Source organism: Cinclus cinclus, chromosome 3 (assembly GCF_963662255.1).
Source record: "Cinclus cinclus chromosome 3, bCinCin1.1, whole genome shotgun sequence".
Taxonomy (NCBI): Eukaryota; Metazoa; Chordata; class Aves; order Passeriformes; family Cinclidae; genus Cinclus; species Cinclus cinclus.
In genome coordinates this window covers 54,607,462-54,666,043 of record NC_085048.1, presented here as the reverse complement: position 1 = coordinate 54,666,043, position 58,582 = coordinate 54,607,462, and the positions used below count along the sequence as shown (strand labels likewise).

The following is a 58,582-nucleotide window of genomic DNA, read 5'->3' as shown; positions in this document are numbered from 1 at the left end:
CAGGGAGGATTAGCCTATAAAACTGGCTGCCCATATCCGTTTTTAATCTTTAGATACAACATTTCTGTATTTTCTTCATTCCTGGGTGATACCTATTGGAAAAAAATATCAGAGGTCCTAGCTGCTTCCCATGTTCATTTTAGGTGGGTTAAACTGCTGTGGAGTAGAGTATCTCTTTCTGCTTCTGTTTCTAAATTCACTCTTTGTCCAAAACAAATTATCATGAAAAGAAATAGAAGAAGTGGGTCTGGTTTTCCCCAGAAATTTTAAAGGAATTTTTTGTCCCTTGACACTATTCACTAGTGTATTCATTTATAACTACTGCACCTGGACCACAGTCTATTACAGGAGATAAACCTCAACCTGTCTCCACACGCTTTTAGTCCATGGGATTATAGTGATAGAGAATAGGTGTATATGAAGGGAAAGGAAAGAATATTGCTTATCATACCAATTTTATGACCAGTTTCCATCAGCTGTGTTCATTGCTGGTACTTGATGATGCACAGCAGGTGAGTTTAGCAGCATAAATAATTTGGTAAGTGGCTCTTTTATAAATATAATTGTTCATTCTGTAGCTGAAATATATTTTAAATGTGGGTTGGTTTATGGTATAACAGTCTACTTTTGGAAAAACTGCCTGCCTTTCCATGTGCTATACTGCATTCCTTATAAAATAAGTTACCATTTAGGAAGGTGGGTACATTCCCTCAGAGAAATTAAAGGTTAGATTTTCAAAAAGAGAATAAATTAAATATATATAAAAAACCTATCATATTTGTCAAAGGTTGCATGGGCAAAGCTTCAGCTCTGTCTCCCCAGTGGTTACTGCACTGCACCCCTTTCCCCACAGACAGGACACCAAAGTGATGGCTGGGTGCTGCTATGCAGCTATTTTAGTATGTGAGTACAGAAGGAAAATGCTCATTAACTGAAAACTTCAAGAAAGCTGAGGTATACCAGCACCCATAACATTTCTCCCACAGAAAAAATATTGATATTCTAGGAGACATAAGTCCTACAAAATATTTATGGATTAAAGTGACTTGAGGAGTTTCTTAATCTATGCATGTTTTACTTATACACTTTAAATTTACTATTATTATGATGTATATAAAATACAAGAACCATATTTTACAAAATGCTCCAGATAAAAAAGTCTATTATCATATAATTTAGTTAATTAACTCTTTCAACTGTTTTGTTTTAAATAATATTTGCAATTAATTTTCGAATAGCTTCCAAATAGCTTCTAAAATAGTTTACTAAATTTCATGTACCATTTCAGAAGAATAATTGGTTGTAGTTTGTCCCTATTTAAACCAAGAGAAAATTTGCCTCCAAATTGCTGCATTTCATTTAGTTATGGAGTTCGAGCTCTTGATTTACTTTACCTTGTATTTTCCTGTTAGGATTTGGAATATTTTGGAAACTTGTGAAAATTTAATCTGTTGATGGAACTGCACTTCCAGAAGAAAAGTCTAATAAAGGACTGATTATGCTTTCTCCAAATATCTCAAAAGATTTGACTGATTGCTCTGAGTTTGGAAACAGATCCTGTCCTGAGAACTTTAGGCCAGCAGGAATATGAGGGGTAATGTATTTATTCATAACAGCAGTCTTCATTCTCACCATCTTTGGGAACTTGGCCACAATAATAATTTCCATCTCGTATTTCAAGCAGCTCCATTCTCCAACCAATTTCCTCATCTTATCCATGGCTGTAACAGATTTTCTGCTGGGTTTTGCCGTTATGCCCTACAGCATGGTGAGGTCTGTAGAGAACTGCTGGATTTTTGGGATTATATTCTGCAAGGTTCATTACAGTTTTGACTTGATGCTCAGTTTAGCCTCCATTTTCCATCTTTGTTCCATTGCCATGGATCAGTTTTATGTGATCTGCCACCCTCTGCATTACTCCAACACCATGACCCAGCGGCTGTAAAACAAATCGTGGCTGTGTGCTGGTCAGTGCTGCTTTTGCAGCATTTGCTTTTGGTGTGGTTTTCTTTTTTTTTTTTTTTTTTTGTGGAATTGAGGGCTATGAAATGCTGATTAAATGCTCAGACTTGTGCCTGATTGTGTTCAACAAACTGTGGGGGAGCTTTTTTATTTTCACTCGGTTTATTTGATCCTGCTTGCATTATGATAGGGATTTATGTTAAAATTTTTACTGTCTCTCAAAGGCACACATTGGAGTTGAGCCAGGCACACAGGCTCTCAAAAATTAAGAAGGAGCATGAGCTTTCTAAGAATAAAGACAGGAAAGCTGCTAAGACTTTGAGTATTGTTATGCTGGGTTTCTTAATGTTGGTTTCCTTGTTTTTTTGCAATCTTAATTGATCCATTTTTAAATTTTTCCACTCCTTTGCCTCTGTTTGATTCTCTAAACTGGCTTGGATATCTAAATTCTTTCTGCAATCCATTAATATATGGATTCTTCTACCCATGGTTTCGGAAAACATTTAAATATATCTTAGAAGGCAAAATATTAAATCCATATTTTCGTACAATAAACATTTTATCTGAAGATCAGTCACAGTAATAGATTCTACTAGTGAGAGTAGCTCTATAAATGAAGAAGAAATGGTGGATTGCTGAATATTCATGTTTCAATAGGAGTGCAATATGAATTGTATGAGTCAGTCCTGTAGAATTCTTTTTAACTTCAGAAATTATTTACATACAGCCCATAAACTCAGTAGTTCACCTAATCTTGTATTTATGCAGCTAGTCTTTCTTAGGGTTCACTCTTAATAACCCTAAACTGAATGTATCCCAGGCTCATATAGTGAGAAATTTCTCACCCTTTTGTGAAGGGGGCAGATGTATAGTCTCCTGCTATTCCCAGACAAATAGAATAGGAGTGTAATTTTGGCTTGAAGTCTATCTTTTCCCCTAAAAACAATAGAATCAGGATTTCACCCCTTATCATCAAGTACAAGTGCTTTGTACTTGGGAAGGAGTACTCAGGAACCAGAGCATGGCTCACACTCAGCTCTGTGCTTGTCTGGTCTTTGTTTAGATGTCAGGCTCCAGATGTTATAAAATACGCTTGGTGACAGCTGACTGCACCTTCACATTGAACTGGAACCTCTAGTTTAAGTCCTTGCCATGCTGACCTCCCTCTGAAACCAGAAAGAGGAACCGTCAGCATTCACATCAGTTACGTGTTTAAAATAAGCTTAACCAAGTTGTCTTTACTGAATGCCGGCACTGCAGCGTTTTTATTGTGAATTGTACCTTTAAGTTACCTTCTCCACTACACCTACTCTGCCCTTATTAAAGAGTGACTACAAAAAAGCCATCCACATTTTTCTACTTCTTGACTTATCACATCTGCACTAGCATGCCATGCCAGTGATGGCCGCTTTTTTTGTTTGTGGAAAACTTTTTAATGGATCTGTGGTAACATGAACACGTGCTATTTTGGATCTGGAGAATTCCAGTTTCACATCAATCCTGAAACACTTAAGACAGCAAGGATCTGGAAGGTCACAGACTTGTCTGAAATATTATGTAAGACTCTTACCTTTCCCAGTAGAAACATACACCTCCAATGTCTTTAATGTGACACATGTTTTTTCTTTGTGCACAATTGTCACTAGCTGAACAGCCAGACCAGGGAACAGAGCAAAGCTGGATGAAATAAAGTCCTTAGGTACCTGCAAGGTGGATATGTTGCGCTATACCATTTCTCCATGCGTGCCTAGGGAGACGCTTGGATTAAACACATGGGCAGCCAGAGCGGTGCTTAGGGAGAGCAAGGAAACTAAGCAGCAGGTTGATTGCAGTGACTCAGTTCTGGAAAGCTGGATCTCCAACACAGCCTAGCCCTGACTTCCAGAACCTGTGCTGTTGCCTCAGGTTTTTGTAAACTCATCTTAATCTGGTTTTGCTCCTGCAGTGTGTTCCTGGAGGCCAGCTCTCTATGGAAGTTAGAGGGCAACCTTCACATACAACACTTTTCACACAACACCTTAGTGATGGCCAGAGTGCCATCTGAGACGTCACCAGGAACTTCCTGGTTCTCCTTTTGGAGCTGAGCCATGTGAAATACACAGTTATTGCAGGTGATACATAGGGCCTGTAGTGTGTCAGCAAAGGCAGGGAAAGGCAAACTTTGCAGCAAAATTGTATCACAGCCAGCTGTGCCAGATATTGTCTGCACACATCACGACCTGGCTTCTTCAGAGAAATTTGGATGTCAGATCTGTCTCCACATTGCAACTACTCTGTGATGGGTTTTTATTGAAAGTTAACAAATATACATGGTCCCTGATAGCCTCCCAGCAGTGAGGCCATGAGTCAAATGGCGTATCACAAAAAACTATTTATAACACTAGTCACAGAGACAACTACAGAGCCTTTTAAAGTGTCATCACAATCTTCACTGCCAGCAGTATTTTCCACAGTACTCAACTATTTTGCAGAGTTTAAATCCCTTCTGTTAGTTTCACAAGAAACTAATGTGTTACATTAATGTTTGGTGTCTAAGCATAGTAATTATGTCAAGACAGACTAGACTGGCACCAACACCATTTTTTTATTAAAAACTTTTCACACCTTCTCTAAGTAGGCTTCTTTCAGGCAACTCTGACTCCTTTCCTCATAGGCAGCTTCACACAGCACTGACTCCTTTCCTTGTTAGCTGCTCCACACAGCACTGACTCCTTTCCTTACAGGCAGCCCCACACAGCACTGACTTCTGTCCTCTCTGCAAGTTTCCTTCTTTCCTCTATGTGACTAGCTAATCCCCAGTCCATCCCTTACCCAGCCACCTAACTCTGCCTGTCCCTCACACAGCATCTTACCCTGCCTGTTCCTTACATGGCTGCACATCCCTTATCCTCTCACAGCAAAGGCAGCAGACTCCATCCCAAACTGCAGCAGACCCTGAGTCTCAAGTTCCAACTGCAACTTGTGGCTAGCTAGCCCACACTTTTATAACACCCATTCTCACTGGGCAGGCAAAGCTGTTTCATCTCCTCAGTAATCAGTACAGCTGTAATTCATTGGGGAAGATTGCTTTCTGCACTATCCTTAGAACCTATCTTCCCACATCTAAGTCTCTAAATAGACATTTAGGTATTTATGAAAGCTCTTCTAAGTATTAAATGTCTAGCTGGTGACACACAATGATGTTGATGGTTGGTTAGCAGAACTTGGACATGGCTCGACCGAGGCCCTGTGGTCAGAGGAGAAGTGCTGAGAGGCACGTAGACACAGCAAGTCAGCATGTCCTTAAGGCAGGAGTTATACAGTAATAAGATAGAGGTCTAGAGAGTAGCGGATAGAAGTCTGTGAACAAAGACACTGTTAGGAAAGCAGAGGGTATAACTATCTCACGCTTGCTGAAGCCAATCATGTAAGTGAAACACACAAGAAGAACCAATAAGCATATGTCAAGTGTAATTAAGCAAGTATGCAAAAGGTATAAATGTTAATGTTAGCTTTAATAAAGTGAACAATGCTCTACCAATCATATTGATTGCATTCTTCCTTCGCCTAACTCCTCCGCACAATGAAATTTGAGGAAATTTAAGTAATGATAAAATTACTTCACTAACATACAGCATAAATAATTTAGAGTCAACCCTGTACATTACATCTCCTACAGTGGCAGCTTTTGTCTCAGTGTGTCATGTCCTTCTGTGTGTTCAGTGCATGCCCTTGGATGTTAAATGAGTATTTACTTAGCTAGTTTTGCTAAACCTGTCAGTAAGTATTCAGTAGTTCTTCTGGCCAAGGGCTCTTGCAGATCTGTCAGCTGGTGTAATTTGGTTCCTGAGTGAACCAAATTTGTACCATTTGTAGCATGCCATGCTGTTTTCCTTGCTGTTAAGCTTGATGCTGGTGATAAACTTGCTGCTAAAAATACCCCACTGCTTGGCACAAAACCTAGTGAATCAGAATAAAGGGATTATTTTTACTGTGGATCACACCTGCTGGTACACAGGAGAACATAAGTGTATGTGTTGTTTTTTTTTTTGTTTTGTTTTGTTTTGTTATGGTGGGGTTTTTTGGGGGGTTGGGATTTTTTTTCCTGAAAAACATCATAAATTAATCTGTTTTTCCACACTACACAGTGGACTGCTTTAGCATGAATTCTGGTCTATATCAAATCCAGACAGTATTCTTATTCCTCATGGAATCAGCCAGAAGGGTTAGGATGTCTTGATTCCAGCAAGAGTTGATGTTGCCCTCAGAGGAAGAACAATTCTGGTTTCAGGAAGAAGTTCAAGTTTCCACATCCAGGCAAGGGCCTCAGTCTGAGAGCACTTCCATTGTCCTTTTCCTTTTTGGTACATCCCATGAACAAGCAGGACAACTAGATGTGGTTAAGAATATCCCACCCAGGAAATCTGCACTCAGCCTCCCTCCTGCAATGCCTCAAAGAGCAACATTCAGAATTATCTTCAAAGACCGCAATTTTTATTCAAAAAAGTGCTATATTTTTACCCTCAAATGATTTGCAGCTCAGGAACTTGCAAGTATTTCTGCAGTGCCTGCCTGTGGTCAGAATAGTTAAACTCTGTTTTATTCTTTCAGTCTTTTCTGTCAGAGCCTAAACACTGAGGAAGGATTTCCTACCCTCTTGTGGAGTCCACAGGCAAAAGCAGCTTTAACAAAAGGGTTCAGCAATACCTTATATTAAGACAGGGGTAAAAAAACCCCAAAAAACCTAAATCCTTGAGTTGCAAAAACAACATCTGAAAATCTCAAGAAATAGAATGGTTTACTTCTGCAAGCTCTGTGTTGATTTTATTTTAGACGTTAATACTGCAGAGGACTTAACAAATACTTTGGATAAAGTTTCAAAATTAATTCTTCAAGATTTAAATTAAAAATTTTGGTTTACCGGCATAAATTTTTCTGCTCAAAACTAAAATATGCCAAAGAAGTCATATAAGTTCAGGTAAATTAGTGGTTAATAGCATCCATTTTTCAGCTACACTGTTATTCAACAAAAAAAACCTCTACAACATTTTAATCAGCTGCAGTGAAAATTAGGTAAAAGAAAGTAACTGTTCCAAGAAATTCCTGACAGAAGGGCATACACAGCTGTAACAGTAACATATTACAGCATTTTATTTATTCTTCTGTTTACTGAACCTAATCAAATTATCTTTCTTCCAGATCAGTTCAGTGTGTCAGTCTTCATGTCTGCAGCAGAAACAGAGCATTGATGAAGCATTACAGAAAACACTGACATTAAAAAGGATGTGCAGTTTCTTAAAAGACCACCATTAATCTTTTTAGCTGCATATAAACCAAGAACATTCCAGTTTTTCCTATAAGAAAGGAGGAATGTTTTCACTCTCATTTTTAACTACCCACTTCCACCAAAATGCAGGATGGAGAAAAAAAGACTCAAAGAAGGGACTGTGTATTAAAGGACATCTTTTTCCCTAGAAAGCTTTCCCCAACAGATCTTTTTCTTCATTGTGCAAGTAATTTTTTAATCTGGTTTTCTTAGAACTGAGTTGCAATACTTCATTGAATACCTCAAGCTACCAAATCATTACTTCATCCAGGCTTTGGAGCTCACAGCTGGTGCAGTATTGGTCTGACTTTGTTAAGATTTCAGTGCCTAGAAATGCAAAGGGTGGGCTTTGCCCCTGTGCTACGTGCACACACACGTGTGGAACCACCCTGTCTGAAATGGTGGGAAATATGTCTGTGAGTTTTTCCATCCATCATCTCCAGCAATCCACTGTCCCAACAACTTTCTGGTGTGTTCCATGGTCAAAACTGACTATTCCCCAGTGTCATGCTGTGGCCCACAGCACAGCCAACTCCATGAAATCATGCCAGTACCTTGAGGCTCCTCCTAGAAACCCTGCACATCCTGTGATGCAGTTCTGTGTAGCACCTCATCTTTCTTTTGGATTTCTCTCTCTTGACTCTAATTATACGATCTTTCATCTGTTTCCTTAAATCACCAAAACCACCATCGCTGTGAAAGAAGTAATTTTCTGAAATAGCTTTTCAACTTTATTTTTGTTCACCTTTAGCTTGGTTTTCTCAAGGTTAAATACTAGCTGGTTTGTACAGTTTTGGTGTGGCATTTTTGCTGTTGTTTTTGTTTTGTTGGTAGGTTTTTGTATTGCTCTTGACTGCCTTTCTCCAACACTTGATATTTTTCGAACTTCTCAACACCTAAGGACTTGTGCAATGACACCTTCTGGATGGATTATTTCAGCTCTGCCTACAGGTCTATAATTTATGCTTTATTATTTGATTAAAAAACACTTTGAAAATAGTCATTGCAGTTGCAATACTCAGACTGCTATTTTCAGTGTACTCTACTGCCTTCATCTTCTGTTCTTTATAAATTAATTAGCAACTCCTGGAATTCCTGAATTATATAAATATTTACATAGGTTCCTTTATCTTTTCAGTATTTGCATTTACTGTCATATATATATATATACATACAGGTAATGTCTGAGTGGACTAAGATATAGCAAGATAATACATTAACCTAAGAAATGTTGTGCTGGATTCTAGGAAATGACCCAGCACACTGAAATATGTAAAGGATACGTTATCCAGATTCTCTGCTGTATGTACACAGTCACAAGTTCCATGGCCAAGACACTGAACAACCATTGTACCCATCAGTCAGTGGAAGCACTCATGCTTAAATTGCTGGAAGTAGTTATTTAGATATCATTGTCTGAAAATTAGCACCTTAGTTACACCAATCTTTCCAAATGAGCTAGGGGATGAGAATGGAGCCAAAACTTTTTCCAACTGAAAGCCCTCCCATCATCTTTACTTACTCACAGGACTGCAGGTATGGTAAACCAAACTCAGCCTGCTTTTATAAATATAATTGTTCATTCTGTAGCTGAAATATATTTTAAATGTGGGTTGGTTTATGGTATAACAGTCTACTTTTGGAAAAACTGCCTGCCTTTCCATGTGCTATACTGCATTCCTTATAAAATAAGTTACCATTTAGGAAGGTGGGTACATTCCCTCAGAGAAATTAAAGGTTAGATTTTCAAAAAGAGAATAAATTAAATATATATAAAAAACCTATCATATTTGTCAAAGGTTGCATGGGCAAAGCTTCAACTCTGTCTCCCCAGTGGTTACTGCACTGCACCCCTTTCCCCACAGACAGGACACCAAAGTGATGGCTGGGTGCTGCTATGCAGCTATTTTAGTATGTGAGTACAGAAGGAAAATGACCCTATTTGGTGATGCAAGACATTCTGTATCTGGCTTTTCTACTATTATGGGTTGATAACTTTTTTATCAGCCCATAATAATAATAGTGATAGTGATTTTTATTCCTTGCTCAACAATTTAACAGAAATCAGTATCTAATTCAAGTACTGCAGCCAGCAGTGCAATATGTTTCACTGCTGGGAGGGAGAAAATGTGCTTCTACAGAGTTTTAAAATTACATTTAAAGTCTGTGGAGCAGCCCTGGACCAGAACATCACCTCTAATCCTGCAAATTCACCACTGGACAAGCAAGGAAGGAATTGTAGGCAATTACATTAGCTATTTCTGCTTCCTTTGGTGGAAATTGCAGGGAACGAGTGGTATCTGCACAGCCTAGGACCAGTGGTCTGGCTGCAGATCAGGGCTGCATAGGTGCCTGGAACCAGCAGAATTCAGGGGATGGGGAGGTCAGCTTCAACCTGCCTTGCTCTCTTCTACTGCTCGTCCATGTCACTTCAGCCATGTCTGCCCTTTCTGTAACAATAAAATGTTGCTCAGTGTAAAAAGGCAGCTTTGCATGGGCCATATCCAGGCAGCTGAAGGCCATTTTCCACAGGCTGGACCACTTAGTGGCTTGTATTTCAGTATATTAATTCTTCATTTATTTTGTTCTGCTAGTGCTGTGAACCACTCCACCCTACCTTCCCCTCTCCCTTCATTCTCTATCACCTTAAAATAGCCTAATTTCCTAATGTTTCTTCTGAAATGTGAATTAACACCTCCTCTTAACACCTTGCTTGTTTTGGTTAGATTATTCCCAGCTGGCTTGTGTTTTGCTCACTGCAAACAACAGCAAAGGGAATTGGGAGCTCTGGAGAAGGGCAGTATTGGTTGCACCTGCAGAACTCCTGTGCAGTTTAGGGATTATTTTTTAACACATGTTATTGATTAATTCTTCTGCAGGGAACTATTGGCCCAAAACTGTCCTATTCAATGCTTTTCTATGTGTATTTCAGTGTTTTCTCTCAATATTTTGCAATTCCTCTACTTCATCAATAATCACTAAAAACCTGTACTTTGGGATAACAATCAGAAAGAAGTTTGGATAGAAAAAAGTATGAAATAGAATTTTTTGAATATGAAGAGCTATTGGCATTTTTCACTTTATTATGAGATTAATATCTTCTATTTTTTCATAAATTAAGAAAAGAGACAAAGAATAGCAAGATAAATAAGTTGAAAGAAAGAATATTTTCTTTTGTACTAAGATAATCCTAGAATGAAGTAAATAAACAAGGATTAATTTCAAGGGTAAGAGACAAAAGAAAATCTGAATTTCTTTTTATTGACTTTCTGAACTAAATTTTTCTTTTTTTAATCCTTCTCTAATTCTTCATCTGACTAATTTGGACAAAGATGTTACAGCTGGAGAAGGCAGTGATTTATTTTCTCTCCATATTCACTTTTAACATGGTTTAAGTTGCAGTGGTTAACCTACAGAGGTACCACTTCTAAAGCTCATCATATAGGTGTGTCTTACATGAGCAGTTGAATAGATGGAAAACAGATCAATATAACTAAAAGCAGGAAAACATAAAAGCAAAAAGTTACACAGAAATAGGATGCAGCAGATGGAGGAATTTATTGCAAGTGCTTTAGACTAGAATTTTCTAACTACAAAGCTTAAGGTCAAATCTTTACATTTGTGCAAGAAATATGAAGAAAAATTACACACCATATCCTATGGAGACCCCCTGTCTGGGAGGTGGGGTGTGCTACACCTAGCAGGATCTTAAAAGGAACTGAGAGAGTATTTACTCTACAAACACTCACACAGCTCTGCATTAATGATAAAACACTCAACCAACTTCTTCAGAGGTGGGCATGGCTCACCATTAAGGGAGAGCAAAAGCCAGCACTATGGGCTGTAATACACGCGATGGAAGATTTGAGATGAGTGTTCTAGCTCTGTGTAGGTCATTTTAGCAAGCCCACAGCCTTCTCAAGCTCTCATATTCTATTTAAAGATCCCAGACTGGATCTTTTAGTAGCTGTGAGGAAAAAAAATCACAGCAAAGGGGCACAGATGATGGCCCTTTTAGAAAATCAATAAACCTCTGAAATTGTCTTGTTCTATTTTAAGGAACTCAAATTCAGAGGTTACTTAGAGGTATTTAGATCTTAGAGGTTATGTGCAGCAGTTTCAATAAAAAAAGACTTTGTCTATGCATAACTTCACTGCAGATTGAACCATATCAGATAACACACATCCTATTTTTGGGGGTTTTCCTGTGGATTGCTGGGCTGCATAACACATTCAACAAAAGTTCAGTTTGAGACAGTACACAGCAATTTTGTCTGAAGAAGGGAGGGTAAAGAGAAGGAACAGTATGGAGGGCATTTTTAAATTTTGTGATAGCACTCTTAACATTGTAAGTTAATATGTGGTAAAAATCTCTTCTTGTTCCAAAGTAGAAAGATGTAAATTGTCATTATTTGAACCTTCTCTTAATTGTGAACTAGTCTCTTTTTCCATGATCAAATGAGAAGAGAGGGGATAATTACAAACAATAGAAGACAAAAGAGATGTAGGAAGCATACCTTCAGCAGATGACTGGCAGCCTATTGAAAAGTGGTAATTTTTGAATCAGGCCCTACATGCCCTACAGAACTAGAGAAAGGAATGGCACTGTAGCTATTCTGTAGGACATCAGCACAATACTGTAATTGTTGCAGCTGCTACATATTTTAATATGTGCAATAAGATAAATGGTAAAACTCTTTCCCTTCTGTTTTATCATTGTTATTTTGAATATCAAGAACAGTTTCCTTTCCTAGTACAAATTAGTCACAACTTTGAGATGATGTTATCTGTTCTGACATCTGTTTATTTCAAATCCTCTTTGGTTTTGTCCATAAGGTTAAGACTCTGACCAGAAAAAAAATACTGGTATTCAAAACATTTGAAATTAGAGCAAATATCTGGAGGAAGGAGACAAGAAAGAGGGCTTATGTGATATTTTTGGGATTTCTTGAATAGAGAGCGATCATAAAATTTTGGTGGTTTTAAACTGCAACTTATAAGAAGCCTTTTGTTTGGAGTTTGAGTGTAATTCAATCTTTCTTCATTCTCTCAGTGTCTGATGTCCCCCCATTTTGCTAGATTAATAGTCATTGTTTCTTGGAACAGAAGCCAAAGCTGCTTCTACTGTTCCTCTGTATATTCATGCTGTAGCAGAGGGTAAAAACCTGTCCCATACTGCATGTAGTTGCATATTTTCTACAATAAGGTTACCAAACCCACAGGATTAGGCTGAAGAGTAAAGGACAGAATAGAATTCTTATAAAAATTCTGCTGCCAAATTACCACAGAAATACACAGGGAAGCTGTGGTACACACTGGAAGACTGTGAGATGAGTTTTGAACTTGACTCTTAAATTTCTAAGTAGGCATTTATAATTCTGGTATCTAAGTCCTGAATATAGCTACAGTTGGAACGGCTGTTTAAGTTCCAGCTGTAGTGTTCAGCAGCCATTCAGAAAATATAAATCATTTGCCAAATGCCACCTAAGGTGTAATAGGGAACCTGAGATACCTATATGGTAGCTGACAGTCAGATGAGACACAGATGGGCATCTAAAATGGCACTAGAAGCTTCTCTAGTCTGGCATCAGGCTTAAGAAAGGCACATAACAGAAGTTTTGACAGAAATCTGCAAGCTTCAAACTGAGTCATGTCCTAGGGGCAGCTTAACAACACGGACACTTTTTTAACTTACATGGACAACTTTTGCTCTGAACACACTGCAGCCAAGGCTATAGAGAAAGGGAACGTCCACAAAGTTGCTAATTGGTTTTTGAGATATTTTCTGCCAGTCCTCAACAGATTACAGAGGGTATATGCCACGAATGCAGTCAACTAGTCACTTCAAATTTTTTTTTTTAGTCCCTTTGCATAATCTGCTTTTATAGGTTTCTTCTGTGAAAGTGGATGAGCTTTAGACCCTTAGTGAGTGACCACCATCTATGCTGCTATGTGAGAATTGTGCCGTAATATCTTGTGATTGTTGCTAGATCTCCTTTTTGGCTAAACTGCAGGCTGGAATGGTGGAGAAAGGGAAAAGCAGAACCCAGAGTACTGATGCATACAGTAGCAATGGCAGGGCAGGTAAACGAAGAGGAAATACTGCTAAAATCCTGGGAGTAGCCAAGATATCCTGATTTTCTGACACTGCATTTTGGAAATACCATTAAAAACCATTTTCCTCACTTTTATAGCTCTACTCTGTGTCTCCTTACCTCTGATGTCTGTTTGGTTTACCTAGACAAATTCTGTCAGGACCCCTTTGTGTGAGTTTCTTCTTTTATTTTGCATGGTTCCAGAAAGAAATTAAGGTAATTATGAACTGAAAATGAAGAAGAAGGCAAAGATGATGACGAGCTGTAAAATAATGAACACTGATTGCTTAACAATGACATTTTACAAAGGAAGACTTATCAGATTCTATCAGAGCTAGTTGCTAAACTTGAATTCCATAGATTATCTTATTTTTAATATTTTATCTTCTGTAGGCTTGTATTTCTATATCTGATAAAAGTAATGCTGTTTCGCTTTATACCTTTTATAGATGTTCATTATTTCAAAAAGATCTGTCTGAAGTTAGAGATATTATGTATTTTCAGGTACTACTTAATTAAACACTGGGCTCTGAAATAATGTCAGCTCATTTCACTACTGCAGATGAAAGTATAACGTGCCTGAAAATTGTTAAGCAAAGAAAGATTGGAAAATAAGTTGCTAATGAAATTTTTCTCTTTTTGTAGGAAATTTTATCAATATCAGGAATAGACTTTTCTGTTATTTTAAATATATTCTACTATGTCAATTACTGTTGGTGGAGAACAAGAGCCTGCCTAAATAACATGCAAATGGTCAATGCTTTTTTTTTTTAACAAAGAGGTTGTACAGGTCATTCTGCAGTATAATTAACCCATAAATTTGTTCAAGCTGGAAACCATCATGCATCATAATTATATACAGGATGGGGTATAATAGGAACCTAATCTCATTTCAGGTTCTGGAGTGGATATTTTGATTAAATTAGCAAACAGAGATGACAAGGATAATAACAGGAATTCTTGCTGATGGTGGAATGCATCAGTAATGACTGTTTGGGAAGCTCTGCCAGACTATTTGCCACTTACTGAAAACATTACTCTTCCTCTGTAAAACTAGAGGTGCGCCAGTGAGACGTCATAGCAGAGAATGAAATTTACCATACAGTAAATTACACACCTCTTACGCACTGCTCATGCCTTGGAAAAGGACACTCATCAGGAACATGAGGCCAGGGCTGGGCTGCTCCCCTTCATTTCATCATGTGTTGTGCTGGCCCAGGGAGCTGCATGGAAATGAGTGCCTCATTTCTGCGTCCCTGTGGCCCTGGAGCCTGTGCCACCCACGCTGCTGGGTGTGTGTCTGCTCATTAGGGGCCAGGGCAGGAGCAGGAGGTGGGAGGCAGAAATACAGTCAGGAAGGTGGGTCCTGATTTGGATACTGGGCTAGGAGAAAGGTGTGCTTTTTCAAAATCCCACTATGCTGGTGTGGCTTAACTTTCATCTCTTTCAGATGTTACACATCACACGAGGATCCCCAAACAGGACATCCTTTCATTTCAGTTTTACACACATGACAAAGAAGATAAATGGCAAACACTCTGACCTTCAGTCATGGTACACATGGTACACAGTGACTATGCATAGCAGGGGCTCAACATTCCCCCTTTTCTTTGCCCAGAACTTTCCCCATTTAATTCAGTCATTTGAAATCTGGTTATGTTACCCAAGAAAAAAGAAAGGTAGGTGAATAATGATTCTTAACTCAATCCTCAGGTAATGCTGGTGTGAGAGCACCAGAAAGGAGCCAATTAAATGCATATAGAGGCACAAATGCATCAGCATCACTGATAACAGACATGGCTTCTTTACAATCCCTGTCTGTGCACCACTGCTAGAACAGAAAACTGAAGGAATCTTCCTATTTTATTCAAAAGGGTGAAACAGGGCATTTCCTCCCAGTCAAAAGCTTTTCTATAGCAGTTAACAAAAATATTCTCAGGGCATACTGTGTTCTTAGCAGTTCTGATCAATAAATATGATCAACAGTCTAGCAACTGTACGTTCATAATTATTTTATGGTTCTATTACAAAGACCATTAAGGTACTTTTATAGTACAGACATTTCATTGAAAAGCTTGTTTTATAATCCATTGTTCCCTCTCAGGCTTTTATATTATTCTTCAATTGGTCACTTTAAATAATCACATGGCTTTGAGATATTTAACAGTAAAAGGTGGATGCTTATGGTAAGAGAGCTAACAGAAAATGAGGAGCAGGATTTTCTTCATAAAGCACACAACTTCACTAGGAAAGCATTTGGATACCTTGTTTCCATAGAATGAGAATGAGCATCGATGAGTGGGTCTTACCTCCAAGCCTAAAAAAAAAAGTACCTGAGTGGTGATCTGCAAGAAAAATAAATACTCCCACTGATGAAGGGTCTCTTCATCATGATGAAGGAGAAATTGAATTTCGAAATCATATAGTAGAAGATGTACTTTTTTTCTGGAGGAAAACTGACAAAGATATCTGCTGAAGTTTTATAAAGCAGGAGTGCCTGGGTCAATCAGTGGAGTTTATAGGACAGAAATAATCAAGGCAGGCCCTTCACTTGGAAGGGACTTGCATTATACTCTCATTAGTGCACCACCTAGTGGGGTCATGGGGGAAACACCCGCACATGTAGCAATGCTAAAATCATCACTAATAAAACTAACCTAGTAAAAATAGATTGACTATGCATACAGCATTCCCGCAGCAAAAAGGCATATCTGGATGCCTTTTTTCCTTAGTAACTTCAATTCATGAAAGTGAGAAAATGACACTTCAACCATCAATTAACACAAGAACTCTATGTCAACATATAAGTCTTGGAGCCTATGTTGTGTCTCCTTTCAGCATGCTTTGAGACCCAGCAAGAACGACCCACGTAAGGTGAAGGGTAGTCTCGCCTATTTCGGGCCTTTAACCTAACACTCCATTGTGTCTGCAGTTTATTAGACGTCACTGTTATTATTGGGTTAGGATGCCTAGTAAGTTTTGCACTGCTTTAGCTATTTCTAAATCTTAGCAACGACCAAGATCTATGATGAAGAAGCAGAATTAAACCTGCGCTTCCCAGTTTCTGCAGCCCTTCCTCAGGCGAGGCTGGGCTGTGTGGAGGAGGCGGCGTTCCCGACAATCGGAATTCAATGCGCACGTGGGTATCCTGCGGACGAAGCAGCTCAGCCCCGGGGCTCTGGGGAGCGTTTGGCCCTGTCATTGTCCTTTGAAGAAGTGGGGTGGATGCAGAAATGCCTGAAATGCTGTACAGGCAGCACACCTGACAGTTCTCAGGTAGCTGAGCCAGGAGGAGCCCTGGTGGTGCGGCTGCCGCACCCTCCTTGTCCTCCCGAGCCCGGTACCGGCTGCCGTGTGAATGAATCCCGCATTTTTCGTGCTCTTGGAGTCGCCTGCCCCGTCTCCTAGCTGCATATTGTGTATCTCTGCATTCCAAGGCACCTTTAAGAGGTCTACAATTTCCCACTCACTCTCTTTGAATCGTCCATTCCCCTCTAGAGAAGTGACCCAGGCTGAAAGCAGGGTTGGCAAAACAGGCTATTAACATAGTAACGCGAATAACATTGTATCCTTACCCATGTTTCCCCCCTACTTCCGGATGCAACAGCACCTTTTTCCTACAAAAAACTCTGCCCACCCCTCATCCTCACTTTTTCCCGTTCTATGGGGCTGCGACTGTCGGGGTTGCCCCGTTTCCCTCGGGGCCCGTCAGCAGCAGGTTCTCCCCCAGGCTCGGGTGGAGCCGCCCGTCAGGGACCGCCCGGCCCCGCTATCGCAGCCGCCCGGGCGGGGCCGCGCCTCCCCCCGCCTCTCTCGTCACGGCGGGGCGGGCAGGCCCCGGCCCGGCCCGGCCTTCCACGCCCTGCACCGCCGCCGCCCCCGCCGCACCCCTGGGAGCGGGTTCGCCGGGGCCGGGTAAGAGCCGCGGGAGCTCCTCTGGGAATGCCGCCCGCCGTAGGCAGGGGGGACCAGGGCGGCGTCCGGCCGGCCGGGAAGGGGCTGTCAAACGCGGGGAGGGCCTCGCTGGGGCCGGGGCCGCGCCCCCATGCCCGGCCGTGGGGCGAGCGGGGCGGCTGTGGGCGAGGCGGGTTCGCCGGGGCCGGTCGGTTCTGTCAGCACCAGCTCCTTTCCCCGCACCTTTCCCTGTGACACCCGCGGTACCGGGGCTGTGGGCTTGGCCGTGCTCCCGGGGGAGGGTCGGGGCCTACAGCCGGTGTTTTATAGCAGCCGGTGTGGAGCTGTAGGGTAGGACGTACACTCCCGGCTTGTGGAAGTGCTCTCCTTGCCGTTCCCGGTCCGAGGTGAGCATGTCAGCGGGAGGAGGGGCCCCTTATAATTATAAAAGTGGCCGATGTAAATAGTGAGCCCGGGCCTGGTGCTCTGGCCCCCGGCCCGACGTTATCGCTGTTTGCCTGGTGAATCACTGGCTGCTGCATCAGGAATGGGCGCTTCCTCAAACTCAGCCATTCAGTGGAAGATTTCACTCTGCTTTGCATGCAGTGCAGGGCACCATATCTTAGTTGAAGAAGCCCAGTAATAAAATCTCAGGATACCGGCCGGAAGCAATGTGCTCCTGTGCTGTGTTCCCCTCCGCAAGCCGCTCAAAAGCGGAGGGCTATGCTAGCAGGGCGAGTGGAGCCCTCCTGACGGATCACTATACGGGCTTGTGCATTGCCGGCAGGGCAGCCCTTCTGCTTGGAGCCCAGGGATTGTGCAATTGCTCTTAATGGAAAAGAAGGTGGAGGGGACCAAAAAAAAGAGTTAAAATATGTCAAAATTAGAAGAAAGTGATGTGAAATGGTGGCATTGTTATAACCCGTGTGTGTGTTTGCTTCATGAAGATGCCTTTTGTAGTCTTCGGAAGAATATGAGGTAGCACTCTTCTTGGTGGCTTACACTGAAGTGAAACTCTTGAGAGAGAAGAAAAGAGACCATGAGCTCTGTGTAGTCATTAGCACCCTGGTAGGCCTCAGAGAGACTCGGCATGCGTTGCAATCAGATTCAGTGCAAAGGTAACTTCTTTGGTGTGCTTGATCTGAGCACTTGGTTCAGTGCAAACAAGGTACCGTGTGGGAGAACTGGGTAAGAACAAACAGCATACCAGATATATCGGTCTTCTCATCCATCCTCTTTTACCCGTGAGATGTTGTTTGCCTACCAGCTGCACAAGAAACTGGGCACTTTGAAAAGTTCAGTCCCCACTGTTTGTTTTCCTATTCCTTGCTTCATCATAAAGCCTTTAAATGCCTTGTGCGCATCTAGGAAACATAATTCTCTTACTTAAGGCATTTTGCCAAGCACTAATAATGTTCTCTTAGGCTTGTGAAAGCTATGTGCTTCCTTCACCTAGTTCATCATAAATATCAGTGTGGATGAATCAGACAACTGCAAACATGTTAATTTTTATCCGTATATGCTAAGTGTTGGTGATGCAATAGGCCTAATACAATTTCAGGCTTCTGTAATATAGTTTTTCATGTGAAGCAGTTTAAATGTTGCTGCTTTAAATTGCATCTTCATTCAACAGAATCATTTTCAGGAAAAAAATTACTAAAACACCGACCAGTGGCACAATCTAATAATTATTTTAAAAAGTCCCAAACGTAGAGCTGTTAGATGATGTAAGCTTGGTTTTTGTAGGTTTCAGCATTAGTAATGTGGCAAGGCTAAGGAAATTATGCAGAGGAGGTAGGAAGTTACCTTTTGACATCACTTCTGCTAGTGTTGATGCAGTTTTAAATCAACTTTGACTTCTACCTGAAACTAGAGGATAAAAAAAATCTGGAAACTTCTTTTAAGAAGGGAAGAAAAAATTTAATTTTACTGCTACTTTGTTTGTGTATTTGTTATGCTCCACAGTTTGTTTTGTATTATAGGGCCTGTGGGCTGGCTGTGGACCAGGATTTCAGCCCATTAGGAGCCGTAAAGGACAAAGTGGGAAATGTCATATCAGTCTCTAAATATTTTAGCTTAAGTATAAAGGAAAAAAGACACATGTCCAGGAAAAAAATAAATCTCCCTCATCCCCTAGCAAAAATAATGATAGATTTAATGCTCACCTGTATTTTACTAAGTCAGTTGCTGTGAGTCACTCATGAGAATCCCTCAGGTCCTGTAGCAGGAGGTCCTTATCTTTTCTGTAGCTAACATTGTGACTTGCTGAATTTTTCCCCCAAGTTTTTCAGCAGTTCTTCATTTTTGTCTGTGTTTTCACCCTGCTTGAATAATTTCACACTTTATTTTTGGGAGGGAGGGGTAGTTTATAAAGGAAACCACATATTGTTTAGGAGAAGCTTTGTTACTGTGACCTTTATTTAAGGAAAAAAAAACCCATAAGGAAAGCCTCATTACTTCTTTCTAGAAACTTAAAGGCATAAAATCAGATTTAAATTCAGATCAGATTTAAATTTGCTAGTCTTCTATGGAATGCAGTATGTACTTTTTGCTTTCTGAAAGTTAAGGGTCCATGTAAACATTTCTAGGTCCTAATGCTATAATATTGCTCAAACATTAAAACTGTTGCTTAAGGGTTCTTATCCTGATGTGTCTGGGCTAGATTTCTGGGAGAAGGAGGATTCTTCAAATATCTAAGTGAGAAAATACAAAACAGATCAGGTGCTGATTAGCTGTAGCTGACTGGAGTCTTCAAAATATTCGTGTGACTGCTGTGGAATCTGATGTGGAGTGCATTTCCTTTTGTCCTGGTGGAGCTTTCAGGAGCGACACTGGGGAGCTGCTTAGATGTGTAGACTTTCTTGTCTCTACATTCATAGCTGATGGAAAAGTGGATTTTTTCTTACGCCTGACAGACACCTTTCTAAAAAGTGTGTGATGCTGAGGTTCATTTTTTGTTTTGGTATGGAGTGACTACGTGATATAGGAACTAGTTAATGCAAAAATTATGAAAAATATATTTAGTCTTTTGAATTCTTTAAACCTCAATGTACAGTGAGGTCCTGCCTCAGTTAGTGTTAACTAATATTTGACATTTAACATTTCTGATTTTTCATTTCATTTGTGCCTGTAGATTCAGTTCCTTGGACTTTCTACAGTAGCTTGACAAGCTGAATTTGCACTATGATACTCCCTTTCAAAGGCAGAGTTGTTGAGCAGAAGATAAATGTACAATCAGAAACTTACACCTGACTGAAACTTTTAGAGGAATTGAGGACTACCACAAGTACAGCTGCGTTCCAGTTTGAAGGCGAAGTGTACTTCCTGCAACTGCAGCAGGCTTTTAACTTCCCTGTTTTGTAAGTTGTGCAGCCAGTCATACCAAAATATGTCATGATAGAGTAGTTAAATGCTGTGAAAATGAAAAGGGGTAATTTCTGTGGAAATTCAGTGTCTTGATTAATGCTCCTATCACCCTGGATGGAAGGAAGTGCTTGGTGCATGCCTGTTTTGTTTCCTGGTGGTTGAAACCCTGACCTTGTCTAGGTCGTTAGCAATTGACTTTCCAAGGGCTCAGCTTATCTGTGTTTTCAGAGGAGTTTGAGTAACTCAGCACTCAGCACTAATAAGTGCAGGGGTTGTGAGTGGAAGTGGGGTGTTCATCTGGTTCTGATGCCTGTGTTACTGTGAGAACTAGAGGGAGAAAGTGTGGTGAAGAGTGGGAGGTGATGATGGCTGATGGCTGTCCTCTTACCTCTCTTTCTGTCTTTTCCCCCCATCAGTCACTCTGTCATCAACCTGTATTATTGAATAATAATACAGGAATAGCTCTGTTAGCAGAAGAATGTACATGGAGTAAACCAGCTGTGGTTTACTGGTTGACATGGTTTACAACCATGGCTATCCTACAAATTTGCTATAAATCTCAATTCTTAAGTGTGTGAAATGATAAAAGGAATTGTGTCAGCAATTAGGGAGATCTGCATGTGCAGATGAAAAGCTGAACTATATCCTGTGGACTTTGCAGTCTGTCATCTGGATGTCTTGCTATCTGTTGTGTTTGGCTGTAGTAGGAAGTTGAAAAACCCTTATGTACAGATCAATCTGTACGTTTGTTAGTGTAATGGAGTGTAACTTTTTTAAAGATACAGTTAGCTGTAGCAATTTGCAAGACAAAGAAAAGCTTTTGTCAAGACTTGGATGAGATATTCAGTGTATCTCTCTTTATTGTAAAGGTATTCCAGAAAACAATGTTACAGGCAGCTGTCCGGTGAATACAAATACGAAAGAAGAAAAACCGATCATGAAAATCCATTTCAGTTAATTCTACATAAGGTAACTTGGTCTTTTGCCATCTCTTCTCCTTAGTGGTGGCATTTTGACATTACCATTAAACATACTATTAACTTTTAACATTAACTGTAATATTTAACTGAAATGTTTTACAGTCAGTAGCACTGTAGTTAGCATTCTACTGAGGTATCTAGAAATAGTAATAACTTTTAAAAAAACCAGCCTGCAGTTCTGAGAAACCTTTTTCAAACTTAGTTTTAAGGTGGTTTCTTTTCTTTTTTTATGCTTATGATTGTATTTTTTCCACTGAATTGGTAGATTTCCTTACTTGGTCCATACACCAAGGTGTAGAGCCATTTATTTGCTGTGACGTTTGAGTGGGTTTGGTCTTACAATACAAATTCAGTGCAATGTTGCCTGGAGTTTCCAAAAAGATCAAGGGTAGTTATGCCAGCCTTGGCCCAGATAAGTGGGACTTAGGCTGTCTATCTGTCTGGCTCCAAACTTAAGTCAAAATAACTTGAATCTGCATGTGGTACAGACAAAGACAGGAAACCACACTGCAGACAGCTATCATGACTCTCGAGCAATAGTGCAGCAAGTGGAAGAGTGCAAATACATTCCCTGTCACCTCATCTGCAGTCAGGTTTTTCATTAAGAGGGGACACCTCAGGGCCTGGAGACTCCAGACACGATATGGGATCGTAGTGAAGCAGCCATTTCAAAATCATGCAAGATTTGTCTTCATGGTAGCAGCAGCTTTTTCATGGGGCACAGGTCATGTCCCCTGCAGGGCAGCAGGACTGTGCCTGACCTCTGTAGTTATGTCACTGGTGAAGTTTTGGTGGGATGTACAATGTCAGACCAGTACAGTGTCTTGGCTCCACAAGAGATCGTTTCATATGACAGAGCTATGATACCAGTTGTGTTTTAATAGAAAACAGCCAGGGTATTGCTGCCTGTATTAATGCAGGCATTTCCAAAGGTGAAAGGAAATATTTGGCAACAAGGACTTGTAATTGCTTGTATTTATAAAAAAGTTTGTAAGGACTTGAGTTTGCAAATTGTAGCACAGCTGCTGTCATACTTGACAAATCAGTTGGCCTTTTAATTTCCTTCTTGTTACAGAGTAAATGTGCTTTCTTTTTCTTTATACCTGAAACTGAGTTTTAGCTGTGTCTCTTAACCAGAAGCTGATGGGCCTGGAGAAGAGGACATTGCTTGGAAGGCACATGGTTTGGGTTTAACAGTAGAAATGCAGGGAAGTGGTGAAGTTAAAATGTTCAACCTGTGAAGGTGATGTGCGGGAGAGTACAGCCTGGATGAAATTGTGGGACTGTGTTGGATGTGTATGCACTTGATTATTCTGCGTTCTCACTGCAGAGCAGATAAACTTCTAGCTTTGATTTGCACAGGTATTGTAATCTGTGTCTTGTTAATTTCAATTTAGGATATGAGCACATGAGCTCATGCTGAAATTTGATCTGTATGGATGGAAAAACACCCCTAAAAATGTTTGAATACCCCAATTGTTGAAAAATGAATTCATGTTGACAAATGCAGGAGCTCAAATGAGATAAAGTGCTAATTCATAGAATTTAGGTAACACTGGGTTAAACTAAAACTGAAGTTGATGCAAATGATTGGTGTTTAGAGGAAACTGGGCGCTGCCTTTTTTCTGATGTCTTGTGTGATATCTGCGGAGTTTTTTTCCCAGTGGTTACTTACGCTGGATTGTACTGGTGGGATGGGTGATATATGGTATGTAAATAACAATATAATTGGTTTGGGATGTAATTCTTCATAGCGTTTGGCATTTTCAGATTAAACATATATTTTTTTTTTCTGGAATGGCAAGAAATGAAAATTACACTCTTTCTTTGATTACAGTGGGAAAAATACATAAGAAGTTTGACAAAGAATAAACTCTTGTCTTTGAAGTACAGTGCTTTCTGAGAGGATAAACATCAGTGTATGGAGATTTTTTTTAACCTTCTCCCCTGTATTCTTTAAAAAGATGAATCAGTATAAACCAATGACTGAAACATAACTATTGTTTTCTGTAGGTAGAGAGTGTCTGTCATTTTCCTGTTGTGGATGACCGTGACAGCAGATCTACTCAGTCATGTCATACGGACCAGGTTTTGGGGATCCCAATCAACTAGCCCAACGCATAACTTCTAACATCCAGAAGATCACACAATGCTGTAAGTTGCATTTGTGCATGTTTTGTGTAAAATTTTAGTAATGGTGGTGCCCCCATTCTAGGTGAGTTTCTCAGGTTCCTTCATGGTAATTAACTCCAACTCTGCCTACTCACTTGGCATGTTTGTGGCACCCCACACAGCATGTCAGTTCCTTTTGTGTGTATGGTTAGCAGTGATCTTCCATGGCAAGTACAGATAGTATCATTCTGTATTCACCAGTTTTGACCTGGCAGTTAAAGGGCACTTTAAGATGGTGGGTTGAGGTGTTTGCTGAGCAAGGATTGCATCAAGTATTTGCTGAAGCTTGACTTTTTTAGCAGGGACAGAAGCTGTGGCCTTGCAGCTTCCCCTTGTCCCTTGTATGTCTTAGATATGTACATAAGAGTCTGCAAGTTTTAATATACCAGTGCTTAATTTCATGCTACTTGATATTTTTTAGCCACCTAACTGGGGTATTCAAGCTAAAGGTTAGTTAGGCTGCTGGGATTTTCAATCCTTTTCCCCTTATCCACCATTTTCCATTTTATTTTTAATGTGTGTATATGCAAAGCAAATACAACTTGATTCACAAATTATGTAAAGAATACAGTTCATCAGAAGGGAGTTAGTGATGAACAACATGTGGCTAGTTTTGGTGTATGTGTTTTATGTTGTGCAGAGTGCATACAGAAGCGAGTATTTTAATGTTAGAACTTCAAATTAATTCTGGACAGTAAAGTATGTCAGTTTTTATTAAAATTTTGATCTTTATTTTGCAAAACAAGTTCTAGAAGTTGGTATTTGTAGCACAAGTTAGTGGCACCGATTGGGTTTTTTCCTGTTTTTTCAGTTACATTTTGTATTTTCTTCCAGAAAGACTTTAAGGTCTCAACAGACAGGGACAAAAACTGCAATTTTGCTTTATTGAAAAATTTCTGTACTTCTGTGTTGTATTTCCACAACCTAAAGTTAACAAACCAGCTCTGCAAAAAACTCTGTGTATACTTTATTTCCTAAAGTCTGCTCAGTGAATTCATTCAGTCTGATGGCTTCTAACTTGGTCTTCCTGAGGCACCTGCCAACTTGTGACAGACACTGAGGCTCCAAGATGTAAAGAAAGGGTTTTCTGTCAAGTGAAAATGTAAAGTCGGCAATTGAAACTGAAGTATTGTGAAAGTTGCTGAACGTAATTAACCATCTTGTGCTGGACTCAGTGATTCCTTTATCTCATCTTTCCCCTTCCATCCCTTCTCTTCCTTATTCTGTGTCTACTCCCCTGGGCACACTAACAGCAAGCTGCCCATGCATAATTAACTCTTCTGGTATATCTGCAGTCTGGCTGTCTTTTGTATTTTGAAATTTAGAAGTCTGAGCACCAGATAGATGCTACTGCCATGCCAAGCCCCAAGTCCAAATGTCTCCTAACCCCACTGCTGCGTGGCTTCAGAATCAGGAGCTTTGCTCTGAAAAGCTTCAGCCAAGCACTTTTCTGGTTCTGGTAGGGACACAGCTGGCTTCCATCCCATGCTCTTCTGTAGATCTGACTGAACTATAACCTCTCAGTTAGTCTTGCAGTCTGTTAGTTTTTATGACAATCTGCATCCTATGGACGTCATGAATGTGTTTCCTTAACTGAGGTCTCTAAGGACTTACGGACTCTTTTCTAGCTTTTTTTTTTTTTCCTGTCTGTAATACCTGTCCAGCTTTCTATCGTAATGTGTGAGCAGCTGGAACTTCTAGGTCAGATGGGAAGAAACCTGCAGGCTTAGGCACCTATAGTGCTAGTGAGATGCTGAACATGTGTCTTAGACTGCAATTTATTGTCTTGGTTAGGAGGGAAGGGGGAGAGACACAGGAATCTTGATCCTAAATGCATGGATTTCCATCTAAGCAGTTGACTTGGTTTTTCACTTCTTCCCAGAAATGCTAAGCATTTGTGAGAGGTGTCAACACAATTGAATTTCTTCTTGGTTAACCTGGAGGTGTGTAGATACTCTAGTTTTCAGAGTGAGATTAACAGAGGAAGAGAATTTAATTTCAGATCACCAGGCTACTTCAGAAGGTACCTCAAAACTAGTTCACACTTCTGCTGACATGCAAACGAAGTGGGAATACTTCTACAGGGATGGAGGTGAGATACAGATTAGTTGAAAGGAAACTGGCCCTTCCAGCTACAAGCTGGCCCTTTAACTTGTTGGTGAAATACAGAACTTACTATATTAGTGCAGCCAGGATTTTGTAATAGACCACAGTTTATAGGAAGTAGCATGGGTGACAACAACAATCTTTAATATTTCTTCGAAGTTGAATTATTACATACCTTCCAGGTAATAAATCTGATTTGTTTCAAGATAAAATATGAATATGAAATACCTCATGCTTCATAATGCATGGGCAGGATGCTGCTGTTGTGTTAATACTCTTGTTCTTTTCTAGTTCATCCAGCCCACTGTTACTGATTGATTAGGAAAACTCCTCTCTATGCTGGTTTAACACACTACTAAAATAATATCAGTAGCAAGATAGCGTTCTTTCTGGTTTGGGTTGTTCTTTGGTTTGTTCTTTCTACATTTGTGTTTGGTACCATCTTGGTTAGTCTTTTATCTTTAAAGAACAGATTTTTTTATCTGTTGATCCAGTCATGCTGTCGATTGTTTTGTTGAAGATGTGCTGAGAGCTATAAATTGCTTCTGCCTTGTACAAAGCTTTGTTCAACTGCAATTGTTACTGCAATAAATGCTATCTGTACTGGGCTGTTTGAGTTTCTTTGGAGGAGAGGTTGTTGGTGAGTCCTTTTTAGGACCTTGACGATTGAAATTGAGCTAGCTAATGGGAAGCAGCATATGCTGCTGTCTTTACTGTGGGTTGTCTTACACCTGCCTGTGTTTGAGATCCCCAACCCCAGAACATTCTGTGTATAGAAGCTTCTGAGCTGTTCTTTAGCAAACAGATGTGCTTTGTTTCACATTTCCAACATTTCTGCAGAAATAAATTATTATGACATCACTTAACAACATCTAGAGAGCAGTCTGCTTTCCTCAGCCTGAAACTCATGTTTTATCAGTGAGGTCTCCAAGCTGAGATTTAGGGAACTAGTCTGTGGAGTATTTCTCTATTACTTTTGTTACAGCTGTTTCACTGAGAAGCTGGAGTTGCAAAACTTAAGGCTGCTTTTGACATCTGAAGAGTGGCAAGCCTCAGGCAGGAGAGGTTAGGCTCTCAGACCCACTCTTGAAGTTTTTAGAGTATCCATGTGACTCTGAGCAGTCCTCTGAAGTCTGGGGGATCTGAATCACATGTGCTCAAATGAGCTGCAGTGTTGTGTGTTGAACCTCAGTGAGGTCAGTGATGCCTGAAAACTGTCTTGCTGGTTTGGTTTAGGGTCTGTGATAAGTGATGAGAAGCAGGTCTGCAAACAGCTAAGGGAACTTTGGATTTAAACAATAAAGCCAAAGAAGTGTATAATGAGCTAGACTTTGGCAGCTGCTAAATTTCTTTCTTACTAGAACACAACTGATGGTTAAGGTTTGATGGTCTCTTTGGATTCTAGTCCAAAGTAACTGTAATGCTCATTGCAGGCGTATATTATATCTGTTTATAAAATCTAGGTGACCTACATTTCATATTTTAGAAGTCCAGTGCATTTAAGAGTGGTTGAGGTTTGTCCCTAACTTTCAGAATACGAAGAGCAAGAATATGGAAGAGGGAATATGTGGAAGAATATATGTAGGATGTAAAGCTCCAACCTGTCTGGCCTTTGCAGACAGAACCTATTATCAAGGTGGTTTAGTCAGTATTTACTGAAGGAGCAGTTGTTCTAGAACTGGGTTTCACAGGTAGCACTCTCACTTATTTGGCAGCTTAATGGCAATGCTATTAACTTGAGACAAAACTAAATGCCTTCCTTCAATATTTCCTTGAAATATTTCTTCTTGGTTGCTTGTTTACAGCAACTGGATAGAAAAGGACTGAGTGTGATGCACAGATATGAGATGAGTTCTCACATTTCTCTGTGACAAAACAAATTTGCCTGCTTACGAAACTGTTTCTACCAGGCGTGTTCATTTACCCTGGGATACTGGGATATGCCTAGGAGGATGAGTGCATTGAATCTATATGTGATTTGGTTTCTTTATTTTTTTCTTTTTTCTTTGTTTTTTTTGTCCTCCCTCTCTTTTGGAAGGGCATGTAATTATCAGTATAAATCTGATCTTCAGCAAATAGACAGATGAAAGTAGATTAAGTGAAACAAACAAAAAACCTTATTTAAAGGCTTTAAAATATGTAACTTTCAGACTTCTTATGACTGAAGATGAGGGGGAGCAGTTCTTTGAAATCTGACTGTTTTCTGTGTTTTAAAGACCTGATTCTCTTTGTGTGGCTAAAAGAAGGGAAAGCATTTTATTTTAAAATATGTTCCCAAAAGGGAGAAAAATGGGAGCTGCATTTCTCTACAGGAGTAACTCCACAGTTACAAATGTAGGAAAGATGCAGTTAGAGGAGTAGGTGCCTCTTCTGCTCAGCCGGAAGGATTTAACTTATGTCTCTGACAGGAACTGTGCAAGAAGTAGCCAGCCATGCTTTTCCCTCCCCCCACCACATACTTAAATAACTGATGTGTGGGGCTCATCGAGGAAGGAGGCTAGTATGCCTTTGTTTTGCTTTGTATTTAGTATTTTATTTGTAGCTACCAAATATGCTACTTAGAGCAGTCCTTGAAGAAAATCAGGAATGGTGCAGGCTAGACATGTAACCATCAAGTCTCCACTGGCATCTTGAGCTGGGCTTTGGGAGCTGTCCGTTTAGAAGCAGTTTAGAATGCTGCATTTTGCTTGGGAACACAGAATAAAGCCTGATATTGGTAAAATATACCCAGTCTTTGGGTTATAAAACACTTCTTTTAAAGCACTTTTTTTATTGTTCGCAAACAGTAATCAAGCAGCTAGAGAACCTACACTTACTGTAGTAATGCATTCATATTTGTTGCCTACCAAACCCTTCCTTCACTTCCCAACTCTTCCAGGTCATGTTAGAATTTTGTGCAGAGCTGGTTGCAAAGCCAGTAAGAATGGCATAATCTACCCTTGCTCAGTATTGGCATGGTAGGTCACTGAGAGTGTTTGACTAGTCCATTCACACTGAAGATCAGCCCAGCTCAACAAACACATTCTGTGCATGCTGCAAGATAATGCAAATAAAATGAAATAAAATTTAGTAGCCACAATCCACTTATGGTTGGAGGGAGTCTGCCTGACTTTGAGAGATACTTTCTCATAGGGACTTCTGCTTTCTGCTGACTTCCTTTGCTGTTTGTTTAGGCAGCATAAGCCTCAATTCATATAGAGCACATTCCTGGAAGGTCAGCTTAAGCCAGCAGAGATCCCCTCTGTCATGTGATACCTGTCCTGTGACAACAATTTTGTTCAATTTCTTTTGCATCTCAAGTTTTGTATAAGCTACTATTCTTACTGAATGTTGTTAAAATGGGAGTCAAATTAGATCAGTCATATGACTTTGCCTGTAACTTTTTTCCAACTGTAGAAAGTCATAGATGTAGATTAAACCCTGAAAAATATTAAGACTTTTGATAGATACCTTTCTGTTATGGTTTAAACCCAGTAGGTAGTTAAAATGTTCTGCTAAAAAGCCTGAAACATTCACAAACAGCTGTATCTGTCACTGAAACACCAGCAGGTTTGCATGATTACTCTTGGCTAAAGAAGAACACAGATGGACACATGAGAAGTAAATGAGATTGCTGAGGTGTTGAAATCAAAGCCTATATGAAAACAAAATTCTGTTTTGTCTGTATATAAAGTGTGGTTTTGTACAGGTGTGGTTCTAAAGAAAATAGGCTCCCGATAGAGCTTGTTGAGACTTCTAACAGTGGTATTGTCAGAAATTTCCAGTTAGCTGCAGTTAACCAGATTTAACTTTGTGGGAACATGCCAGCTGAAACAATTGTTATATTATTATTGTTGCTGTTGTCCAGAAGGTTTCTTGGATTTAGAACAAAGTTTCTATAAAACCAGGACAAGGCTTGTTATTTAGGGATTTTAAGCACCATTATATCCTTCTACATTTCATTTTGTGGACTTCTTCCTAGGCTAAGGAATTGAGGAGCAAGGTAGCTAATTTGGATCTTTCTAAATGCTTGTCTTTGCAATGAGGTGAAGTTATGAAGCTCACAGTTCTCACAGAAATAACCTATTTCTGAAAACCTCAAACCTGAATCATTTTCATGCACTTCTTAAAAGCTTCGTTCTGTGTAAAATAGCATAAACATTTAAGGAAGCATGCCTTACAGATTTGTCTATGAATCTGAAAAGTCTTTTAATATTTTTTTATGTTTTGTCTTGTCTTTGTCTTGTTTGGATGACATTGTGCAAGAGGGACAGGGATTTATTTATGCTAGCAGCAGAGTAGACTGAAAAAGTGGGTCTTCCATCTATGCCCCCGCACACTGTGTCATTATGTGCAGAAAAGGCAGAATTTTTCCTTGACCGGCACTGTATTTTGTTAAAATTATTATAAATAGCACTGTCCAGTGAAGACATCCACAGTTTTAGAGCAACTGTTGCATTTGTTGATGGAGTTAGTATAAATGGACTCACCTTGACAAGACAACTTTTGCAAAACAGCCTGCATTTGCAGCAGAGGAGAAGGGATGTGGCCAGGGTCCTCGTGCTTCTTCCTGTCTCTGGAGTGTTATATTTCAGATCCTCTCTAAGGTACTTAAAGTGCCTGTTGCAGCTCAGTTTTGTTGGATTTTCCTCCTTGTGGACAGGAGATTGCATAGCAGTTTGATAATTCAGAGAGCCCTCTATCAAATCTCCTATAAAACTGCTGTGCTGAGGGCTTAACACCTGTCAGGGCTTAGAATAAACCCATGCCAGTGATGGTTTGTGAGCGACCCAGCAGTAGAAGCCACTCACTTGTGTTGACCAGTGGTGTATTGTGTCTCCTTCCCTGTCAGCTCCTGAGGCAGCTGCAGTAAAGACCTGGCCTCTTAAAAACCAGACTTCCTTCATGTAAGTGGGTTGGGTTATGGTGTGTGTGCAGTTACTGTTTACTGTAGAACTATGCTTCATTTTCATAATTTAATAAGCTACTGGTATTCTTTTGAGAAATGGTCAGATTTCCCAGTGTCAGGAAGGTACCAGGGATACTTTTGGATAAGAAGATAAAGTGATTGATTTAATGACTTCCCCTTGGCTGAGCTGTAGTAATTGATTGCATGGTCAGTTATTGTGCACTTAAACAGTGTGTATTTAGTGTGTTCTACGCCCACATTAGAAGAACAGCTAATACTTCAATCCCACTTCACTGTGTCCTTGAAAGACCATTATAGGTAGGAGTACACTAGAATGAAATAATTACAGCAGCACTGAAAAAACTGAGGGTGGATCCTGAACTTGAGACATTGGTGCTGGTGTTCCTGGTCACTCTGGGGCATGATTCTATTTAGAAATGCCAGAAGCTGTAAGAAAATATAAAGAAGAGGTTACAAGAATGGATGTTTTCCCACTCTTCATGCTTACTGAGTCTTTCGTCCTTAGAGCTCAGAGGGCAATCTTCAGGCCCAACCTCATTTTATTTTCTTCTTTCCACACATGCATCAGTTACTGTTTTTCTGTGCTGATGCATTCTTCTGTTTTAGAATAATCAATGTTACACACAGAGTTAAGACAGAATAAAGCAAATTATTTAAAACCAAATTACTGAAATATTTTAGATACTTGATTCCAGTTAGGTGAGTTCCTGGGGGATGCTTTTTAGTGTAAGCTGGTATCTTTTGACTGGTGTCCTGGATTTGATTCTTCTGATAAACTGTCACTCTTGGATAAAGTAGGGCTAGCAAGACAGCACTGTGGCATTGTGATTTATGTAAAATTTGAGGGAGTGTGAACTAGACTAATAGCCTTAAAGAGGGTCTCACACAGAAGACTTTCATCTGATGGAGAAATTGCAACTAAATCAGAATCACTGACTCATAGAACATCTTAGGTTGGAAGGGACCTTAGAGATCTCCTAGTTTCAACCCCCAGCCATGTGCAGGGGTGCCCCCCACTATATCATGTTGCTCAAAGTCCCATCCAATCTGGTTGTGAAGATTTCCAGAGATGGGGCATCCGCAGCTTCTCTGGGCAACGTGTTCCAGTGCATCATCACCTTCACAGTAGAGAATTTTTTTTTTCTTAAACCTGTTCTCTTTCAGATTGAAGTCATTCTGCCTTGTCCTGTCACAATGTGCCATTATAAAAGGTCTCTCTCTTAATTTTCTTTGATCCAAGAATGGTTTCTGCAGCATGTTGTCATCTTTAGTCAAGTACCCTCAGCTGAAGTGCAGAAGAAAGCACATTGAATTCGATTTGAATAAATTGAGGAAGTCTGTTGTCCCTAGGCAAAAGCAGTTTGAACTGGTATAATTTTAACAAATAATTCTTTTGTTCCAGTAGCCTGCTCTGAAGGGACTCTGAAGTTTATTGGATTCCACACAAATTAATCTGTAACTGGATGTGCTGTTTGTTGACTCACTTGTTGAGCTGGAAAGAAGTAGGAGATTTCTTCATAGTTACCTAGCAGGTCACAGTGTATGTGAAGTATTTAACAAAGCATTTCTGCAGGGTGACTGTGCTGATGCTGTGATGAAGTCACTGCTTATTTGCCTTATGAAGCCATAGCTGCAGCATTAGGCTCACATGGAGTAAATCAAATGTTGTGTTAGGTGTACCCAAAGGAACATTTCGTTGGTTCTGTTTATTGTCCTTGCGCAGAGGAATAAGGAAAATGATAATTTTGTAATAATGTCTTAATAATGAATAAGCAATGTCTTTAAATACCTGTTTGTTGTTTTAACCCTGTGAACCTCATACAGTTACTAAAACCTTGTCTGTCTCTTTTTAAGTATAGGATGGTGGCATAGGTGAGACCATTACAATTAGCATTCAGGAGGAGCTGTTCTCCTTCTTCCTGTGAGGTCCCAATCCTTGCTGTTTTGTAAGGCAGGTTTCATTGTGCTTGCTCTGCCTGTTTGTCTGGTTCTTGTCCTCTGCAGTGCATTGCCTCAGTTGCTCGTGTTGCTGTTGATGTTTCTTCCATGCTCACCCAGTGGGTGCCACATTTTCTGCGGAAGTGTTAGACCATAGCTTTAATGAAACTGGGCAGTGTGGTGGGTCTGGTTGAAGGAAACAGCTGCTGGATGGCTATAAAGCAGTCTTGTGCTATTCAGGTAAGAAGTAAGGTTACTGCAGTGGGGTTATAAACAGCACTCATTAAACATGTTTGCCCTCAGTTTCATGCTTCTATATTGAGGTATATTTTTTAGAACTCTCAGGATTATGTTGTTCATACATATCATTCTCCATCTGTAAAGCTGCAACAAGCTTGGTCGTGGCCACTTGGGGTTTTAAAGTTTGGTTTTCCAAATGTGAAATAGAACAGAGTTTAAGGCAGGAAGACAGCTGATTGTGGGTAGCTTGAGAAAGCTTTTCTCCTGTAGCTGGAGTTACTGCTAAACCTTGCAAAGTAAGACCATCCTCAGTTTCCTCTGGCTAATGCTCTAGATTAATATCAATAACAGTGTTTTGACACTTCTTAGCCCTACCAGAGATGGTGGGTGACCTCCACTCTGTTCTTAATTTCCATTCTCTTAGTTGGTGCATGGCCTTCCAAGCATTAGGAAGGGGTTTGGGTGGGTTTTTTTTACCTTTTTTACTGCAGCAATGCTGTGGTGGTACAGCTTGTACGGTGATGACCAATTCACAGTTTGGGGTTAAGCTTATTTATACTCATGATCTTAGAGGAAGTAAGTTGTTTACATTTTGGCCTTCATTGTATTAAATTGTTTTTGCCTTTATTTTAAGTTTAAAACTTCCTATGCCACCTTTTAAATGTTCTGACTTCAAGGACCAGAACCAGCAGTTATGTCAACATGGATTTACTTGTAGTAATGAAACACCTTTGCAAATCTGGCTGAAAAACAAGGAAAGATGAGCAGGAAGGAGAGGAAATGTTCTTCTTTGCTAGCCAGCTCTAAAGCAAGGGTAGTTGTGTGATCTAGTAAGTGAAACATGGTTTTATTTATGAAAAAATTGTACTTATTACAGTTCAGTCAGGAACTTCTTTCTTGAGTACTCCTACCTATCAAACCTTGTAAATATTTCCACTGCAACTATCTCTACTTCCTTGATTCTTGTAGAGAAATGGAGATATCTTTGACATCAGAGACAAATACTTTCCTTTTTATGCTCTCCTTAACTAGAGGAAGTGACTGAAATGGAACTGACTAGAAATGGAACCACTGTTTGGCTTAGTAAAAATAAACATGAGCTGAATATTTTTCTCTGTAAGAATTCAGGTTAGGTCTTAATTGTTTCTCTGGCTCATCATTAACTGTGTCTGACCTGTTCCTGAGCATGTGACCAGCCTTAGAGAAGCCGAGTAGCTTTTCTTAGCTAACAGTTGTGTGTTGTGAGATCTAGATCAGGAATATCACAAAGACAAATGAAAAGTCGTCTTAATGTTATGGTATTGCTTCTTTCTAGGACAAGACTAATTTCCTGGTGAAAAAAATGAGATTCCTTTGCATGCAAGGTATCAGTTTCTTGGGAAAAAAATGCATTTTGCTTGCATGGTGTCATGTACCATGCTTCCTGCTCTGCTCAGTTTCCAAAGTGGACTTGCTTTCTTTTATTGCTAGCCCACAGCTGGCAAGGTGCTGTTCCTGCTGGTGTAGTGTGATCCGTGACAGAGTGTTGATTTTCATTCTATGCAAACATCTACCCTGATGTGCAGTGTGAAGTGGCTGCAGGAGTTTACAGCCTGTGATGCAGGCTATTGCCATACCCTGTGACTTTAGTAAAGAATGCCTGCATGCACACGTGGTGTGTGCCCTTGTGCAGCTCCTGAGCAAAGTCCAGCAGCCACCTGTGTATGCCCAAGGAGCCTAAGTACTGAGCTTTGCACTGAAATGAATCAAGATAATTCACAAGATCCAGTCAGCCTCTATGGCAGGATCAGTACCATCCAGGACAGGAGGGACCTTAGATTACTCCTGTCTTTTGGAACTCCTTGGGTTGTTCAAAGAATTGGGAAATTGGGGAAGGGAAAACTGTTAGCAATGAAGTAGCCTAGGAACCTGTCAAAGCTGTGCTGTGATCTTGGGTTCCTGACTGTTACCAGTATGTTTGCAGTGCAGTGCTTGGGCCTTGTGAGCTAGGCTAAGCCTTTGGCTCTCTGGGACACTTGAGTATTACTGATGGATTGAGGGGACCAGAGCAGATGCTGTGTGCTGTGATCTGCCAGCCTGAACTCCCTACACAGGGCTGAAAAGTTGGTTAAATGAAAGAGGCAGTACCCTTATAAATACAACCATCAGCAGTGAAATCAGGAATTTAGGAACTTTTGTTTTCCAAAGAGTAATCCAAGGTTTTCAGCAGTTTTGCTCTTCATTGCCTGCTTGTTCCACAAATGGAGCAGTGGAAGGAGCAAGCAGGGGTATTTCTGCAGCCTAACCTTTAGTAGGAGTTGCTGAGGCTACTAAGTAAGGGATATTGTCTTATGATCTGAGAAGTTGCAAAGCTGGTTCTTGCTTTTAATCAGATTCTGTGAGACCTGTGTGTGCATGTGAGGGAAGAAGACCCTTTCCCTCTGTGATCCCCGAGATAATATCCTTAATCCTCTTAAAAATTTTTGTTTGTGAAATATAGTGTCTATAGTTTAGGTGGCTTTGTGATTATATGTATAATATAATATCAAATATTTGAATGAGAAGTAGCTACAGTGAGAAATCAGTAAATAACAAGCCAAACCAAAGGAGTTGTAAGACTGTAAAGAATGTATTTTTTAGTCAGTATACACTCCAGCATTTTTATATTAATACAAGGAGTACAAAGAGTGGAGTTCTTTAACTCATCAGCCTGTAGGTATATACTGTAAATCAAGTTTTCAGGAAAGTCAGCTTCTCTACTTCCTTTGTTACACTGGTCCTTGTTTTTGGCTTTTTTAATGAAGCATCTTCTGGAGTGCTACTGAAGACTAGTGGCCAAAATTTACTTGTTCTGCTCTGCCTATTTTTCACATTTACTTACTTGAATAAGCATTTTTTGTTTTTCGATGTGGTGTACTTCAGATAAACAAATAATTAAAATTTTTCAATAATACCAAGGCTAAGGTGGGAAATACTGAATTGCAGGAGGCATTGAAAAAAAAAATATATTATTTCAGTCCTTAGGAATTTTTTTCTCTAGTTTTTCATCTTGTGATTTGAAGTCCTATTAGAAGTTTTCTATTATTAAGCATACTTACAGACTTCGTGGTAAAATGTGTTTTAAATTATGCTAAATTTTTGAATCACAAGATGTGAACTGCCGTGGACTCTGCATCTGGAATTGTGTGCCTGCCCAGTTTTGCAGTGCTGGCTTTTAATTTTCTCTCAATTATCTGCTTGTGTTCGGCTTTAGAAGTAGGATAGATATGCAATTAGCTTGGAATGCAAATATTTTAAGTATAGGCCATTTTTATTTAAAACACAATCCTGCATTTCTTTACTTGCAGTTAAATAATGTACCTCTAGGTGGCGGTAGGACACACCGGGACTTTGTCTGTTTTGGTTTTCTTTTTACTCTCTCTTTTAAAAGTGCATGCCTCGGCTCTGGAGTCAGAAGGGGGAGTGCCTTGGAACAAATACAGGATAATTAGTGTTCGTTTTTATAGATATTAAAACTCTATGTTCTTGAAAATAACGCCAGCCAGTTATCTTTTTGTTTGTTTTAAAACAATGCATTACACTAACTATAAAAAAGAAGGCTTGATTACCCCGAGCTCGTGTTAATCAGTGTGTGTGAGCAGCTGCAGCTGCCAAGGAGAAGTGTGGGCAGAGAGGGACACTGCCTCGCCCAGGAGGCAGGGAAGGGCTGGTCCTTAGTAGCCAGTGGTGACTGTAGCCAAAATCAAAAAAATCTTCAGTCATGTTTTGCTGTTTTTCCGCTCATTTAAAATGCAAAAGTAGGTATAGTGAAAAATTACCCATCCTTTAAGTTTCTGTCCATTTTTCTCCTTGCTTTCTCATGTGACAGTAAAATGGGCTGAAAATAAGGCTCAGGCAATATGTCGATTCTGGCAGTTCAAAATGAATATGTTTTATGAAATACACTCAAAAATTACCAGCAGTTTTTATCCTAGACTTAAAAGCATAATAATGTCAAATTGCAATTTAAACCTGGACACATGAGTTTTATTTCCTCTTTGATGTACTGCAAACCCATGAATGCTTTGCTGCTGTCTCTTCATTTATGCATGGATTCTGAATTTTTTTGTGTGAGATAACATTAGAGAAGTCTCCCATATGGTTTTCCAAAATGATATGCATAAAATAATAAGAATGGTGATGTTTATTAAAAAATAGGTAACCTCTGATTTAGACTTACAATAATGAAATTTTTGGCTAATCTTGAAATTGCCTTTTTCTATCTAAAGATTTGAATACATTCCCATCCTTCATAAGAAACCTCAGATTTTGTCTTTGACATGGCAAAAATCATTCAGTAGTTGTTCTGGGACTTAGAAATGGGATATTTGTAGTAGGTTGAAAAAGTCCTCCATATCCATTTCTGTCAGTTTATCTATATGGCTTTAGAACTGTCAAGCAAAAATGTATAAAACTGAGTAGCAATTTTCTCTGCCCCACTCAAATTTTTCTTCCTCTTCACAAACAGCTGCTGAAATACAGAGAATACTACATCAGCTTGGAACACCACAGGACACGCCTGAGCTGAGGCAACAGCTGTGAGTACTTCACATGAAAATGCTACATTTCATTGCATCATAAACAATCTCCTCTTAGGTGATGAGGGGGATTTCTGTTAGGCAGAGTTCTTGATTTCCCTGAGAAAAGTGGGCACAGAGAAATATTTGAAACTTAGATGTTGAGATGTGCTTTCTGGAAGTAGGGTAGTCTGTAGACTCGAATCAGCCCATGCACGCTGCCTGCAGTATCAGTACATCTATAAAACCTGTGCTGTTTGTTAGCCAAGTGACACAACCAGAAAGCAGTATCAGTACTCAAAAACATACCCCCACATCCCTCCACTCCAGTCAATGTTTCCAATCTGCCTGTAGGAGTGTCACAAGGTAATGAATATGTTGGGGTGGGTTTTTTGTGAGGTGGGATACTAGGAGAAGAAGGGAAATGTTGTTTTTAGTGATAAAAGCTACAGTGAGGTCTGACATTATCAAATAAGTATGTACCAGGAATAGTAACATAATAGAAGTGAAATCAGACTCCCAAGGCAGATGCTCTGCTGGAGTTCAGTCACCTAAAGGTGGACTTCCACTAATATGCCTCTAGGAGAGACAGCAGCTGTTCTCTATTTCTCTGCATGGTCTATTGAACCAGTATGATTTTTTTTTTCTTTTAACTCCTTTGCCACATTAATCTCAGCATCACAAATGAATGTAAGCAACATGTGCTCACCTTGCATTTTTTGTGTGTTTCATGCTGTGCTGTGGCCATTAAATAGTAGGAGGGGATGTGTGTTGGATCGAAGCTATGATGTTTATTTTGTGACAGCCAAATTTCTTCATAATAGCTTGAGTTCAGGGCCCATAACATTAGCCAGGTACAATCCAGGGGGATATTTTACTGGGGACTGGGAACAGGTGAAGAGCAACATACATAGTTTATGCAATAACCAAACAGGATCTAGGCATAAATTCACACCTAAACAGCACAGAAACTGTTAAGGACATTCTTCAGACCCTTATTGGAATAATTTGTGTGTATATATAGTAAGCTTGCTTGAGTTTTATATGTTTCTCACTTGTCTGAATATTTGGCCTTTCTGAGAGTTGATTGTTTTAAATATTGATGCTGATGGCTTGATAATAGCTTTCCTGCTAAAATCTTTTTATGTAGACTGGGCGGGTAGGATGCTGAAGCAGGTAAAGAATTTGAGTTGCTTCAGGAAAAAAAGTGAATATTGGTAAAGGATTGTGTGATAATATCAGAAGTATATTTATGTATTCAAAATGACTACAAATGTATTGCTGCACATTAATAAAATAGACGAAACCTAAGGGGGGTGGAAGTAAGTAGTTGTTAATTATACTGTCACACTGAGGAACACGCCTTCTTCAATACCTGTCCTGCCTGGAACCCATGATTTTGTGCCTTTACAGCAAAGATCAGAATAAAGATAGCTTTATGTGCTTCAGAGGAGCTTTTGGTACTGATATTTTTCTGAGAATCCGTGAAATTCAGCAAAGTAACCCAGTGGTCTCTAATGAAAATTTGCATTTGGTTTTAGGCAACAGAAGCAGCAATACACCAACCAACTTGCCAAAGAAACTGACAAATACATTAAAGAGTTTGGATCTTTGCCTGCGACAAGTGAACAGGTATAAAACCAAAAAAGCATGGCTTGTCTGACAATTATGTTGGATCATGTAAAGTATTGGAGTCACTTCAGTTATTTATTCCTGTTTTCAAAGCTCTGTTTCGTTAGTCAACACATTTGCACAATGCGGGAGTACTTAAAATGTAAGAATATTTTGTTGCTGTCCAGACTTGACTCAAAGTTGTTTTTATGTATCAGGAATGAAGTAGTGTGACTGAAGTGGTGGGAATCAAGGCAGTGTGCTGTCCCTTTCTTTTTCTTCGGGTAGCTGGACACGTTGTAATCCATTGCAGTGATGCTGTATCTGACTCTGCCAGCACTCTGACTCCAGGGTCAACGAATTGTGTGCCAAAACACTGTTCTCTCAGTGTCTGAATAATTTGATTATCACAGTATGTCTGTTCTGCATCACTCAGATCTGCATATGTGCTCTGCTGATCAAAAAGTACAGGCTTTTCTTTTCTCAAGAGGACTAGACAGGATCTGTTAGTGAATCAACCTTTCTGAGGTCTGGGTAAAACTTTTCAGTCAGAAACATGTGAAGTGGCTGTTGTGGTTAGTACACTCCTCTCTGTTCTCCTGTGGTTTCTTATCTCAGCAAAATCTTTCAGTTAAATAAGGAGAGAACAACAGGATCCTAGAAAGCATGGATTCATGTTATTGTCACTTAAACAACTTCCCTGGTCTGTGGGTAGTTACTAAGGAGCCTTTGGGAAAGTAAATGGTCTTAAAACACTGAGTTCAAATGGCAGGCCCTGGTCTATGTGTGCTCATCCTGTCACTGTAAACTTCTAGCAGCAGTGTTAAAACTTGGTCTTGGCATGTAACCTCTAGTTCAGCCAAAGTATCTTTAGTTTGTTGGGTTTTTTCTGTTTGCTTATCTTGGAGTTGAAAAGTTCACAGTGAAATGTTTTACTGTTTAATTTTACCCTTTTATCAAATCTATTTTTTAATGAAATGCATAAGTAACGGATTCATGAATGGCAAATGACAACCTTTCAGAAATTTGTAAGGGTTGATATATGCATATATTTAGGAAAATGTGGTGGAGGCTTTCCTGGGTGCCTGATATTCCCCTTCCTTTCACTACATCTTGGGGGAAAAAAAAAAAAAAAAAAAAGACAAACAAACCTGAAAGGTTAGAACAAGTATTTCTGGATCTGTTATAAAGCATTTATGGGGGTATGTGAACCCACTTCTGGATTCAGCTAAATATGTATTTCTAGCATTTGTGTAAAATACATATGAAGTGCTCTGTTCTTTCTTTTCTGCACCCTTCCTCCCCTCAATGTTCAGTCACCTCTGCGTATTTTAGCATTCCTGGTGTCAAAATACTTCACAGTAAAGCAGAAGATTTTACAGTCAGCAGCTAATAAGGAAGGTAGAAGCTTTCTTATCACTGCTCATTTCTCATTTCCAGCTGTCAAATGAAAATAAGAACATTGATTTCCTCTTCAAATGCCTTAATTTGTCTGTTTATGTGATCCCAGAAAGAAAGAAGGTTTGTCCATGGAATTGCAAATAATTTTGTTGACAGCCTTCCTTTACACCAATTCAGAAGAAAAAAGTATATATGCCTTGGTATTTAGCAGACTGGAAATAGTAAAGCCTTAAAAAGCCTGAGCTCATTTGACTTGGTAAAACTTTCTCTCCTACAGCGTCAAAGAAAAATACAGAAGGACCGTCTTGTGGGGGAGTTCACCACAGCACTGACGAATTTCCAAAGACTTCAAAGGCAAGCTGCTGAGAAGGAAAAGGACTTTGTAGCCAGAGTAAGAGCCAGCTCAAGGGTGTCTGTAAGTATCAGAAAACGTGACACTGTATTCTTTGCATTGGTGTTAGTGGTGTTTTGTGTTGGATTTACCTCCACAGTGCTACTTAGCTTATAGCTGAGTCTAAATCCTGCAGAACATGCTGCTGTATGATTTTATAGTAAAGGCTGCATTAAGCTATAATAACCTCCCTGGACAACTGTTACTTTTTCCTTGCCTTTGTCACACAAAGGAATGAACTGCCCCTGTGTTCATGCTGTAAGCCTGCAAAAGCAGCTTCTAGTAGGTTTTGATTTTACTCTACCTTTAGATATCAACAGATTTTTCCCTTTGGGAAAGAATGATTTGCCAGATTTCACTGGAGTATTAAGGTGGAGATGTGTTGAGTAGCTTCAGATGTTGAGCTTTTCCTTGTCAGTATATCAGTTTTGCCTTTTCACTCCTTACCAAATACATGTTCTGTACTTGTAAGTTGTAGCAGGCAGTTACTGAGCTAAATGATTTTGCTTGTATTTCAGCCTTATGCATACATAAACAAAATCAGGATGAGAACGTGTTGAATCATGTTTCAGTTTGACTTACTAGAAACCTTCTAGTATTCACTCCTTATAGAAATGTTGCCAGTGCTTTTTTCAGGGCTTTAATGTTTTATTTATGTTTCTTAAACACTGATCATGTAGGGTGGGGTTCCAGAAGATAACTACAAAGAGGGAACACTTGTCTCCTGGGACAGGTAGGTTGAATTACTTAATATGCCTTAACCTAACTCAGAATAAGTGGCCTGCAGGGAAGCAAGCTGCCCATGATTTTTTGTTTGCTTGCTTTGTTTTTAACATAAAGAAGATATTTGATGGCATACATGGGGAGAAAAAGAAGCAGTTCACATCATGTCCCTCTTTTTTTCCTGATGCTTCAGCTGCAACCATGTCCTTAAGCTCCCCTAAGCTACATTTGGGTTTTCTGTGACACAAACTTAGGAAAGAGTCCAATTTAAATAAAGTAAAACTATTGTGGTAAGGGCCCAGTGTTTACTGGGAGCTCCCAATACTACCATACTCTCCAAGAATTGTTTCTTAGTCTCAGCTTCTTTTTTGTTGCTCAGATAGATGTAAACTCTGCAGTTGATAGTTCAGAAGGAACTTTGACCTTGTATTCATACTTAGAATTTCCAGTCAGCCACCTGCTCTGTGCACCACTGCTCCAGCAGCTGTGCTGCACCAAAGCTGTGATGGTTATACAATTTCTGTTAGCCAGGGGCAGACAAGGGTAAAAGCACCCATTTTATTAACTGATAATGTAAAATGTGCTATGTACTTAATAGCAGTTTATCCTTCTGAATAATTTATCATTGTGTTTGTTCATTTCTGCATGGATTTTTGTTTTGTCTGATAGTCAACCACAAGCACAAGTGCAAGATGAAGAAATTACAGAAGATGACCTCCGTCTTATTGAGGAGAGGGAATCTTCCATTAGGCAGCTTGAAGTAAGTACAAGTGGTTTTACAGGAGAATATGCTTTTGATACTCCAAAGAAATAGCAAGTTAAAGAAGCATGAGCATAAGTGGAGGCATGAATCTTGAGGAGTTTGGGTTTGTCTGTAGGTGTGGTTTTTCCTTTCAAAACTGCAAATATCGTGTTTAGATGTGAAATGTATATTTGAAATCTACTGTATGAAAACCGTGTTTTGATACACTGTGTTTAACTTCAGTGGTTCTGCTATGGAATAAAAGTGCTCATGTGATTGCAAGAAAAATTACATCCATTTTTTTCCCAGTGTGGTCATATTATTGAGCCATTTTAAACAGTGAATATAAATGTAGCAAAATTATACCTCTCCTCATGTGTCTTCCCAATGTATTGTTCAACATGCTCATTTTTAAGTGGATTTTTTAAACATTTCTAGAAATACAGAGATTTTCTGTTTCGTTGAAACTTTTGTTAGAAAGGGCTTCATAAACTTGGTCTCAAAGTACCAGAAAAACCTTCAAAATAAGCACATTAGGGTTTTTTTCATCCTGTAGTATAAAGACTTATGGATGCATACCCTGGAGGAGAAGGAACAGTATTTATATCTAAATGCACATAGATGCTAAAATGTGTGATGTACATTAATGATTTCATTTTGCAGGCTGATATTATGGATATCAATGAAATTTTCAAAGATCTGGGAATGATGATTCATGAACAAGGTGATGTGATAGGTAAGTCCAATTCAAATGTTACCTGAATTTTTTTTTTATATTCAGTTTCTCTGGCAAGCTGCAGTGTAGAACTTCCATTTGCTGGAAAAAATTCTTCTATTGACACTATCAGTGCTAAAGCAAATCAGGTACAAGCTAGTAATGCATAGACTGGCTGACAGGGAATGCAGTAAGGAGGAGTGCTTAAAATATGTAATTTTATGTGTATAAAATGTCTTTCAAGTAGTTTTTTGAAATATTTGTACATAAAATTGGAGTTTGTGGGACATTTTACTGTATTTGTTAATGGATTTAAGTGTGCAGATTCAGCAAAGATTCATGCTTTGCCTATTATGCACACAGGTTTATTGTTTTACCAAAATGTAACTGGAGAATTAATTTTTTTGCATCAACTGCTAAGCCATGCTCTTGTCTAAGTCCAGAATATATTTTCAGGGCTTTTTATTACCATCTTGACCCATAATCGCTTCATGTTTTTTTACTGCAAAAAATACAATCTGTATCAATATGACAGAACACCAAACTAGAATCATGAATCTCGGGGTGTTGTTTGGTATGTTGGCCTCTGTTTCATAAACCTTAGAACTTTTTTTTAATCTGAGCAGAGGGTAGTCAGTAGCAAGTTGGAGGACAAGTTAAAGGTAATTTTAAAATTAAAAAATAGGTAGAAAATTTCTGCCCTGGTTGGTATCCAAGTGTTAGCCCTGTGTGCAGAACAGGAGAGCTGTTACCTGGCATGAATTCAGCCAATCATTGCCTGAGCAGTTCTGGAATGAACTCGGGCATATGGGTAGGATGGGTCAAGTTTTCATATTACAAGGTACATTGATGTACCATCTCTTGAAGACGCCAGCATTTTGGGGCAGCTGTTTATATGCTCTCAAATATACTTCAGCATTCCAAACCTTTGTCTGGGTTATGACTTCTCAAAATTTGAAATCTTTCTTTTTATGACAAAGACAGCATAGAAGCCAATGTGGAAAATGCAGATGTACATGTGCAGCAAGCAAACCAGCAGCTGTCAAGGGCAGCGAACTACCAGGTAATGCCAGTTATGTAAAATTGTCCTGCAGCAGTCCTGACTTAGGCTGTCTTATGTTTTGGGATAATTATGAGGGACAGGACTGCTGAGAGATGTTGTAAAAAGATGGTTTATTGCTTCATTACATTTTAAGTCTCATGGAAGGGTGAGACATTAAAGGTGTTAGATCCAACACCATAACATCAGAATCCAATCTAATTCTCAGTTACAATGCCTTATATTAGTTTTTTAGCCAATCAAATACCTCTACAAAGTTCACTAATGTCTTTTTACACCAGTCATTAATTGCTTTGTCTGTCATGGCTTTACCACAGTGCATCATTTTTCAACCAACCAAATAACACTTCGTAAACTTACAGTGATTAATCTTAAACTTCTAACTACCTTCATAACAGTTTCTCTTGCTGAATGTTAAAATCTTTTACTGTCTTACTTAACATATTGCTTTGTTTGCATAATATATATGTCTGTTTGCCTAAAACATTTTTCTACTTAAGCTACTAACTTATATTCTTGTTTCATGTCTGTTTCGCTTCAGTGCTCTAATTCTCCAAGCCTTCTCCAAGCTCTTAGGTCAAACATTGTATCCATCTCTATCTCTGAGCCTGTATGCATAAGGCCTTGGGAGCTTTCTGTGCCTGCATTTCCCACATTTATGCACTTTGGGTTTTGCTTAATAAGTTCCTCAAGGCTTGAAGACTTAAAGGTTTATGTTAGACTACAATGGTGTTTCTAGGTCAATAGAAAATAAAAGTCGGTGACTTTGGAATGCTTTGGGTTTCCAGCCAGGCTGTTTCAGAATCTTTTAAGATTCTATGAGAGCACCTGGAGTTACACCTTTACTTAAAACAAACAAACAAAAATCCCAAAACCAACACAAAAACTTTACACAGACTCCTACTTTTATAATTCAAGAAGTTAAAGGTTCCTGTATATGGGAGAGCAAGCCTTTGTAGATCACTGGAGGACTACAGAAGACAGGCAGGAAAGTCTTCTGAAGATGTGGCCAGTTAGCACCAATTTTTGCTGTCTGAAATCTTCCTGAAGCTGTCTATGTCCAGCTTTTGTTACTTGCTACTCTGATGCTGAAAACATATTTCAAACTGTCAAATTGTTTTGAAAAGCCTTTTAATACCTTCATATGCCACTTCTTTATAACATTTTTGGAACTTCTTAGAAATAATCTTCCCCTTTAAGTTAGAGTTAGTCCTTAGACATTTCTTTTTTTAAATCATCTTATGTTTATTTGTAGTAGCTAGGACAGTAAATAAGTGACAGAATGTCTGAAAGACTGCCTGCTGATTTCAGATGTGGGAGAGGGTGCACCCCTGGACTGTATTCTCAGTGGGATTAATTGGCACATTACGTACATTTGAGGACTCCAATTTTGATACTTAAAAAAATTCAGGGAAAAAAATAATAGCAGCCAAAAATTTTAGTGTAAAGAGTACATTTTCTGGTTAAAATTGAAAATTAAAAGCTTCATGATTTACTTTGAGGAGGAAAGGATCTTCCATCTCAAAGGTAGTTTATCAAGACTTGGCTAGCTTCTGATGAGTGTGTCTTGCAGGAGGCACCAAATACTGCAGAATTGCTCTCTATTTGGATGAAAGGACTGTGTTGTTTGCTTTGGATTTGGACTTTCCTTTGCTTGAAAACTTATCCTTGTTCCAAGGTGCTGAAAAGTTTCAGCAACTATTATATCTGGCCTGACCCCCTCAAGGAAGTGTTAGAGGCCCAGACATGCTGGGAGGGACAAGGCTCTTGATATACCTGCAGCTCCTGTTTGTGGTTGGATAAGCTCTGTGTCACTTATTTTCCCTGTGGAGTGCATCCACACAGCAGAGCCATATGGGCAAAGCCAGGCTGCTTCAGCATTGTAGAAATGATCAATTGCATATTGAAATAAGCTTGCTATGCCTTGCTGAAGTAGTTTTGCAGGGGAAATGTTTGACTTCAATGTATTTCTGGTAAGAGGGGGTCAGTAGGAGGCAGAAGGAAGAGATTGTGAGTGTAAGGAGATAATGGACACAGGAAGAAGGTACTCCAGCAAACTGATTAAGTTCTAGCAAGTAAAACAGTGAAATAAAGAAATCTTAGCCTGATGGTGAGAGAAGTGGTAATGAGACAAACTAGAAGAAGAGAATTGTTATGAAATTTGGTGCTCTGGGTAGTACTGGGCAGAGAACTGACAGCTTCAATTGAGAACTGACACAGATGTTGTTCTTCAGAGAGGAAAATTTTAAAAACCCCAAAACATCAAAACCACCCAGGCAGAAGAACTTTTGCCAAGTACAGCACAGACTGGCTTTACTTCTGGGGCTATGGCCTGGAATCCCAAGATCTGAATGTTGTTATTCCTTGGCTCTCAGCAAGAGCCTGAGAAACCCATTGGTAATTTTCTTTCATCCTGTGAAGGAAACCTTCAGATTCCATACCCTTCAGGTAAAGGATGACAGAGTGGTGCTGGTCTTGAGTGCTTTGATGTCTCAAGTTACAGACCTGTATGGGAAGTGTGAAAGTCCGAAACATGCTCATAATTTGGACTTTATTGTAGTGATATCTATATAAGTGGGTCTCTAGTCATGTCTCTTTAGTTTGGGGTTTTTTTGTTGTTTGTTTTCTTTAAGAGCAAGTTCTACTTAAGTAACTTGACAAAAACACCTTTAAAATAACTGTGAATGGATACACAGCAGTCTAAAATTGTAGTCCATTGTTCCCTTCTGTATATACACTAAGTTCTTTTTTTTTTTCTAGCAGACCATTTCTACCTCCTCTGTTGTGCAGTTGATTATCCATTTTCCTCTTATGCTGTCAGTTGTTCTCATGTTACTTCCCCCAGAGTTCTAATTACATCCATTCATTACATTACTATGTTTTCTTCCGTTATTTTATTATGTGTACCAGAAAATGCCACTGAAATTATTCTGTTAAATAATATAGCAGTAAAGTTAGGTAGATAACTGTTGGTTTTGTTTTTTTTTTTCCTTGACCATCTGTAGATGACTTGACCATCTTTACATATAAGGACACAATTTAGTTAGATTGCACAAGTAGTAGGACCATAAAATCATCTGAATAGTTTTCTGATGTTCTGATGTAGTACAGTTTTCAATCAACTTGGTTTTCTCTCTCTTGGCAGCAAAGATCCCGAAAGAAGATGTGCATACTCATTATTATACTTGCTGTTGGAGCATTGCTTCTTGGAGTCATCTTATGGTTAATTACAAGATAAGTCTCTGGAGAAAGCTTTGCAATTTGTATTTAAATTAGGAAAGGAAATTCATAGTCATAGTTTGCTCATTGTGAAGCTGAGTAAAATAGTGATTCTGAACTTCATCATGCTTTTTTAATAAGATTTTTTGTTTTAACCTGAGAAATAATTTTCTCAGTACTGCCATCAGTATAACTGCCTGTCCTCTCAGATTTGGGTGCTGTCTTACCAGAAGAAAAACAGTCAAGATCATAAACTGTACCATTAACTTGAACATAAAACATCTCAAGGTTTAGGGGGTTCATCAAAGTAATGATAATTTGTGTTGACAGGGTGGGTCATCTTTTGGGATACTGCTAAATGTTGCTGCCAAAACAAACTCCTGAACTGTTGCTTGAGGCAACGAATTCACATCTCAGAATTTATTTTTAAGTTAGAAATATATTTCTTCTCTCTTTCCCTTCCATCATATTCACCTACCCATTTGATATGGGTGGTTCAAAAATAAAATGTAGGTTGCTGAAGTTGATGTGTTCTCTCTTTATACCTGGAGCCTGTGAATTAAGCCTTCAGTTTGCTTGAAATCTTTTAAATGTTCCATTTATCTCTCTATCTGGCATCAAGGATGGCTATATCTGGAAGCTGTCTGCAAAGGTAGGAAGGTTGAATGATGTAATTATGTGATTTTTTTTTGTTCCAGTTCTTGCATTAAGAAATACTGTGCTTTATTGCGCACATCTGCTGTCTTTGCATCTGAAGTGTGCATGAGTGGGTTTGGTTAGATGAAAATTTGCTCTAGTCTGTGACTTCATAGACTTGCTGGGAAAAATAGAAATTCCCAACTTCCTAGCTTCACTTGAATGTCACTGTTGTGAAACTGCTGTGATTTAGTTTCCATGAACAGGTCTGAAGTTGTATGTGATGTCTTTCACACAGCTTAAGAAAAGATTACAAGTTCAATTCCAAGTTCAACACTGGTATTTGAAATTAAGTTAAAATCGTTGAACTGACTGAAAGCATTTTAAAAATTTGATGCTTGTAGCCTTTAAATGACTTTTTTTCCTTTTGTGCCATTTTGTACTAATATATTAAAAATGTAAAAACACTTTTTTGCCAATTAATCTATTTGCCTTTTTACTTAATCTTGATGAACTAATCTGAAAGGTGTACAGATGAAAAAGTCACTTAATCTCTATTTTATAAAGTTCTTCCATACCAAACTGATAGAGAATGCACTGTGTACATGGTGAGCTATGAAATATTATTTGGGAGCAATCTAACTGTAAGCATAAATTAATTGTAACCCTACAACTGAAATAAAGGTCTTTTAAAGAGTACGCTTTTCTAGTACTTGCTTTTTTTTAAGAATCCATCTTTAAAAGCACAGATGTCATCTGAACAACTCCAGAGAATCTTAGCTCAGCTGATGAAGTGGCCCCAGGGAACCTCTCTTCCTGTACAGTACTTCACCTGGTTAATGAAAATGCTCCTGCATCTTGCATTCTCAGCTAGTGTTGCTAATACACTGGGATTTTTGTTTTCACACTACACTAGCCTAAACTAGAACAGCAGTCAGCATTTTAGCCAGGTAGCTTTCTTAACAGTGAACTGTCTAAAACTGACTTTAGAAATTTCCTGGCTTTAATGTTTAATAAACTATTTGCACTATTGCAAACAGGCACAGAAGGATGACTTGATCCTATTTGCCCAGTAGAATCTCTTCCCTGTTGCAATACCTCATACTTGCCTCTGTCAGTGACAGATTCCACTGACATGCTGAGGAATGAAAAGAGCTCTTTGGCAGCAGAACTTCAGCTCTGATTCCTGACAGATCAGAAATTCTGTCTATGCTTGATACTTTTTGCATTGCATTTGTCTTCTTGTTTGGTTTTCTGCTAGGAGGATTCTCTACTAAAATGTGTACCACCTTGAACAATATTGTTCTGGGGAAGAGATAGTATATTTACTGGTTGTTTACCTTATAAAGGGATGAATACCCTCTTCACTGAGTTTGTCCAGTAGTGACTGCAAGATGGGATAGCCAGTACATAAAAGCTTCCACTATGAGGAGCTGGTGAGAGTCAGGCTGGGGCAATAGTACCAAGTAGCTTGGAAATTCTTCAGATTGCACAGCACTGCGTTTTCCAAACCCCTGCTGCAACCTGTGGTCTCTGCTCTTTTGTGTCTGATTTGTGTGCCTGTCTTTATTTCCCACATGGAATTGTCTCTATTTTCAGAGTCATGTGCCTGTTCAACTGCTCTCTGGTATTAGTGGTTGGGGCACTCTGAAGGAGAAGAATGCTGCTGAGAGTCCCTGTGGGTGCCTTGCCTGCTTTCATTAATGATTTATTGAAATAAAACCCTGCTTATGGTGTGGGGGTGCCTCCCACATATGCTCTCAGATGAAACAATTCTTCCTTGAATCCCAGTGGAGGTGGGACACTGGAACCTGTTACCTCTGGTTGAGACAAAGGGCCAGCTCTCAGGAGTCACAGGAATGGTTCTGGAAGGTGTGGTGGCTGCTGCTGCCCAGCCTGTGAGGCAGGGGCTGGTGAGGGGGTCAGTGCTGGAGTGTTTACACACAAATTTCTGTACCTGTTGGAGAGACCAGCCTGCAAGGCCCTAATTGCTTGTTAAGCATCTTGGTGCTGTTAATTTCCAAACTTGATTAGGCAGAAACAAAGTGCTGGGAGGAGTTGTGTTTAGCGTGTCTGTGTTGGGGGGCATAAATACTCCTTTCTAAGATGCTCTTAATGGAGCTTCTCTGTATCATTTCCTTCCCCTACGTGCATGCACTTAAATGTATGAAATGCAACTTCCCGGTATTTAAAGGAAGCTTTGATATCTATAAAGAACCCAGTAAAACATTTGAGTGTAAGTGTATGAGTCAATGTTTTTAGAACAAAGATTTTGTCTGTTCTGAATTAACCATCAATATCTGTCTGATTAGGAAGGCAAAAAAACGCAATCAGAGCACCCTTCATTTTACTGAAGGAGCCTGCTAAGAATAGTTCCTTTGTAGTTAACCACACACCAGGGGTACTTTTGTGTTCTTTCTTACTTTTTCAAAGAGTTGAAAGTCACAGAGGCACACAGCTTTTTAAAGGTTTTTCTATTTTTTTCCCTGCACCTCCCCCCTTTTAAATTGTTCTGATATTCAGCAGGGTATGCAATACCCCTAAGATAACTTCATCCCTAGGAGCCTTCTTAAGTCACCCACCCACACATTGTGTGGGTATTGACAACAAATATGTTTGGCATCAGAAGTGTGGGCTAGATTTTGGATATTGGTAGTTTGAAACCATGAAACAAAGATTGAGTAAGGGGTCTAAAGGTGGGGGGATGGAGAGAATGACATAATCTGTTAGTGAAGTTGAGCCAATACCCTTTTAGTTGATTGCTGGCTTGGGATGTTTCAAACACTGTGTTGTTTGGTATCACATTTGAAAGAGATTAATTGCTTTTCTTTTGTTTAATTCTGATTGAACCTCGTTTATGATTTCAAGAGCACCAGTGAGAAGGGAAAGTGCGGAGATCTCCTTGCTGCTGGATATTAACAGTTGATGACTTTCTGCTTCTTATGGTACCTGTGGTGCAAGGTGGTTCTTAAGTGGGTACCATGCTGCTTTCCCTTTCAGTTTGCAATTAAGTCCAGAGCTCTCACCCAAAGCTGTTGTGGAGTGAAGACTAATTATCCTCTGATGAGGTACCCACCTGCAGAGCCATTCTAGATGCTCTTGTAATGTAAGACTTGCAAGAGTAAGTATCTGAAAGCAATCAGCTTCCAGGCATTTTTGTAGGGATCTCTGACAGTGCTGTAGAGGTTTCTGTAGCCTAAGAATGCAGGCAACAAAGCATTTACTTAGCTTTGTATATCCTGATACATTATATCCTTCTGTGGTAAAGGGAGTCATGTTTGCATAATACTAAAAGACTCCACAAACATAGGAGTAACCAGAAAAGGTAGCAAAATCTTCTTCAGAGGCAGAGAGCAACAAATGATGTTGTAACTTGCTTCTTAATGCAACTCATTGTCAACTTTTCCCGTCGGCTGTATTGATTGTGTACTCTTGAACACAGCCACAGTGATTTGGTTTGCTCCTATCTTAAGTATCACTATTTCAAATATCAGAAAGGTACTCAGAGTAAGGGAATGCATCTTGCTTGTGGGTATAGTGCAGGTACAGAGGAGAGCCATAAAATGGCTGGAGCACCTCTTTTTTGAGGTCTGAGAGAGTTGAGTTTGTTCAGCGTAGAGAACATTCCAGGGAGACTTAACTGTGGCTTTCCTGTACTTAAAGAAGTCCTCCAAGAGAACTGGAGAGGGACTTTTTACAAGGATGTGTAGTGATAGGACAATGGGGAATGGTTCTCAACTGAAAGTGGGTAGGTTTAGATTAGATATAAGGAAGAAATTATTTACAATAAGGGTGGTGAAATGCTGGCACAGGTTGCCCAGAACAATGGTAGATGACCCAGCCCTGGAAACATTCAAGACCAGGCTAAACTGGGCTCTGAATAACCTGCTCTAATTGAAGATGTCACTGCACATTTCAGGAGGGCTGGACTAGGTAACTTTTAAACAGTCCTTCCAATCCAAAATATTCTATGAATTTGTATCTGCAAGAATATCCTAAGAAGAAATATTCAGTATAAGTGTCTGCTCTTTAGTAGTCATATCTCTGTACATGAACACAACACTTTGCTACTGCTGATAAAATATATTTTCCTGATTTAAGAAAAAAATTACCTAGATTAAAATTCCTGTTAGCACAAGAAAATTAATAATTTTAAAACTTTTTTTAGTCGTATTTAAAAATGTCTTGCATACTTTAAAAAAAAAGTAAAAGAGGGAAAGTAAAACACAAAGAAAATTGGAAGTCACAAGCTGAACTGCTCACCCTTCCTTTCCCCTTCGAAATTCATTCTGGACAGAGTTGTAATTGTGTTTTCCCTTTATCTAATATTTATGCAGAAAATGCTTGGTCTTTGGCAGTGCATTTTGAAATCTGAAGAGGTAATAAAGGGTGGGAAGGAGTTGGCACACTGCGTAATCCAGGCAGTATAAATGATAATCTACCTTTACTCATAAAAGCTGCTGGAGCTCACTGTAGCTGCCAAGTTTGCATCTTAGAAGGAACGGCTCCAGGACCCATAGAGAATTCCTCAGCAAGAGCTTTAGCTGCTCCCAAGTCCTGCAGGCTGGATGGACCTTTATCTAAAGAAGGTAAGCAGGGACAAGGAGAGAATATTTTCTCCTCTAAAGGAGAGCGTCAGCCAGCAACCTGGGGAGAGGGTAGTTAAATATACTCCCTGCCATTTGCACTACTTTTGCTCCTTTCCCACCCACCCCCTCTCTCCTCCTCAATCTCCCCTCTCATAGACACAGATGTTCTCAAAGCAGAGGAAACTGAAACCCTACAACTGAGTTCTTTGTATCTTGTCTTCAAGAACTTCTCTGCCACAGTATTACTGAAACAGGGACATGCCTCATTGTCTAATATGCTGTTCTCCAGCAGCTTTTCTTCAACTAGATAAAGAATAACTATTGTCTTGGAGATTAGCCATGGTGTTGTCAGGGAGAACTAGGCTGAAGAAGTTTGGGAGATCAGAAATGCTTATTAAAATGCTTATTATTGTCTTTGTAAGATGACAAAAACAAGTTGAGTCTTTATCATGTATCTGCCATAGTTTTGATATCTTTGGCAAATCATTATTTAAAATAATCAGAGAACTTTAAATAGAGAAGCAAAGTAGACCATTTGTCCCTGATTTGTATTGTTTCTGTTAGTTTACAAACTAGTCTGTAAATTCCTAAGCAGGGACTGCAAGGCTTGAAGCTCTAGAGGAGTGGAGATGTCTGCAGCAGTGAGCTATTATCCTTCAGCTACTGTAACCCCAGAGCGGTATCCCTGGAAAAGGGCAATCTGACTCCCGAGTGGCCACACAAAAGAACAGGGCATCACTAATTTTGAATTATGTCAAGTCCAAGGAGAAATAAACAAGGCCAGGGGAGAAGCACGTATCCACAAGGAAAGTAAATTTAGCAGCTGTCTTGAAAATCAGCTCTGTCTGGTTGCAACAGGGGGAGGCCATAGCCCACAGACTCATTTGCTGAATCCAGGTGTGCACACTCTTCCCCCAGCTGAGGGGGAGGAGGAGAGTTTTGGGGTGTATAGGGAGTTTTGACTCAGTTGTAAAGGAGGCAGCTATCATGTCTCAGACAGGTCATAAACCATCAAAGACTCCCAGACTCATTCCAGAGGCCTTCCACCAGAGTTCTGCTCCCTGCAGGGGAGGTACTTGGGCATTGCTGTGTATACCTGAACATATAACAATCCATGTTTCCTGGGATCCCCACCACTGGGAGCAGGGTGAAGAGAAGCAATAGAATGCCACTGGATCCGTAGGGCTGGTGGCTATCTTCCTACCTAATCTATTTCTCATCCTCTCTTCTATTTCTCTCTCTACCTGACGTTTACTGTTAAATAAAATCCGTACCCTTGACTTTGGCACATGGTCTCACCTGTACTTTAGTTCAGGCAGAGACATCTCTTTAATAATCATAATAATCAGATCTTAACCTTGTGTCAATTCACCCAAAGAGGAAGTTATTTTTTAAAAAAGTAACTCTGAATGTCTTCTCGTGATCTTCCTTTTAGTGCTGGCGACTTTTCCTCTGCTCCAGCCTTTACCTGGAAGCCTGTACAGCCCTGCTTTAAAGCTCTGCTCACCCCATTGTGACAACTTTCTTTCTGCAAGTAAAGTCAGTTAGGTTGGCTACATGATTACTGTACCAGTCAGTAGTTCTAGGCTGGGAACAAACATTTTATTCACTCACTGTCAAAGGCATTCAGTGATGAATCAATTTAACATCATCAATTCAGAAACTTCCATGAAACTTCTCAACCAGTTATGGCCTTGAACTTAGCATACTCTTCCTAGTAAAGAGAAAAACTGTTTATTGTGGCAGACACTGGAGTGAGAATGTTTTTGTTATTTAATCCCTGCAGTTCTAATTTTATGATGTAACTGCACCTGAAAAAAGGCAAGTGCTCAGTGAGCCAAGCATTTCCTTGCAAGTCAACCCTCCTGTCATCTTGTCTCTCTGCCCCCAGTCCCAAATTTACCTTTGGACATTGCCAGGACCATAGAAGTTTGACCTCAAGTTTCTTTCCCCTCAGACATAAGATATCCATAAACACTGTAGCTAAACTGAAACTCCTCTGCATTTTAGGTAGAAATTATTTCTCAAAAAAAAAATTAAAAATATGAGGTTTATGATTCATCCATTTCCAAACACAGTCCTACAAAAAAAAAGGCTAAAGGGATATTCTGTAAACCATGCACATAGACTCAAAGCGTTATTAAAACCCAGAAATATTACAAAAAGACCACAAGACTAAATGAAAGTAAGAAAAATATTTGAGAGAGGATGAGGTAGGGGAGACAGAAAAGGATCTTTCTATAGCTTGTGCTACAGAGAAGGGCAGAAACAAATATAACAACTGTAGGTCTGAGAAACTGGAGGTGACTATGGAGAGTTGTACTGAATAACACTATGCAACATTTTTCTGGGCAATAAATGGTGGCTGTCACCCTGTACAGATGTCTCAAATTTTGGAAATTACTCTTCTATGAATAGCCTTCTGAAGCTGGCCTTCTCTACAGCCAGAAAAACCATCTTTGTCGTTATTGTTTTACAGCTTTGGGAGGGGAAAAACAGGAGCTGTTCTTCATGTTGTGTTTCATTTGGTTCCTGAGAATTCAGTAGTTTGGTGGAGTCATTTTGGCTATGATTCTAAGGAAGTGGTCAATTCCCTGAACTTTTATTGACTTGCCAATTATTTCCTTGTTTTCTGGGAGGGCTGCATTTGGAGTAAAAATGCAAGGAGGGCTGAAGCAGAAGCAGGACACTTTAGGAAGGTTTGCAAAAGGATTAAGAAGACCAAAGTAATGGCATCATAGTAACAGGAAGGTATTGAGATATACAGCCATTATTCAGTCTGGCTATGCATGAGTTGTTATGAGACAAATGTATGTCAGTCTCAAAAACTTACACACTTAACAAGTCAGATATTTTATTAAATCATATTCAAAATTTTAAGAAGGCATAAATATGTTTGCCTTGATAACATACTTGAGGTTGCAAAGTCAGAGGGTGTTGTATTGTAATTACTTTTTGTTCTTCATTGCTTTTATGCCTCATCCCTGCCATTCTGCCAGGAAGGTGCTGTTGAAATATGAGGTGTTCCCTATGCAACTTTGTTCAGTTGTGCCTTTCAGCATGATTCCTTTGCACCAAAATAATATCTCCAATATTCCTGTTCCATTCTGTTAGGATGTTTCTAACAAGAACTCTGCTCCAAGCTGTGTTCTTTGCTTGTGTGCAGCAATTCCAATCCCCAAAGGAATGTGACGTGAGTCTTCAAGACTGATATAATTTGAAAGGTGTGTACAAAATACTATGGTGTTAATCTGACTTGCAGCTCTTTGATGCTAAGGACACCTTGAATATTTTCATCTGGCAGTTAATTTTTTTTTTTTGGGGGGGTGGTGGTGTTTTTTTGGTTGGTTTTTTTCTGTTTGTTTTTTGTTTGTTTTTGTTTGGTTTGGGTTTTTTTTGAGATACAAAATTAGGCTGGCCTTTAGAAATTGTTTCTAGCGGGAGAAGGGAGGAGGTTCCTCAGCTAAGTGCTATGTCTTTCCTCATTAGGTTTTGCCATGTAGGTCCACAGGGATCTTCTGATGAAGTCCTTAACAAAATCAGACCAAAATCGTTTAAGGAAGGCAAAAAGTAGAACATTTTCAAATGCTTTACCAGGAAACCATTTGTCTGGTAAAATTTTCTTTATCTGACTGTTAAAGAAAAAAAAAAAAAGACATATGGGGTTTGTAAATCAAAATAAGAAAGGAGAATGTAAATTGTTTAAAAAATCATTTAGCCCAGTTCTAATACGAGCTCCTTTTAGGAGCAGCTTGTTTTGTTTTTTCTACTTATGCAGGGTTGCAAAATTTTCCATGCATACTCATTACAGAATACTCCCCACTGTGGTGAGTAGTGCCTAATGACTATTAGTCATTATGGTGCTAATAGTACTGATTTTCTTTTAATGGGTGCCAAGGTAACTCGAGTGTTTATTCAGTGAAAGATGCTGTGGGCAAGGGGATAAAGAAGACTTAACAGGATGGCACAGGTCTGGGGCTTGTCTGGGCTGCTGCGTGGGAGTCATCTTGGATGAGAACAAGTATGTGACAACTGCACCTCTGAACTGTGCTGCTTCTGAGGTAGTGACGGGGAAATAATTTATTTTAAAAATCCAACAAAACAACAAGACAAATCAACAAACCCAAATTGTCAGCTTGAAACTCAGTCAACAGTCTAGCAGTAGAGTCTGAAGCCTGAGATGTGGTGGCATCCCTACTTAGGCTGTCTTCTTTATCAGAGAGGATCAGAACAACCTGGACAAGCTCCACACTAATCACTCTATTGGCAGCTTTGTTTTCCGCCAGATGTAAGAGCAAGGTTTGGTGACACTCAGTGCAAGATCTGCCCAAGATATGCTGCTGTTATCTGGAAAACCCTCAAAAACTTTTGTTTTAAGTTGTTAGTCCAGATACAGGTTTTCTGGAAGAATAAACAGGTGATTGTGCATATCCCTTGAGCTGGCAGCAGTGTACTTCACAGAGAAAAATCTGACAAGAGGCTGTGAGCAATAAACTAGTAATTTGCAGGGAAGTCTGGGTTTAGACTGCAACCTCACATCCTACCACGAATAACAAGAGTATGGTGCTAAAATAACACAGATGCTCCTGAAAATGCTGAGGAGTCAGACTCTGGTCTATACTTAGCATTGTGAAATTGCAGTACAGCATCAACAAACTAAAATTCATCACATGTACACCTTCTATTTAATTGAAAACTGAGAGTTTGGCTATTGCAATGTCAGGCTTGTAAGAATAGAGAGAGATGAATGAACCTAAACAACCAAAAAGAAGTCATTATGATTTAAAGTCTGTGAAATGCCACTACTTACTGAAAATGAGACGTTGTGTATCTAGATTGGAAAGAAGAGGTCAGCAACAGCATTGGTATCAGATGAGCCTTCTGAGGTTGTGACCACAGATGGATGTGTACTGTGACCACCTTATTCAGCCTCCAGAGGGTCTGGGAAAGATGCTGAATTCATTTTTTTTTCATTGAGGAGCTCTGTTTCTAAAGCAGAACCACTATGGGTCCAGATATGTGACCTCCAGAGCGTTATGCTGCCAGAAGAAAATGTTGATCTCACTATGGTAATATTTTTCTCCTGCTGATTGAAGGAAAAGGGAAAAAAGAAGAAATAAAAAAAAAAGCTTTCCCTGATAGAGTAGTGTATGAAAACATCACTTGTCTTCAAAATTCTATATCATAAAGAAATCATGAACTGGGGAAGAATTTTCTGTTTACAAGGTGCTTCACAAACTCCATCGTCACACAGCAGTGTCCAAGTCAGCTGCTTGAAATCTTGGCACCAGCACAGAGCATTTAGGGCAAAACCCACCAGTCCTTTGCAAAAATGCAGCATGGGGATGCCTCTGGCATCCCTAGGGAGGCACATTGGAGAAGGATGTTTATACACATGTATTCACATATCTGGGTTGCACAAAAGTCACTGCTCTTATATTTTCAATGTTAATGGTTTGTATGTGAAATTGCTGCCAAATACACCAGAGCCACTGGCTTTGCCAAAGGAGCACCCCCTGTTAATTTACAGCTTGTAGACTAGATCTGACTCCACAATCCTGCAGGAGTAGGGGAGAGTTGTTTTCCTATCTTTAAGATTTTTTTTTCTCACAGAAATCTTTTATCTTTGGCAGTGGGAAAAGACAACCTCTACTCTGGTGTTTCTACAGAGGAATAGGAGTGGAACAGAAGGGCTCCCTTTCTTTTTGTGCAACCTCTCCCCTGCTTTCCTCCACCCCAGTCACAAGATAATCACAGAATCTGAGCTGGAATAAATTTAGGAATCAAGCAATCAGTCTTAATCCTCATATTCCAAGTAAGTGTTTATGTAAACAAAAATTAACATTTAAGATATTTTGGGGTTTTTTGTCACATTTTCATATTAAAGAGCTACAGCTCCTGGGAGTTCAAAGCAAATTTGGTTAGCTGAAGAGGGTGTTTCTTTTTTCCACAGCCCATTAATGTTTTTTCAAAATGGGACTATCTGTGCATTT

General features: G+C 39.5%; 2 protein-coding genes across 2 annotated transcripts; both read left to right on the top strand.

Annotated features, from left to right (window-relative positions):
* Window positions 1-1,423: 1,423 nt before the first annotated feature.
* On the top strand, window positions 1,424-2,545 carry TAAR2 (trace amine associated receptor 2). The gene is given in 5 exon segments (XM_062488819.1): window positions 1,424-1,931; window positions 1,934-1,980; window positions 1,983-2,105; window positions 2,107-2,306; window positions 2,308-2,545. Coding segments are annotated over 5 exon segments (1,041 nt in total). The 5' UTR covers window positions 1,424-1,498.
* Window positions 2,546-23,633: 21,088 nt separating this feature from the next.
* Window positions 23,634-48,247, top strand: STX7 (syntaxin 7). The gene is made up of 9 exons (XM_062488818.1): window positions 23,634-23,756; window positions 37,454-37,523; window positions 39,044-39,134; window positions 40,792-40,929; window positions 41,586-41,638; window positions 42,298-42,388; window positions 43,034-43,106; window positions 44,066-44,148; window positions 47,291-48,247. The coding sequence occupies exons 1-9, from the start codon at window positions 23,675-23,677 to the stop codon at window positions 47,381-47,383; spliced, it is 774 nt and encodes a 257-aa protein (XP_062344802.1). The 5' UTR covers window positions 23,634-23,674; the 3' UTR covers window positions 47,384-48,247.
* Window positions 48,248-58,582: the final 10,335 nt, after the last annotated feature.

Coding starts and splice junctions, on each gene's coding strand:
- STX7 (XM_062488818.1), top strand. CDS start 23,675: ATGTCATACGGACCAGGTTTTGGGGATCCCAATCAACTAGCCCAACGC. Junction 40,930..41,585: donor GAGCCAGCTCAAGGGTGTCT/GTAAGTATCAGA, acceptor CTGATCATGTAG/GGTGGGGTTCCAGAAGATAA. Junction 41,639..42,297: donor ACACTTGTCTCCTGGGACAG/GTAGGTTGAATT, acceptor TTTGTCTGATAG/TCAACCACAAGCACAAGTGC.